Here is a 72,089-nt window from a genome sequence, read left to right as displayed (position 1 = left end):
TGGAAATTTTAACCACCATGATTCGAGCTCGCAGTTTGGCCCCTATTATCAGATGCATTCCTCTTGAGGAACTTCTCCGACATATGCTCTCTCTGGCCACACCAAAAATAGACTCATGTGTCGGCCAGACATGGTCCCCAATGGCATCTACCGCAAATCGAAAAGACCGACTTATCTTCTTTAATAGCTACAAATTGAGGGTTCGACTGCCCCTATTGCTGTAGAGCTTTGCCTGTGTACTTACTCTTTTGTGGAGGCTCTGGAGGCCTCTAATCTGCCTTTCTCTTCTGACCTGAAGAGGATGTTGCTCCCTGAGATGTCATATTTCCCTCTCCTACTGTGGAATCAATTATGGTTGCTATAAGCAATGTTATTGCATAAATGGTGGGTTCATGGGCCAGTACATGACCTCTTAGCTTATCTTTCAGGCCCTGGATGAAACTCTCTATCTTATCCTCATCTATGGCCACCAACTTGAGAGGAAAATGGGCCAACTTAGTGAATTCTCATTCGTATTCTGCCACAGATAAGACTTCTTGCTTCAGATTCATGAACTCTACCTGCTTATTATACCTCGTGTCGACTAAAAAGTATTGCTCGTAGAACTACTCCTTAAACTGGTTCCAAGTGACTGGCCCTTCGCTGGTGCCAATAAAATTCTCGACCGATTGCCACCAAATCTCAACATCGTTCGTCAACATAAATATTGTACACTACACAACGATTGGTACAACAACACGATCACAACGAACACACAAATCATAAACCCAACGAATGACCTCCAGATTCTCGAATTCAATTGAGTTGAGTGAGGACACCACCATAATAGTTACCTTGGTATTTTCGGTGTGAGTTCCCGAAACAATCAGGATTAAGGTCATGTCACCTATGGTCGTTTAGGTGAGATGTAAGTCTCAAGTATCAATGGTGTTATTTTTGGGATTGGTATCCTAATTCTCCCCGAGTCTCGTAATTTGTAATTTATACACATTGTTATGAATAAAATAAGAGTTATTTTATCTGGCATTTACTCATATCCAATAAAAAAAAAACTCCATGATTATTGTATGAAAACTTAAGCATGTATATGAGATATACAAGTGGATCATGCCTTAAATGATAATCTAAATAGGTCTGTAGTATAAGTATTAAAGAGAGATACCTGGTCCTGGTGACATTACAGATATGACCCACTTTGTAGAGGTTTATAAGTGTTGCGAACTACTACAGATGGTAGATCCTGATTATCCATGTGGAAACTTACGAGCTGGGATGTCCTATACAAAGAGTTTGTATAAGATCAGACCACGAGATGATTTGTCTCTGTATATAACGTCGTTGATACTGGAGACTTACATCTCACCTAAACAACAATAGGTGACATGACCTCAATCTTGAGTGTTTTGGGAACTCATGCCTTTGAGGGCAGTCCTTTGATTAGTATGGGTGAGAGTGGCCGATTACCAACTCAACATGCCTACCTTTTTGAGGACTTAGATTTTGAAGTTGGGAATTCAGTTACACAAGATGGAATTCACTCCTTCCACGAAGCAGGGGAAAGTAGATAGATTGTTCCCTTAAGGGCTGATTTCGAGGCTTGAACATAATGGCTAATACTTCTCTTTGGAAGAGAGGACTCAATCATAGTAAAACTATGACTTATATTCATTAGAGGGATCAGTTGTAACGACCCGACCCCCTAGTACTTAAGTTAGGCTGTTACTAAACACATACATGCATGGAACTTAAAACAACACTCTTTTATCGTAAAATAAATGCTAAATAAATAAGGTAAGTTCAAAGTCCATTATTAAATGCAAAATTTAAAAATAACAATAGGGTACCCATAAATCATAAATGTTAATAAATAAGTCTTAAAAAAATTCTTAATAGTAGGTTTCAAATATCAAAACTTTAAGTTAAGCAAAACATGAAAGGAAATCTAAGTCTCATGAGCGGAAGCATAAAACTGGTTCCAGTGGCTCGATCACGAATTCTGCTTGTCCATCGCCAGTGCATCTCTACCTTTACCTGAAACAACAACATGAGAAAGAATAAGTATAAAATACTTAGTAAATAACCCCACTACTGGGGTCAGGTTAGGCATCTATGTCCTTTAGATGCCTACCCCTAGTCCTAGTCCTCATGAGACACATACATAAATAAAAAACTGTTTTCTATCCTACTGTAGCTAAATATGCCCACTGCCTCTGGTGAATCCCGAAGGAAACACAATATCTGGTGAATCCTGAAGGAAATAAAATCTAATGAATCCCGAAGGAAACACAATATCTGGTGAATCCTGAAGGAAATACAATCTAATGAATCCCGAAGGAAACACAATCTGGTGAATCCTGAAGGAATCACAAATCTGGTGAATCCCGAAGGAATCACAAATCTGGTGAATCCCAAAGGAATCACAATATCTAAGGGGCATTCTTAGTAATCAGTAAAATCACTATCATAGTTTCAACATCATAATTATCACAATATGGTCCTATGACATGCATATACGACTCAACATCATGGCTCTACAACATACATATATGCCTCAATATTCACAGATCAAATACAACCTCAAGGAATCAAATATCATCTTATGCTAGCATCCAAGTATCTACGTGCACAAATAAATCTTTCAATTCCTCATACAAGAACGTGCATCGATTATACTATACTATCAATCTATCATGCCATCGTTCTGTCATAATATTCATCTATCATACTAGCATACATCTAGTGTCTGGCCTGTGGGCAGTTCCAGTAGTAAGATTACTTACCTTAATCGAAAGTCTACAAATAAAATTAGACAACCGAACGATGACAGCGACTTGGAGTAACGACCCTAACATACGAATAGAACCATTGAAATTCCAGTCCAATAGTAACTTCGAAAGCTCAGACCCAAAAACAAAATACCCAAACCACACAACCCGCAACGATTACCAAAATTGAAATGCCCAAGAGCTTACCCAATGGCGAAACCACTCCCACCTTCCTTAACGGCACCCCTTTGACTTTCAAGCTTCTCCAAAACTCGACTTAAAAATCCAACCAAAGACATGTCAAAAATAATGAAGCAAAACACCATGGCCAATAATGAGAAAAGAATCACCAAGTTACCCACATCCACGAGATTCGGCAAAACCCAACGGCGAAAAACTTACCTAAAACAAATCTGATAGCAACCACGATGGCGGTAGGGGCTGGGCGGTAGGGGCTGGGCGGTATCGAACAGACGTGGCTGGCTAGTGGAGGCTTCCATCGGTGACGAGCTGAAGAGAAAAAGAAGAACACTCGGGGTCGTAACTGGTGCAGACGATGGCATGACGAGTCAAGCGGCAGAAAAATTCGCGACTCCGACGCGGGCGACTTCGAGGTGGAAGGCCAAAGTTGATCTGGGCTGCGCGAATGGCTGAGACGCGAAGAGGTCGAAGTTGAATCTGGGCGGCGTGAACAGTTGAGATGCGAAGAGGTCGAAGTTGGATCTAGGCTGGTCGCAACTCAGATCTGGGCTGGCGGTCGAGGTCGAGTGAGGGAGAAGGGGGTTTGGGGGTTTTTATAAAAATAAAATAATAATAATAATAATAAACTAAAAAGGAAATAAAAATAAACTACATTTTATTATTTTCCTTATTCCACTTTATACTATTAAATTCCTTTCCTTCTCAAAATGAAATTATTCCTGCCATTAATTTACAAATCAAATAATTTCACGCTAACAATTAAATTCCTGCCATTACACTTGAAGTCCAAAATTTCAAAAATGCCCTTCAATAGTAAAAATTACTGAAATTACATTATTACTAAAAGAAATGTGGGGTGTTACATTAGTGGTACTTAAGGAGTTAGATGTAACTATAGGGGCATAACAGTTATTGGCCCATCTGTACTTACGAGTGATCTGTGAAGGATTACCGCCTTATTGATTGGTTGATATGGACACATGATATATCTGTAGTAAGAAGAGTTTAGCTGTCAGTCTTTAGTGGAGTGTCTGACAGTTATCGAATGGTGGATCTCATGACTAAAGAGTTTAGTCAGTTATTCACATACCGTTGGAGCTTCGAGCTACAGGTACATAAGGTACCCTTGGTAACTCAATGGATTCAAGTTGAGAATCAGTTCTTGGTGTTGATTTGAAATGTTCAAATTGACAAGAGGTAATTCGATTGTATATGATATGATCAGGACGATGTATGAGATACATAAAGTAGAGGATTTATGTAAATGAGATTTACATTAAGTACCATGAAATAGAAAAAGATTTATGGTTTATATGTTTCATGAGATGAAATATTAAAACTATAGGTTACGAATATACTATGGTAAGCTGGTTATCATATATATTTATAATAATATTAATTATTAGATAATTATCTCTTTTTCTCTAATAACCAACTGAATGGGAGGTTATTGGTGGTTTCATGTTGACCGTGATATAAAAGAAAAAATGTTTTCCTAACTTTAGTGGTTGTTGAATTGAGATTTCTATTCCCGGAAAGACTCTGGTGGCTGTCAAGTGAATGAGATTTACTAAACGACCGTTGAAGAGAGACTAGACAATCATGGAGTGAATCTATATGATAGTTCACTCAGTTGGTCGATAGCTAAACGATCATGCAGATTTTCCTAAACGATTGCGGAGCTTCTTTTAAACGATTGGACATCGTCTATACGATAGACTTGTCATCTCCTACTTGCTCAATCATTTACACGTTTGTTCCTCCGATCTCGTCCTCTAACCAAGATCACACAGAGCCCACACTTCTGGATTCTCACTCCAAGAATACCAAGGTAGCCATTGTGGTGGTGTTGTACTCAACTCGACATAGTCAAGGATTTTGGAGGGCGATTGTTGTGTTCATGATCTTGGAGTTCGTTGTGTTCGTGGTCGCATTGATCGTGCAGGGTAGTGGTCGTAGTGTTCGAGCGTTCTTATGTTGCAGTCTTGCTGGTTGAACGAGCATTCGTGATCAAGGGTGTTGAAAATGAGTCTTCAAAGGTATGTGTATTTTGCCCTTGATCTTAGTAAAGCATGCAGTAATTTCATTTTCTACATAGCCTATATGTTTTCGTTTCTTAACTGTAATTGTTGTTATTCCAAATACGATGAAATTGGGAACGATCATTTCGCTGATCATGGAAATCCTCATGTCCGATTTCCTTCAATTGGTATCAAAGAAAGGTTGATCTGATATTCCAAATTTCACTTTCGTTTTGAACTTTTTTTACAATCGTGGTGGGTTTTCTGCATTGCGTTTAATTGTTAAATGCGTTTGTGGATGGCCTTGATGAATCTTTACGGGTTTAATTGCCTTTGTAAAGCTTTCTTTAAATTAGAGAGTATTAATTTGTAAGGGCCCCTGTGTTTTTGGGCATAATTAACATGCTAGCGAGTCTATAATTCAAAGTGTTTGAGTTTGTTGAATCGTTCGTGATGAAGTTTCGAAGTATGGAGATACGGTTCTCAGCAAAGAAGAAGAAGACCAAGAGTTGGTCGTGTTGTATAGCCGTAAACGATAGTTGGGATTTGGCTAAACAATCGTGTAGATTTTTCTATGTGATCATGTAGTATTTACTAAACGATCGTTTAACTAATGCTAAACGATGAGGTAAATCGTTTACTCTATCGCATAGCATTGATTGCCCAATCGCGGAGACGTTGGAGGTAGACGATCATAGTGGGAGCATATGATGCTCATCATTTAGTAAAAGGCGCGCGCTAAACAATCGTGTAGTTAGCATGCCTCATCGCATAGTTACTACCTACACGATCACGCAGTTATGATACAAAGGCATTCGCTCAACGATCTTTTAGACGATAGTGCTTCATCGCATCATTGTCGTTTAGACGATCGTATAATACTTGCGTTTCGGAGCGCGCTGCATGATAGCATACCTCGTGCTTCATCGCATAGTAAAAGGTACACGATTGTTGCTAAACAATCGTTTAGCTTTAGAAGCGTAGGTAAACGATTCAATAATGCATTTATTTTTTTGTATAGACGATCGCGAGGTGTTTGGTGCACGATCAGTGGAGACACGTTGCTTCACCCGAACGGTTCAAGACTCAGTTCGCCTGTTTGAACCAGAGACTCTTTGTTTTTGTAATAGTTAGCTTTAGTTTTGAGGATTTGAGGAAATTTTTTTTCCAGTTCATCAACATTTGTAATTTATACATGAGATATATGTAGTTTATATGGAAAAGTGTTCGACATATAGATTTAAAACCCACTTTAGGTAGTATAATTATTCATGCATCATGTATTATAAGTGTTATAATATTGCACGATGAAATTACAAGAGAGCATGTGGATGCATCATGAAAATATAAGAGTTATATTTATGCATACAGTAACAATATTCATGCATCATTTTTATATTATAAGCATTATAGTATAAGGGTGAATGGAAACATGTTTTGCTTGGTTCGTTGCTTGTTTGTATAAGTGTTATATAAAAAGGTAGCAATGAATGAACAATGCATGGAGCATGACACTTTATGTGTTTTCTTGGCGTTGTGTATGGTTTTGGTTGTTTCTGTTATAAGAGTTATAATAGAAATTAGAACCAAAATCGATAAGAAAGAGTTGCAGGTGGACTTAGGGTGAACTCATGTTTTTAAACGGTTTTAAAATTGGATTGAGATAGACCTAAGTTCAAAGGTTCTAATGCGATTAGCAACCTAGTTTAATCTTTTCAAATCGGTTTAATAGATTTAAATTGATTGACACAAAAGATTAAAATTGTATTAAATCTATCCATAAGGGACCTTTTGTCTAAGGCGGGTTCTTTCTAGGCTGGGGTACGTAAGCTGATGGAAACAGAACACCCTTACCTTGGAACCTACCTGGAAAAGTGAATTAGATAGATTTTCTGCAAGCATGCGATAGTTGGTCAAAGACTCCGTTAAAGAGTTTAATGGATGATGATCAAAAGTCGTTTCAACTATCCAAGGTAAAAGTTACTCTTGGGCAAACCTAAAAAGTGACTTAGTTAAAATTCTTAGCCGTTTTTTTTTCTAAGTAAAATAAACCCTAGGTTATAAAATACTTGGTGGGAGGAAGAGATATGTCTGATATGTCAATGATTCCATTCATGTTTCTCCCTGAATGTTCACGTCGTGAGATTCATGCTTGGCCTCGTGGTGCGCTCGGAGCATCCCCCTTCGGATGGTGTTTGCATGTGTCAATATCAAGGTGGACGGAGAGAGTGTTTATAGTAAGTGGGTGAAGGGTGTGTGTCAACACATCCTACAGTCTCTTTCATTGGTTTACACCATGAAATCATTCTCTACTCTCTCGTAGCACCCTGGGAGCGTCCTCCTTCAAATGGGTTTTGTGCAGTTGGTCAAGATCAAGGTGAACTTCAAAAATAGATAGAGTCGCTTTAGGTTTTGCCTCAATTAGAATTTTCCCTTCGGATTGGCTTCTTGGTGGATCTCTAGGGCCTAAAATGGAGGGTTACACTTATGGGAGATTGTTAAGTAAGTTAATGGTCTCTTAACCAAATCAATGATGGCTAGTCATTATAGGAGCAAGAGTTGTTCTGGTATTAATGACTGGTTGAGAATTTCACAATTCAGAGGAGGGATAATTGACCTCTCTTCGGTGGTGTTTGTCCTAAAACTTTGAAGCGTCATTGTGAAACTAGATGTCACACGGGGTTCATGTTAGTTTTGCTAAACCTTGTTGGATGTGTTGGGGTTGATACCCTTAAGTCTCATGTCCTGTAGTTTGTAAACAGTTTGTACGAACACTTGTATTGTTAATATATGATATTTACTTCACATCTTATATTTTTGCTCAGTTACTTGTTTTATTTGCTTTACCACAAACCAATAAACATAAAATCCCTAGTTATCTATATGTGACTCGAGCATGTAGATGGTGACATAGAGGTGGATCATGTCTTGAGTGATAACCAAAATGGTCTGTAGTATATGGATATAGGAGGGAAACCTTATCCTGGTAACGCTACGAATGCGGCTCGCTTTGTGGAATGGTCACAAGTGTTATGACTTGTCACAGATAATCTGATCCTGATCATTCGTGTTGGGGACATGCGAGCCGGGGCGTCCTATACAAAGAGTTTGTATAAGACTTGACCACGAAGTGTTAACGTCTCATTATATAACACCATTCATGACAGAGACTTCACTTCACTAGGATGACCATTGGTAACATGACCCCAATCCTGCCGTTGAGAGCTCCTGCCATTGAGGGCAGTCCTTTGATTTGTATGGGTGCGATTGGCCAAGTCATCGATTCAAACCTACCATTTTGGGGATTTATCTGATTTAGGAGCTGGGAACTCAACTACACAAGATGGAATTCACTCCTTCCCTGAGGCAGGGGTAAGTAGATAGATAGCTTTCTTAAGGGGTGATTCCGGGGCTTAAACAATGTAACACCACACAATTTCTCTTGGCTTGAGAGGTGCTCACACATAGTTAGACTATGTTGTATTGTTCATTAGAGGAATCAGTGATACTTAAGGAGTGAGATGTAACTACAGCGTTAAAACGGTAATTTGGCCCAGTTGTACTTACGAGCATCTGTGAAGGGTCATCGTACTCATGATTGGTTATATCCAATGGACACAAAAATATATATGTGGTAAGAAGAGTTCAGTTGTTGGTCTTTAGTGAAATGCCTGACAGTTAACGGCTGGTGGATCAGGTGGTTAAAGAGTTTAGTCAGCTATTCACGGACCGTTAGAGCTTCGAGCTACAGGTCCATTAGGTCCCCTGAGTAGCTTGGACAAAGTTGAGAACCAGTATTTGGGTTAATTTGAAATGTTCAATTTGACAAGAGAAAGTTCGATTATATATGATATAATTGGACTGATTAATTATATATGATATAATTGGCTAAATCTATGAGATACATTATGTTGGAGGAAATTAGATATAAATATGATTTATATCAAGTAGAGGAGAAAATACTATAGTAAATATGTGATATCAAACTATAAGATAAAAATATAATATGATTATATTTGTTAATTAAATACTTGATTAGTTATATGATAATTAATCCAAAATTCACGTTCGGATGTGGGTTTGTGGGGCGACGTCGGTTATTGTAAGCGATGAATTAAAATGAAAATAGTTTTCATTTTTATTCAGATCGTCTAAACGAAATCGAGCACGCGTTGGTGAAAGACTAAATGATCGCTTACGTAAAATGAGAGACTATACGATAGCTTCTCTCTGCCTAAATGATCGTCCACATCACACCTAAACGATCGCACACTATCACCTACACGATCGCATAGCTTTTCTAAATGATCGTAGTGTGTGCCGATTTTGCTAAACGATCGTATACCTTTTCCTAAATGATCGTTCAGTAAATCCTACACGATCGTGTAGCTTCTTCTAAACGATAAGCATTCTGCTATGCGATAGCGTTTTTTTCCCTTCCACTTGCGTATCGTCTACACGATCTGGTATTCCTCCTTCCTCTACCAAATTCACCAAAGTCCACACTTTGGGTTCTCACTCCGAGAATACCCGGGGCTCTTTACTGGTGGTGTCGTCCCCATTGCGGTCGTGAGTTTGGGGTTGTTTATGCTACTGTAGTCAACGTTTCCGCTGGCCGTTGGTAGATCGTGTGGAGATTTTCGCTGCTTTGAGTGCTGAAGTTTAAAGAACGTCTTCAACTGGTATGGCACTCTTTCCCATGTTATTATCTTGTTTATAACATGCCGTTAATTAAAATTTGTTTGCATAACTGTATGTTTTGAATGTATAATGTGTATTTTAGTCACGGTGAGATTAGAGCGATCCGAACATGCTCATGGAACTCTTAGATATGAGATCCTTGAGGATGTTGTATGTTTTTTCAACGGGTATTTGCTTAAAACCTAACGTAGGTCAATGTGTTCTTGTATTTAACAACTTATTAGTATTTCCGTTTAATGCCTCAAATTTGACCGACTACATACAGTGGAAAAAGTCTTGTAAAACGTATTTCATGGTAAACAACCGTGAATTTGTCATGGTTGAGGAATGTCCTCAAGTCCCGACCCTTGATGCACCTCGAAGTGTTCGTAGTGCATATGAGGTGTGGATGAAGGCTAATTCATTGGGCCAACTTCACGTTTTGGGTAGCATACCTGATGTTTTGGCCAAAAGGGTTGAGAACATGGTCATTGACGTGAGATCATGGACTCGTTGTAAGATTTATTTGAACGTCAGTTCTTAGTTTTTTAGCACAAAGTGATGGATGACAAAACCAGTAGTGCCGGTTTCCAAGTTAAACTCCAGGCAGAGGAAGCAAGTGTTGCTAACTCTACTGAGGTTTATAGAAGAGAAATGTTCTCTGACATGGAACTCTGGGCTTATTTACGTTCTGATGATGATCCCACTACTCTCTAAAAGAGGAGGATGTCTACAGATAATAACTGTGACTTATTTATCTTGGAGACATGTTTGGTAGAGATTGATGATTCTGCCTGGATCCTTGATTCGGGTGCTACTAATCACGTCATTTCCTCTTACCAAGGATTTACTTCCTGACAAACATTGCCAGAGGGAGAGTTGACTCTTCGAGTCAGTACTGATGAGGTTGTTTAAGTTGTTGCTATAGGCACGGTGAAGTTATTTTTGGACAAGAAATGTTATCGATTACTGGATAATGTTTTCGTAGTTCCTCATATTAAAAGAAACTTAATCTTGGTTTCTTGTCTCATTGAACAAGGTTATACTGTCTCTTTTTTCAAGAATAAAGTGCTTATTTTCAAGAATGGAATGAAGATTGGTTTTGGTTCAATGGAAAGTAACTTATATGTACTAAAACCGTTAGTCATAAAAGCTTTGTTTAATATTGAAATGATCAGTACAACAACAACAGCTAAAAGACCAAAGGTTTCTCCTAAGGAAAACACCCATCTTTGGCATCTCAGGTTAGGTCAAATCAACCTTAATAGGATTGAGCAGTTGGTGGAAAATGGACTTCTAAAGAGTTTAAAAGAAAACTCATTGTCGGTGTGTGAATCATGCCTCGAAGGCAAGATGACCAAACGACCTTTTACTGGAAAAGGTTACAGAGCCAAGGAAGCCTTGGAGCTTGTACATTCTGACCTCTGTAGTCCGATGAGTGTTAGAGCTCGAGGTGAGCATGAATATTTCATCTCTTTCACAGATGATTATTCAAGGTATCGGTATCTCTACCTAATGCACGTAGGTCTGAAGCCCTTGACAAGTTCAAGGAGTATAAGGCTGAAGTTGAAAACTTGTTAAGTAAGAATATAAAAACACTACGACCTGATCATGGTGGAGAGTATATGGACCTCCAATTCCAAAAATAAATGATAGAACATGGGATTGCGTCCCAACTCTCAGCCCCAAGTACACCTCAGCAGAATGGTGTATCGAAAAGGAGAAACATAACCTTGTTGGATATAGTTCGATCTATAATGAGTTATGCTCATCTTTCAGACTCGTTTTGGGGTTTTTCTATGGAGACTACATGCTATATTTTGAACAACATTCCCTCAAAAAGTGTTTCTGAAACACCTTTTGAGTTGTTTATGCCACTTTAGGATTTGGAGTGTCTAGTCCATGTGCTTGTGATTAACCCAAAGAAGTTGGAACCACGTTCGAAAGTTTGCCTCTTTGTAGGCTACCCTAAGGAAACAAGAGGTGGATATTTCTATGATTCGAGTGAGAACAAGTGTTTGTTTCTACAAATGCTATCTTCTTGGAAGAAGATCACATCTAGGATCATAAACCACGAAGTAAGCTTGTTTTACGTGAGATTTTTTGTGAGACTGAGACTACTGAGGGTTCAACAAGAGTTATTGAACAGACTGACATATCAACAAGAGTTGTTGAGGTCGGTGCTTCTAATCAACCAGCTCAATAGTTGAGACTGTCTCGACGTAGTGGCAGGGTTTTGAACCCAATGAATCGCTACATGGGTTTGACTGAAGTCCAAAACGTCATTTCTAATGATGGGGTCGAGGATCCATTGTCTTTTAATTTATACACATTGTTATGAATAAAATAAGAGTTATTGTATCTGATATTTACTCATATCCAATAAACAAAGCTTCATGGTTATTGTATGAAAACTTAAGCATGTATATGAGATATACAAGTGGATCATACCTTAAGTGATAACCTAAATAGGACTGTAGTATAAGAACTAAGGAGGGATACCTGATCGACATACAATGGCTTGATACCCTAAAGTCTTGTGTCCTGTAGTTTGTAAATAGTTTGTACGAACGCTTGTGTTGTATATTATATGATGTTTACTTCACATCTTGTTTTTTGCTTAGTTGCATATTTTATTTTTTTACCACAAACCAATAAATATAAAATCCTTGGTTATCTGTATGTAACTTAAGCATGTATGTGGTGACATACAAGTGGATCATGTCTTGAGTGATAACCAAAATGGTCTGTAGTATATGGATATAAGAGGGAAACCTTATCCTGGTAATGTTATACATGCGGCCCGCTTTGTGGAATGGTCACAAGTGTTGTAACTTGTCACAAATGGTCTGATCCTGATCATTCGTGTTTGGAACATGCGAGCGGGGGCGTCCTATACAAAGAGTTTGTATAAGACCACGAAGTGTTAACGTCTTGTTATAAAACAGTTCATGACAGAGACTTCACTTCACTAGGATGACCATAGGTAACATGACCTCAATCCTGAGTGAGTTTGGAACTCCTACCATTGAGGGCGGTCCTTTGATTTGTATGGGTGCGAGTGGCCAGGTAGCCGATTCAAACCTACCATTTTGGTAATTCGTCTGATTTGGGAGCTGGGAACTCAACTACACAAGATGGAATTCACTCCTTCCCCGAAGCAGGGGTAAGTAGATAGATAGCTCCCTTAAGGATAGATTCCAGGGCTTGAACAATGTGGCACCACACACTTTCTCTTGCCCCGAGAGGTATTCACATATAGTTGGACTATGTTGTATTGTTCATTAGAGGAATCAGTGGTACTTAAGGAATGAGATGTAACTACAGGGGCAAAATAGTAAATTGGCCCAGCTGTACTTACGAGCATCTGTGAAGGGTCATCGTACTCATGATTGGTTATATCCGATGCACACAAAAATATATCTGTGGCAAGAAGAGCTCAGCTGTTGGTCTTTAGTAGAATGCCTGGCAGTTAACAGATGGTGAATCTTGTGGCTAAAGAGTTTAGTCAGCTATTCACGTACCGTTGGAGCTTCGAGCCACGGGTCCATTAAGTCCCCTGGGTAGCTTGGAAAAAGTCAAGAATCAGTGTTTGGGTCAATTTGAAATGTTCAAATTGACAAGAGGGAGTTCGATTATATATGATATAATTGAACTGGTTAATTATATATGATATAATTGAACTGGTTAATTATATATGATATAATTGACTAAATGTATGAGATACATTATTTTGGAGAAAATTAGATATAAATATGATTTATATCAAGTGGAGGAGAAATTACTATAGTAGATATGTGATATCAAACTATAGGGTACGAATATAATATAATTATATTCATTAATTATTAAATTGGTTAATTATATGATAATTGGCCGAAAACCTCTCCTCGGACGTGCGTTAGTGGGAGAATTCGAAGTCGATTATTGTAACCAAAGAATAAAACGAAAATTTGTTTCCTTTTGAAAAAAGTTCGAAAAAAAAAAACGCAATCGGTATGAAAATGTTACGATCGCATAGTTTGAGAGCCTATATGATAGTCGCCCATCGCCTAAACAATCGCACACCAGTACCTAAATGATCGCACGCTCGTCTCTAAACAATCGCTTAACTTTCCTAAACAATCGCATAATGTGCCGTGTTTTCTAAACGATCGTCTACCATTTAATAAACGATCACTTAGTAAAACCTACACGATTGTGTAGCTTCTTCTAAACAATAAGCACACAGCTATATGATAGCTTTTTCTCTCCCACTTGCTTATCATCTACACGATTTGTTCTTTCTCCAACCTCTAACAAATTCACCAAAGGCCACAATTTGGATTCTTACTCCGAGAATACCAAAGGCTCCATTTGATGGTGTCGTCCCCGCTGCTGTTCACTTATTCGTGACTGTTCGTGTTGCTGTCGTTCGTGTAGACGATCGTGATGCTACAACCGACTGGTTTTTTGGGCGATAGAGTGCGAGTGGAGGTTATTCCACTGTATAAAGGTTCCAAAGCTTGAAGAGGGTCTTCAACTGGTACGAAAACTCTTTCCCTTGTATTTTAGTGTTCAAAGCATGCCTTTAATTAATGTGTATTGCATAACTGTTTGATAGAATATGTGTGTGGTAATTTCGGTCACAATGAAATCGGAAAGATTCGAATACGCTCATGAATGCTCTTCGTTAAGAGTTCCTTCAACTACGGATATGGCTCGCTTTGTAGAGGTTTGTAAGTGTTGTGAACTACTACAAATGGTAGATCCTGATCATTCATGTGGAGACATGCAAGCGAGGGTGTCCTAAACAAAGAGTTTGTATAAGACCGGACCACGAGATGATTCGTCTCTGTATATAACATCGTTGATACTAGAGAATTACATCTCACATAAATGACCATAGATGACATGACCTCAATCCTGAGTGTTTTGGGAACTCCTGCCTTTGAAGGCGGTCCTTTGATTAGTATGGGTGAGAGTGGCCAGATTGCCAATTCAACATGCCTACCTTTTTGGGGACTTATCTAATTTAAGAGCTGGGAACTCAGTTACACAAGATGGAATTCACTCATTCCCAAAAGCAGGGGTAAATAGATAGATTGCTCCCTTAAGGGCTGATTCCGGGGCTTGAACATAGTGGCCACAGCTTCTCTTTGGAAGAGATGACTCAGTCATAGTAGGACTATGACTTATGTTCATTAAGAGGATCAGTGGAACTTAAGAAGTTGGATGTAACTACAGGGGCATAATGGCTATTGGCCTAGCTGTACTTACGAGCGATCTGTGAAGGGTTATCGCACTGTCGATTGGTTGATATAGACACATAACATATTTGTGGTAAGGAGAGTTCAGCTGTCAGTCTTTAGTGAAGTGTCTGGCAATTGATGGATGGTGGATCCTGTAACTAAAGAGTTTAATAAGTTATTCACGTACCGTTGGAGCTTAAAGCTACAGGTCCATAAGGTCCCCTTGGTAACTCAATGGATTCAAGTTGAGAATCAATTCTTGGTGTTGATTTGAAATATTCAAATTGACAAAAGGTAATTCGATTGTATATGATATAATTGAGGTGATGTATGAGATACATCAAGTTGAGGATTAATATAATGAGATTTACATTAAGTACCATGAAATAGAAAAAGAGCTATGGTTTATATGTTTCATGAGATGAAATATTAAAACTATAGGTTATAAATATACTATGGTAAGTTGGTTATCATATATATTTATAATAATATTAATTATTGGATAATTATCTCTTTTTCTCTAATAACCAATTAAGTGGGAGGTTATTGGTGGTTTCATGTTAACTGTGAGATAAAAGGAAAAATGTTTTCCTAATTTTAGTAGTTGTTGAATTAATTTTAGTAGTTGTTTAATTGAGATTTCTATTCTTGGAAAGACTCACGATGGTTTTCAAGTGAATGAGATTTATTAAACGACATCTGAAGAAAGACTAGACGATCGTGGAGTGAATCTATACGATAGTTCACTAAGCTGGTCGATAGTTAAACGATCGTGCAGATTTTGCTAAACGATCACGGAGCTTCTTCTAAACGATTGAGCATCATCTATACGATAAACTTGTCATCTCCCACTTACTTAATCGTTTACACGATTGTTCCTCAGGTCTCGTCTCTTAACCAAGTCCACACAGAGCCTACACTTCTTGATTCCACATCGAGAATACCAAGGTAGCCATTGTGATGGTGTCGTACTCAACTCGACATAGTCGAGGTTTTTGGAGGTCGGTTGATGTGTTCGTGATCTTGGAGTTCACTATGTTTGTGGTCGCAATCGTAGTGTTTGAGCATTCGTGTGTTGTAGTCTTGCTGGTTGAACGAGAGTTCGTGATCAAGGGTGTTGAAGATGAGTCTTCAAAGGTATGTGTATTCTTCCCTTGATCTTAGTAAAGCATGTTGTAATTTCATTTTGTGCATAGCCTATATGTTCCATTTCTTGACTGCAATTATTGTTATTCAAATACGATTGAAATTAGGAACGATCATTCCGCTGCTCATGGAAATCCTCATGTCTGATTTCCTTCAATTATATAAAGAGACTAGTCATCTCATAGTTTGGTCTTATACAAACTCTTTGTATAGGACACTCCCGCTTGCATGTCTCTACATGAATGGTCAGGATCAACCATCTGTAGTAGTTCACAATACTTGCAAACTTCTACAAAGTGGGTCGTATCCGTAGTGTCACTAGGATCAGGTATCCCTTCTTAATCCTTATACTATAGACCTTTTTAGGTTATCACTTAAGGCATGATCTACTTGTATATCTCATATACATGCTTAAGTTTACATACAATAACCATGGAGCTTTGTTTATTGGATATGAGTAAATGCAAAATAAAATAACTCTTATTTTATTCATAACAATGTGCACAATGTTTACGAACTATGAGACTCCGGGAGAATTAGGACACCAATCCCAACACTATCATGAACTCAAAGTTAACCTTTTTACTAAATTTCTTCTCATAATGGCAGATCTAATAAAGCATCATGCCAAACTATTCTTATGCATAACATACTGATAACTTTTACTTGTAAAACATATCTGGCGATGACGAGGAATCTGTTACTGGGCCACAGGGGCTAACTAGACTTACATAGTAAGTCAATCTGCAAAACTCAAAACATGGGCTCTGATACCAACTGCAATGACCCGACTCTCTAGGACTTATACTAGGCCATTGCCACATGCACGCATGTATTTCAAATCAACACATTTTCATGATTTGGTAAAAGCCAATTAAATACTATGAAGTAAATAACTAAAATTTATTTAATAGAGTACCCTTAAAACCATGAAATAAAACAAGAAAAATCTCATCAAAAGTTCAAAAGCACAAATACCAAAATTTTCAAATTCAAACATCAAAACTAGAAATTTTAAAACATAAAAATCCTGAAAACATGGGCAGAAGCATATGACTAGTCCCAGTGGCTTGATCACGGATTCTGCTTGTCATTCGTTGGCATGCTCTTACCCTTACCTGAAAAAAAAATAAGGAAGAATGAGTATAAAATACTCAATAAGTAACCCCACTACTGGGGTCAAGCTAAGCATATATGTCCTTAGATGCCATTCTCTAGTGGGATATGCATAAACCTCTACTTTCTATACGATGGCTAACTAATGCATAGTTGAACCCACTTTACCGTAAATTAGGTGTACCCACAAACCTCTGGTGAATCCTGAAGGAAACACAAAACCTCTGGTGAAATCCCGAAAGAGATCACCACCTCTAGTGGATCTCAAAGGAAACACAAACTTCTAGTGAATCTTGAAAGAAACACAAAACCTTTGGTGAAATCCCGAAGGAGATCACCACCTCTGTTGGATCCCGAAGGAAACACAAACCTCTGGTGATTCCTCAATAAAACACAAAACCTTTGGTAAAATCCCAAAGGAGATCACCACCTCTGGTGAATCCCGAAGGAAGCACAAAACCTCTGGTGAATCCCGAAGGAAACACAAAACCTCTGGTGAAATCCCGAAGGAGATCACCACCTCTAGTGGATGATCTATTTACAGGTAGGGGTAACTATCACTATAATCATAAACATAACATTCACCATAAAACATAATCCCACAAATATGCAAATAAATATCATTATGCTCAATGTTCATTTAGCAAATCATATAAACAACATAATTTAATTCATGCCTACACTCATAACATACTTCAAACATAATCAAGTTCTACTTATTTATCATCATACATCTAGATGCAAACAGTCTTAGGATCCTAATAATCATTCTTAAATTTATCATCTAGCACCAAGACCTTCAGGAAATTTGTATCAATCTTAAAACATAAATTGCCAAATTTAATTTAGCAACCATGGCCTAAAATCATGCATCTCAAAATTTTAAATTTGTCCTTTGGGGTTTAAATCCAATTAACCAATTAAATCAAAATGTCCCCAATTTAACTTACCAAAGTCGTGGTTTGGTTTGAAGTCAGTTCCAAAGTTCAATTTATTTGTCCAATCTGATCATAAATCAAAACCAAAGTTTAATAACTAAATTTTCAACAATTATCCTTAATCCAAATGGGCTCAAAGGGTTAAAATTCACCAAAACTTATCAATAGTTTGTCATATGACCACAACACTTACTGGACAGCACTTCACACCTTCAAAAACTCCAAAATTCCTTCAATCTAACATCCCGGGAAAAAAAAAAAAGAGAGAGAGAGAGATTACAGTCCCCACTAGATAGAATCTGAATTTGACAACCCAAAATCTTGAAGTACTTAAGAAAACTCACCAAAATCACAGAGATTCCGACAACCCTCTGTGCTGGCAACGATGAGCAGCGGCACACAAAAGCGAATGACGGTGGGAAACGGAGCTGACATCAAGGCTTGGCCCAAATCGACGGCTACGACGAATGGATACCGAAAGAGGTGGTGTGAGTGGTTGGAGTGGCGGCGTGCTTTGACAGCACGAGATAAGGTCAAACAATCCGGCGATCGACAAGGTCAAAGCAGTAGGGAATAGGTAGATCTGACATGACGTGAAAGAGGAATGGTGAAGCGGTTCTTACCTGGTGCGATGGCAATGGGTCAGGAACGGCAACTAGGGCTTCGTATGGGTGTTGGCGGTGTGAAGAAAGAATAAAAAAAAACGAGAGGAAGGAGGTGGGTCTGATAAAGTATACTAACATGCAGCGGAAGAAATCAGAATTAATAACCACTCTAATTATACTTAATTTGAGTTTAAAAGCATGCATAAAACAATTTTCAAATGAGGGTTTCAAAAACGTATTACCTTTGATGAGGACCTTTCAAATTCCAGCTGAATTCCACGAATTTGTCCTTCAATCTTTCAGTAGACCACCAAGAGGATCTTCTCTACTATCCTCGTGTGGTGGAAATACCGAATTGAGGATAATTGGGTTAAGATGGAAGAGGGTTTGGAGAGGAAAAATCCAGCAGAGTTTTAGCTTGAAAAAAAGCATGCATATCCCTCCAATTGAAGTCAAAATCTTCAATTAATAGTGTTGGACCATGCATTTCTAAATCAAATGTTGATGCCACTTCAATTTCTATTGAAATTGAAGTGGCATGATGTGGATTATTGAGTGGGAAAATACAAATATCTATAGTTTAATCCAATTTATTAATATAAATTTGATTAAATAAAACTTAATTAAAATTTGATTTTTCAAATTTCAACTTTTAAATTAAGTTTTACAATTTAGAATTTAAAAAAAAAATCCAAAAAATCAATTTAATCAAATTGCCAATTTTGGACACAAATTTCAAAATTGAATTTCATTAAATTGGATAATTGATCAAACTAATTTAATTAAAATTTAATATCAAATATCAAATATTATATTTCACCTCACTAAATATCTAAATCATTATTTAAATATTTTTTAACTCTTCAATTTCGTTTAATTTCAACAAAATTGAACGTTTTAATTGTACCAAATACAATTAATTAAACCCTAATTGAATTTGAACACTTCAAATTCAAAACCCTAATTTCGAATTTGAACATTTCAAATCGATTCAGTTCACTAATACAAGATATAATTTACGAGCTAGTAGAGTGACCTTATGGACCTACAGATCATGAGCTCTAACGATTTAAGATTAATTGGCTAAACTTTTTAGATCGAAGTAATCAATATTCGTTAATCATCGAGACATACCATTATAACTCGATAGTTGCACTCGATATATTTTTGTCCACTTTAACCATATTCAGTAAGTCAATCCTTCACAGGTTGTTCGTATTTATAGCTAGGTCAAAATTACCGTTTTACCCTTGTAAATACATCTTGCTCTTTAAGCTCCCACTGATCCTCTATTGAACAATTGGTTTACAGTCCAACTAATAAATCATGACCCTCTTCAATAGAGGGTAGGGCCCCTGTCGTTCAAGACCAGAACTCAGTGGTTATGAGAACAACCTATATGCTAACCCTAAGTCGGGTAGGAATGAATTCCATCTTGCAGAACTATGTCCCCAACAATCTATCCGATTTTATCTCCAAAATGGGATGCTTATTGAGCAGTGCTGTTAGACTACTATCACCTATGCAGATAAAAGGATAATCCCGAATAAACAGGAGTTCATAGTTAGCTCAGGATTAAGATCGAGTTACCCTAGGTCATCGAATTCGAAATAGTCAATTTTAATAGTAAATGATCGTTATAAAGAAAAATGACTATTTTGAGGTTTGGTTTCATGCAAACTTATTGCATAGGATGCCCCCACTCACATGTCTTCACATCAATAATTTTGGGATCACATCATTTGTATCAGTATACAAAATAGGTCGCATCCAAAAGTGTAACCAAGATGAGTTACCCAATCTCATCCATATATTTATAAACCATTTTGGCTATATATTAAAAATTGATCCACTTTTATGTCGCCATATAAAATTAAAGTATTCATATTATAGCCATAGATTCGTTTATTGGATTTTTATAACAGAATACAATATCAATAACAATTTATTGAATAAAATACTCAATAATATTTTTATTGATAAATAGATTATGTTGTCAATATTTACAAACTACAAGTTTTAGGACATTCCCAATAGGGTCTCGGTGCGAAACGAGAGAGGGGGAGAGAGAGATTATAAAGTTTTATTTATTTATTTTTTCTTTCATTCCAAAACACTTTCCTTTTCCTTTTCAAATCCCAACATCTTTTTGGATTTAAAATCCAAATCTTTTTGGAAAAGTAATTTAGGCCAATTATTTTAATTAATCGATTTAATTTGATTCCAAATATCTTCTCCAAATTATACAAAAAGAAAACTCCTAATTTCAATTCAATTTCTCCGAACGTGACATAAATCCCAAATTTTCCTTTAATCAAAATTAAATTTCAAAATTTTCTTCTAAACAAATAATAAAATTGAATTATCCTTTTACAGTAATTCAATTTAACTTTCAAAATTCACAAATATTCTCAAATATTACAAAATACTGAATTTAAATTACAAACAACTTGGAGACACCAACAGTGTGAATAGAGCCCTCTTTAAGACACCACACTGAAAGAAAAGGTTTCCTTGTCGAGACATTACATGGTTGAGGTATATATCTTCAGCAACCTATATTGTTTTCCTTGGTTCGATATTTATTTTCCCGCTCTAAAATCTTTGATTTACTTACATGTGAGCTTTGGGTCAACTACATTGTTTTTCATGATCCTAATGAGATTTATACTGAGATTTAAATTCTCTCATTTGTTTATATGCATTTATATAAACTATAGAATCACATTTTATTTATTATTTATTATTTGTTTATATATGTAGTTTTGATCATATGAATTTTATTTATTATTTTTTTTTTTCCAATTCTTGAAAACATTTTCGATGACGTGTCTATAGAATCACATTTTGGTGATTTCCATTTTCTTTGTTCATAGGATTGATTACTAAGTTTCTACTTTTTGTTAATTGTTATTTTTTTCATAAGATATTAGTTGTGATGCCTTAAACATAGCATGTGAAATCTTTTGAGTGAAGTGATTTTTTTTTTTTTTTTTTGTGATTATACTACACATGTAATTAAGTTATGTTCGACCTATTTCGAAATTTGGTTCGTAGCATTAAAACAATTATTTCTATGTAGAACCTAAATATGTGGTCAGTTTCCTTCAATTATTTATGTATTTGTGATGCACAAATATTTCATGTGAGGCAAAGAATCCGACACGTATTGGATATCGATACTTTCAGATACTTCCCAAATATGTATCTGACGCGCGATTTGAGTATCTATTTTTACACGTACTTTTTTTAAAGAAAAAAGATAAGCAACTCATCCAATAAAAAAGAACGAACCAAACTCTAGATTAGAATCATCTAATCTTCATCTTCAAATTTGAGTTCCCACAAAGTCCACTAAAATATAAACCATTTGGATATCTTCAACAATTCAATGAAAAAGTTCTTCGTTTATCTTCATATTTCTCCCTCTAATCTTCTTCTTCTTCTTTGCAATATGAGTCACTTTTCTATTGCATTTTATGAACTATTGTACTTCAACATCTTAGATTTTTTTTTTTTTTTATTGTATTTCAGTGTTTGTATTCTATTTTGTGTTATTGTTATTAACTTGTATGCTAAATTTATATATATCCTAGATTTTTTTAAAGAAAAAGAAAATGTATTTTCAACGTATCAGTATCCTCATTTTTTTAGAAATATATATTAAAGATATATATAAAAAAAGGATGCATCCATAGACGTATCCGTATCTTAATCTTTTAGAAATTGACGAATCGTCATATCCGATCGTATCTATATCGTGTAGTCGTATCTATGTTTATGCTTCATAGGCTAATTTGAGCTTGGTATCGGACGATGTTAACAGTTCTGCTACTATTCCCTGTGATTTGTGTAGTTTAGATGATTCTATTTTTGGTTTCGTGTTATAGCTGATTTGCTATATCAAATACAATGATGATTAGGAAGGGGATGTTCTAGTTCTTGCCTTACATTTTATTTATGGCTGTGCTTTTTTACTGTAAATGTAAGACTTCAAAAATATGAACCTTTTAAGTTAGGGTCTTATTTGCTACTATGCTTCATGAATCATTTCATTCTTCTTTTATCTTCTTATACAAATGAATATTTGACTGTGATCAATTCTAAATGAAACTAATACAACTCAATTTGCAATGATAATTCCTACATTTCTTTGCAATGTGTTGACCTGAGCACTACAAAGTCGAATTAGTGAGATGGATTGATACTTCTTATGGAACACGAGACATACGCAGCGGAAAAATGACCTAATTACACTCTAATTGTTTTTAATTAAAAGGAAATTAGTATGCAATTAAAGGAAAAAATAGTAAATTAAAATTACCTTTGAAGCTCTTGAAAACCATTTTTCCTCGCTGAATCTCGACCCGAACTCTTCCGGACCACCACTAGAGCTGACCTACTATCTTCTAGACTCAGAACCGGATTGTGGGACCAGATGAATGAAGAACTCGAGAGAGAGAAAGAGATGGAAAAATAAATGGAATTTTGGGTTGGGTTTGGGTTGAAAATTTTTCTCCAAAAATGTGATTTTTCCAGCCCAAATTTTAAAACTAAAATTGGCAAAAATGGCAAAAGTTTTTAATCTAAATTCAAAAGCCCATATTTATAGAAAAGGGTCATGCAAAAATTACATGAAATCAATTCATAAAAATCCAACACCTAAAATCCACTATCTAGGTAGATTTAATGTCTCCACTATAAACCAACACCTAACCCACTATTTTGTTAGTGGAATTATCCAATAAAAGTTTGGATTTTCCCACTCAAAGGGCAAAATAGTCATTTTGTCAAAGTCAAACTTTGACCAAAAAGTCAACATTTTGACTTTTTATGATTTTTTTCCGTATGTACTAATTTTGACCTCCCGAGCATGAATCCGCATTCATTTTCTCGAAATTCAAATCACATTTGAATATAAGATCGCTCAAAATGTGACTTTTCAAAGTCAAAAGTCAACTCTTTGATTTTTTACATCTTTGACCATTTCCATTATTTCCGAGCTTCAGAATATGAATACATATAAACGTATTCATATTCTTGATATTTAAATCAAATTTAAATATTAAAATTGTATCTCTAAACTAAAAACCCCGACCACTATATCACATATATTTGTCGGTTTCTCTCTCTTCACCTAATTCGAACAATTCGAATTATTTTATCATACTGTTCTAAGTTTATTCCATATGAGCTAGTAGGAGAACCTAATGAACCTATAGATCATGGGCTCCAACGATCCGAGATTAGCTGGCTAAACTTTTTAGACGGAGCTAATCAACATTCGTTAACTAATGGGTCATTCCATTATAGTCCCGTAGTTGCACTCTCCTCACTATAGATATATTTGTGTCCATTTGATATAACCATGATTAGTAAGCTAATCCTTCACAGGTTGTTCGTAATCTCGGCTAAGTCATAAAAACCGTTTTACCCCCGAGATTACATTTTATTCCTTAAGTTCCACTGATCCTCTAATGAAAAATTGGTTTAAGGTCCAACCTATAAACCGAACCCCTCTAGGGCCAAGGAGAGGGTGGGGCCCCTTGTTCAAGACCTGGATTCAGTACTAAAGGGTAGGAGTGAATTCCGTCTTGCACCCTATGTTCCCAGCTATCCACCTGATCTTACCCCTGAAATAGGAGACTTATTGGGCCAGCGATGATGAGCTGCCCTCACCTATGCAGATCTAAGAATAATTCCGAGTGAACAAGAGTTCATAGTTAGCTCAGAATTAAGATTAAGTTACTTAGGTCATAAATTAACGAAATAGTCAGTTTTATACATAAAACGGCATTTAGAACGTAAAAAATGACTATTTCATGGTTCAGTCTTATGCAAACTCATTACATAGGATGCCCCCACTCACATATCTCTATATGAACGATTCAGGATCACATCGTTTATACTAACTACAAAGTGGGTCGCATCCATAGTGTCCCCAGAATAAGGCGTCCAACCTTATTCATATACTATAGACCATTTTGGCTATATATTTGAACTTGATCCACATTTATGTCACTACATAAAGTTCAAACTACATTAAATAGCCTCAGGACCTTAGTTTATTGGATTCAAGATTACAATTTCAATAACAACTTTATTGAAAAACAAAACAAAATATGTTTATTAATTTACAAACTATGAGTTTTAGGACATAAAATCCAACAACTTCTACATGGCATGTCTGTGTTGCAATCCTAGTTATTTTCACTTAATTCCTACATTTCTTTGCAGGTTTTTGGTGTTGACATCTGTCCTCATTGGTTAATCTTCAACCATCAAATCCTCTTAGTTTGAGAGATAGAATAAGAGTGGTGCTTTGTTAATTATAGGGAGAGTCTCTCTAAACAGTTAAGATTATATAGGTGATATTGTACCCAATTGAAAAATTGAAGCATCATTCACCATCTTAATCCAATTGCCATTTTGCTGCATGTTGCATTGGTATTTTCTCATGTTAATATAGTGTTTTTTTTTTTCGCTTGATTAATTTTGCTCCTAGCTCGAATTTCATAAATTCTCTTGTGTGGGGTAGTTGAATTCTTAATATATGTTGTTTGCCTATTCTTTCTTTGCTTGCAAGAAGTCCTGCGTTGGATTTGGATCAAACTTGTGGTGGATGGTGGAGAGAACATAACGAATGAGCTACTAGAAGACTATGTTTGGAAAACACTATATAATGGCGACAAGTGTATTGCATTTTTTTTTCTTTTTCTTTTTTGATACACCAATAAAAGTTGTTTGTATCTAAAAAAAATTAATTTTGCTATGTAACCGTTATGAGTTTTGGTAATTTGTTAATTGTTCACCAAGAAATGACCCGAAATTGGATCTTGGTCTATTTGAGATTGTTCCTTTTAATCGTAATCAAAGATGTTTTCTTGTCTCTCATTTCTTTTCCGAATAAATCGAAGAACCTAATGGATCGAACTCATTGGTTTTAGAGTTAAATTAACATCTATTTCCTCTTTTGTGACTTGTTATTAGGGATTTATGAAAGTAATTGAGATTTTATTTTGTTCATGTACTGGTAAAAAAGAAATATTATTGATTTGCACATGCATAAGCAACAAATATAAATGTATATGTGTGTGTATATATACATATTTTAAACAAAACAATGACAGACATTTAATACCGGATAATTACTAACAAAAAGTAGGTGAAAAACTGGCATTGAAGATAATGTTCAATGTCGGTTTCAACCGATATTGAAAACAGTATTCTATATCAGTTGAAAACTAACAATGAAAATAATTGGCATTGAAATCTTGGTCATCTATAATGGTTTAAAATCGACATTAAAGACAACTGACATTAAAAACCTTTTATAACACGATCTTCGATGTCGATTCCCTTATAATATCAGTTTTAAACCGAAATTAAAGTCCAATTTTGTAGTAGTGTGAAGAAGGTTTCGAAACAAAATTTTAAAACAACATCCAATGATTATTACAAAACAATCCCATTATAACCAACCTCAATGAACAATTTTTCTCATCATGAGCTTAAAGAAAATGAAACTATTATCAAACCGAGCTTAAGATGTAAATATAATATTATTTTACAGGACCAGAATGAAAATGTGCTACATGTACAAGCAAGAAGAAAACCATAAATGAACTAAATTTCTAGAGGGAGATCATTATAATTTCTTGAGAAGTAGTGGAAAGTATGAACAGATAAATAAATTTTTGTACGTAAAGAAAAAGAAAAGCAATTAGCTAGGCTAGAAACGCAGTCTTCTCCTACATGCTTCAAATGGAGGGATAGAAGAATCAAAGGGGATGAGAAAGGAGGAATAAACAGAAGAAAAAGGCATAATATCAGTGAGCATCTCATCAATCAAATCTTTGTAAATGTGATTTTGTAAAGCCATACCTATTTTTACCATTTCATGTTTGAGTCCCCACGAGATTTCCTTTGAGATTTCTTCCAAGCTCTCTCCCATGGTCTTGCTTCTCCATGTTAATGGCTGACCATCATCGTTTTCCTGCTTCTTCTTCGTCTTCTTCAAGTTCATATTCTCCATTATTCTTGATGATGCCTTTGTTTCTAATTGAATGCTACTGATCTGCTGCAACCTTATGATCCGTTCCTGTAATTTGGTAATGCATGGGTTTAAGGAAGATATGGAGATTCTGTCCTCCTCAATTGCTCCTGGATTCTTCTTCTTTGGCTCTTCCTCTATTTCTTGTCCACCTGTAAAGAAAAAAAAAATAATTCCAAACCGGCTTTACTTTAGTTTTTTCTATATATTATTGAGATTTTTTTATATATATATAGTTTAAATACGATAAGATTTAAGTTTTTTTTTTTTTTAGAAAGGTATCATAAAGAACAAAAGAATTATATCACGAGGCAACAACAAAGAAAACCATTCAAGGTATAAGGGGAGAATAATGAAAGAGAATTTCTCTTGTCCAAAGCCCTTTTTGCAAGAGCATACGCCAAAGCATTGTGACTGACCAATGTGGGGAAAAAAAAATCCTCCAATAGCTAAGCCATAACGTTAATCTCCTCAAGAACGAAAGGAACTTCAGAAATATCGACATCATTCCCATTTGTCAGTTTAACCACCTCAGATTTGACCTGAATAGGTTGTAAATTAGTTTACCAGTGCCTCAGTAAGTCCAACACAAAGTGCCTGCCGCCTCAGTAACTTTGACCTCTCTACAAGTACTAGAAATGTCTTGTAGACCGACCAGCAAGGCTAGTGCGCCCCAGATAGTTTTGAACCGCCCATCCTAGGTCCCCCAGAAAACCATATCTTAAGTCATTAAACTAGTAATTTTTAGAGTATTCTTTTGACACCTGTATACAGAGGTGTTCTCCACCCCTTGTAATTAAGAAAGTTATAACTGAACAGATTGAAAATGCATTCAACCGAAGAAATTTCTCCATATTCTCCTTCAGTGCCTCTAAGCATGGATAATGAAAATCAGAATCCAAACTTTTTATAAATTAAGCAAAAGTGACCAAGGTTCACTCTCCATCAGTGTGTGCAACAAATAGGCATGGAAGGAGGGGCAGAAAAGAACATGTTATAATATAAATCATCTATAAATGAGAGACCATGAAACCAATAAAGGGGAAATGTGTTTTGAGAAGAAAATCATAATCTCATGTCAGTGAGAAGAAGAAAAGAATCTTAGTCCAAAAGCAAGGACGAAGAGGACAATTTTATTAATGTGAGAATTTCGAGACAATCAAAATAAAACAAAACCGTTCAACCTTGCATCCAAATGGACACTTATGCTTCGAAAAATAGTTCAAGTTAAAAAGTTTTGACCAATAAATTAAGGTTTAGATACTTATCTACTTTGATGCTTATAATTTCGGTTCATGTACTCTCAAAATGTCCATTATAGTTTCTGTCAATTATGACATCCAAGTTTAGGAAGGGTACATAAATGAACTGATAGTTACTACATATATCCACAGGTGCATCCTTCATTTTTCCGGTGGCTCAATCATAGGAATTCTAAAGTCAAACGCGCTTAGTTTAGAGAAATTCTATGCTAGAAATTTTTCTATGAAGTATGTGAATGAGAATAAAGCATCGTAAAATGACCTTAATTTGTAATGGTGACCAAAATATCATTTAATTAGGTCATGATTTTTTTTTAATTAAAAAGTAAACAAATAAAAAGAGTGTCAAGCTTGATATGTCCAAACAAAATGAATGTCAGAGCTTTTTCCCAATTGTATGGAGCATAAAATGATCTGAAGGGTTTAGAAATAATATAGTAAGCCATAAACACCAAAAGAGAAAGGGTTAAAGGGATTAAAAAACTTCACAAAATGCAGGAAAAAAAAAAAAAAGAAGAAGAAGAAGAAGAAGAAGAAGAAGAAGAGACAATGCAAAAGCAGTAATTTCTCATGGTGCAGCAGTGATATAAATTACTGATGAGTGGTGGGGATAGGAATTGGATGACAGTTGTGGCCAGTGGGAGTAGGAAGAGAAGCTTGGAAACAATGGCTTTAGAAAAAGCCTGGTTGTTTGCTGAGTAAAAAGAAAGAAAGCCATCTACTGCTTACTTATTTCTGAAAAAGTGAAAGAAGGTCTGTGTATATGTTCCACATACCTTTTTTTAAACAATATATGACTTGACTGAATCATTACAAACCATTGCTATTTGCTTGTTAGGAGCTTGTGTGGAACAGTGGTCCACTTCATCCCCTCACATTTGTATATATATTTTTATCTAATTCAATTGACAGGTCAAAGAATAAAGTTAAAGTGGAAATGTGAAGTCAAAAAAGGAAAGAAAAATTTGTGTAATGAGAATGAAAAGATTGTGATTAATATTGTTTATACTAAGAATCCAATTTAATTAAATTGATTTGAAGCCTACAAAAAGGTTAAAAGAGAAAAGGAAAAACTATTAACAAAATATATACAGTGGTGGAACCCAACAACATAAAGGAATAAAAATGACACTTCGTTAAGAAATCAACGACCACTGTAAATAATTTCATGTTGGACCTCGTAATTTGAAAAGCATTCTATGTGAATTGAGAATAGATCAGGAGAAATGATTCTCTTTCTCTGACCCCAAATCTCAAAGTCATCTTTATACCTGTTTGGATTTTTTTTTTCTAAGTGTTTAAAAAATATTTTTTAAAAAATAAAAAATATATATATATTGTTAAATAACTAGAAAGCAATTCCAAACAATAATCATTTTAATATATATTCATAAATCTACCTAAACATCCCGACTATATTCATATATCTAATTAATATGAATGTAGAGTTTTATTTAGGAGATTTTTAAAAATAAAAAATATAAAAAAAATTACTTACATAGCAAAATTTTAATCTTCTTTGATAGAGATTAATAAAAGTCTATCACTATCTATTCATGATAGAAATTGATAGAAGTTTATCACTGATAGATGCCGATAGAAATTTATCGGTGTTTAACAGTTTTTTTTTTTACTATTTCTATAAATAGTTTGACATTTTTTTTATCTATGAAAATTTTCATTTTATTTATTTATTTATTGAGTATTCTAGAGATTTTATAAAATAAACATAATAATAAAATCAATTTTTTTTAGAAAAAAAAAAGGTTTTTAATAGTAATAATATATTACTCTTTTTTTAACTTAAATATATCCTTTCAATTTTAAGAGGCATTACAAAGTTAGTAGTAATTTATCACTCGGCAACATCAGTTTGTTGCCTCTAACTAACTTGATACCATATCTTTAGAATTTTGGATAATCCTTTTAATAAAGGCAATCCAATAATTTTTATCTCATCTGAAATTAATTTTTAGGTTAAATTGTAAATTTAATCTCTATAATTATTTATGGATAAAACATTCATAAATAATTCTGACCATAGAGACTATTTTTTAGGATTTTATCTAAGAACTATTTGTAATATTAAATTTATAGAGACTAAATTCTAACTTTTAAAACTGCGGTGACTAAAGTGTAACTTTCTTCAAACCATAATGACTAAATTTAAAATTTAACCTACTTTTAATTAGAATTTGGAGTTTGGGACATAGATGGATGTTTGAGATAAGGAGTGAAATTGTGAAATCTAGGGAGTTGTGAACTCTTAGGACTCACCGCACAAGTTTTTTTTTTTCTTTTGACAATATATAGGGTCGGAAAATCAAACATCTAACCTCAAAGTTGATTATATGAACATTATGTTAATTGAGTTAAGCTCATTTTAATCACAATGTAAAGAGTTAATAAAGCATAAAATTGATATTTTTAGTTGTGGGATCCCTACAAACTCTTCAGGTCAAGCAAGGAGTGAGGAATTCACAACTCTACCCTCTCTAAATCTTATTCCAACTCCTTGGTCCAAATACCTTTAAGAAATTTGACTCTCAATTTTGATAAAGTTATTGAATGGCACTCCTATGGTTATTGGGTACCATACATGTAATAATTACATATGCAACTAAAAAGTATCTACCCATGTCCCCTCATGCCTAAACAGCAGTAAAAGCACTGAGCCTAACAAATGCTATGAAGGTTGATGCTGGGAATCCTATATTTTGGCATGCTAATGCCCTTCTACTTTTCCTTCAAAGACCACTGTTCTTGTCTTTTTCCTGTACCCACTAGACTACTAATATTTCTGGGCACTACCCTCGAGCTCAAGCATATACTTGATATATCTGTACAGATATTAAATAAAAGCTAAATTATAATTTTTTTAAAAAAAAAATCCTAAATTTTGTTCTTTGCTTAAAGTTATCTTCATTGTGCTTTTTAAAAAAATTACAATATTCAATGGGACTTTTGCATGAATACTTCCAATTTTCATTTTTAGATTCAGACGGTGAGAATAAAAATCATTACTTTAACTAGTGTGATGGTAACTTAGAATAATGTGACAATCTAAATTTTCGTTCTAGGTCTCTACAACACTAATTCTAAAAACAAATTATTTGGTCATTCATTATAAGATTTAAATTTTTTATAAAAAAAAAAACCCCTTAAATTGAACATATTGTTGTATTTGAAACAAAATATTGAGCAAATCTCTCTTTTCATGGAGCCCAATAACAAAATAGGACTGGATAATTGATTTCTTAGTTTTTCTTTTTTTAAAAAAATTAATGCCTCAAATCAAAAAGTAGTTTTATTCTTTTTCTTATAAAAACTTCTGACTCCCGATATTTACTGTTTCATCCAATTAGTTAGAAATTGATTAAGCATTTGGATTCTTCAAAATTACTCCAAGAATAACTCAAGGGGAGAAAAAGTTGATAAAATAACACAACTGCATTCGTGTAAATTATGAGGTAAAATAAAGCTGTCCTGCTTCATCTTTTTCTTTGCCTGCTTGAGATTCCTATATAATTTTTCTTTTCTTTTCTTGTAAGTTTTTTTACTTTAGCTTCTTTTTCTTCTGAATTATATTTTTTCTATAATTTTGTCGGTGTAACAGTTTTATGGTATATATATTTATATATATCTTCAAAAACTCAAGTTTAATTTAGTACACAATTACTCTTTAGTTAGAGTTAAGTCTTAAATTGTTCCATTCTTACTTTGAAACATATATATATATATATATATATATATATATATATATATATATATATATATATATATATTTCCGTCTCATTTCGTAAATCAAATAATACTTAACGTATAGTTTTTTTTTTTTAAAGTCGAAGGTGCAAATACTCATACCTCACAATTATTCTATATTAAACTATGTTTGGTCTAAAAAGTTTGAAAGTAAAAGTTGGGGAGTAGAAGTTATGAATTCCACTTCTCGTTTGACCCAAGGAATTAATGAGTTCTTCCACTACCAAAAAAAATCAAGTTTATACCTTAGACTCTATAACTCCTCACTCTTCGATATTTACCTCCTTCCTTCAAACACCTTCGAATAGGTTTACTGGTTAATCTCATTTTTAGGTTGAGAAAATTGAAAATGGTTTAACTTAATTAGGTATAAATTAGATAAGTTTTTATTCTCAATTTATATCTAATAATATTAAAAAAAATCAACAGAATTTTTACCAAATATCTTAATTGATATCTTTTAAAATAGTAAGAATAAAACTAAAAATTTCAAAAGATAATTAGGGTTCATAGAAATAAAATTAGACTTAAGCATTTTGGTACGAAATTGAATGCTAAGAACTGTTACGAACGTACCATTTTCACGCCCTTTGGTTGTACGGTTGATTCTGTTCAGATGCAATCGACTGCAAGGCTGCGGTGGCTGCTGCTGCTGCTGCTTCTCGTCAACGCCACAGTTACAGTCTCTAAACTTCCGCCCTGAAATCGTCCGTACTTCTTCGTCTCGATTCAGGCAGTTTCCGGCAATCGTTGCCGACGGTGGATGACTCTCCGGTGACCGAAAAGCCATGATAATCTCCTTTAGAGCTTTCAAGTCATTATCGCATTTCTCCAACGCTCCCAAAAGCTTCCTCCTCTTCTCGCTTGACGTTTCTTCCGCCGGCACCGGTTCCAGTCCCATCAATCGCGCTACCAGCGCTGGAGATTTTCCGATCATCGTCGGCGAGTTTACGGAACTCGATCGCCGTATCTCTGCCGAAAGCGTCGGACTCCTCGTCGGTAAATCACAGGAGATTCTTCTCCGGCTGAAATCAACAACCTCCGCTCCTTTTCCTTCTCTATTATTTTCATTTCGTGACCTTCGTTGTCTCTGTGGCGGCGGAGTAGCCGGAGATACACAGGCAGCCGAGACTAAGGTTTGATCGGAATTAGGTGAAGAAGAAGAAAACACAATAATATCCTTCTCCTGCTTACTCTTTCCTAAAAATTATATCAAGAAATTAATTGAAGTAAACATATGATTTGTTCAATGAATTGAACGGAGGAAGAGATCAAAATGAAAGGAAAGTGAAAGAGAAATAGAGTAATTAATTGACGAACCGAATGTGAGGGATTTCTTGTGACGGTTCTGGTACTTGGAGAGAAGATGAATAATGCCGGACATGCAACCGATGCTCTTAGCTCGAAGACTTTCCGGTGGAGGATCCCGGCGGGAAGTTGACGATAACTGACTGTTCTGTCTCTTCATTGATTCAAAGATTCTCTCTCGCTAGCAATCTTCTGTGTGTATGATGAAGCTCAACGGCAATGGAGAAAGAACAAAGAGAGTAGAGTTTGTTAAAGCAACTGCCTACATATATATATTTATGTATATATATAATTTTTTTTTTTTTTTGGGTAAAAGAAACAAGAGAGAATAGATTAAGTGTAGACTAATTATTGCTAATATATATAAGGTTTAAATATTATTTAGCATTTATTTTGTTTTTTTGTACTTTTAAAATAGTTCTTATATTTTCGGTTTTGTATTTTCAACTTTGATTTATTTTTATCCTTCAACTTTAAACATGTGACCATTTTGATATAAAAATGAAAATGAAGGGATTAAAATGATCAATTTTTAAAAGTACAAGGATCAAAATGATCATTTTGGAAGTACATATACCAAAATAAACCAAAGTTAAAAATATAGATATCAAAATAAACCAAAACCAAAAATACATAAACTAAAGTAGTATATTAACCTATAAATAAGGAAAATTATTTATTTGTTGTATTATAAGTTTAGTCCTTAAATTGTTTGGTATTTTTTATTTGTTCCTTGAATTTTAAAAAGAAAATTAAATTATTTTTTTAATATGAAATTTGAGATTTATTCAATTTTAGTCCCTACACTTTTATATGTCTAATTTTAGTTTTATATTTTTAATAAATCTTAAATTTAGTTCTTCAAAATCATTTTTATTAAAATTGTTTAAATAACAACAACAATAATTTTTATAAATAAATAAAATTAAAAAAATTAAAAAAAAAAAAAAAAAACCATGCATAAATGTATTTCCAAAATTTATAGTTAAAATATTAATAAGTAATAAAAAAAAGTTTTGAAAAAAATAGTAGTAAACTAATAGAAAATTTTCAAAATAGAAAAATAAATAAAATTATTTACACAAAATAGCAAAATTTAATTATTTTATATTTCTATTGATTTATATTATTAATAGACACGGATAGACTTCTATCAGCCTCTATCAATATTAGACTTCTATCAATTTATATCACTCATAGGCGCTAATAGAAGTATCTAATAAGTATCTATTAATGTTTTTTTTTTTTTTGTTATTTCTATAAATAGTTTAAAAAAAATTTTATAGGTGAAAATTTTTTTAAACTAATAGTAGTGACTAAATTTAAGATTTGTTAGAAAGGATATGGATCAAAATTGGGCATTTGAAAGTCTAATAATTAAAATTAAACAAATTTTAAAGTTGATAGGCTAAAATAGTATTTTAACCTAAAAAGTATCTAATAAATAAGGTAATCAACTTGATTGTGTACCCAATAGATGAATTTATTTTATTATTATTTTGTGTCTAATAAAGGTCCTTGACCTATATTTATTAAATTCATTGGCTTACTATAGAATTGAAAATTTTAGGACTTAATTTGACAAAAAAATTATTTTTATTTTGAATAGATTAGTTAGTTTTTAAAATTTTGTACATGTTAGGGATATATTAACTGGACACAAAATTTAAAGTGAAATTAATTGGACATTTTAAAATTTCATACCTATAATAGACACAAATTAAAAAATGTACCGTACTTTTTTTAGTCCAAAGGGCAAACAATACAAATACGAAACTTTAAAGACTGGAATTTCCTTGGAGCTCTTGGATTTATGCTCCAATTGCTTTTTAGGATTTCAGCTTTGAAAATAAAATTAAAAAAATAACAAAATAACAAAATAAAAGTAAATATCAATTTAAACCCTTAAACTTTTGGGTTGTATCAATTTAAACTCTAAATTTTGGGAGTTGTATAAATTTAAACTCCAAACTAATAATTGTATCAATTTAAAGTCTGAACTTTCATAAAATGTATCAATTTAAACTTTGAACTTTCATAAACATGTCACTTTAAATCCTTAACTTTCATACGTGTATCTCATTAAAACATAATTGAAGGTTTAAATTAATTGATACATTCATAAAAGTTCAGAATCTAAATTGGCACAATTATTAGTTTAGAGTTTAAACTGATACAACTATTATTAGTATACGGTTTAAATTAATACAACACCAAAGTTCATGGTATAAATTGATATTTGTCCTAAAAAAAGAGTTGGTTTCAAAAAAAAAAATAAAAACGAACCAACTTATTTATAAATATTATAAAATGTCACAATAGACTTCGATAGATCACAATAGACATCTGTTAATGTCTAATAAATGTTTATCGCGATCTATTTGATATATTCATCTATTAGTGTCTGGTAGTCATATCTAAAAGTGACATTTTGCTATACCTAAAAATATTTTCATTACTACTATTTAAAACAACTACCAAAAAAACATCCTACTTCTTCTTTCTTCTTATTTTTTTTTATTTTTTTTCCCTCTCTCTCATAGCGATAGGATAGGACATTTATAATTCTAGAAAACTACGAAATATTCCCATGTAAATTTCAATTTTAATTCAAATGGCTTTGAATTTGGTGTTTTATGAATTTAAAAGCTTTAATCTCACACTTTATTCGACCTCTCAGATGGTCTTTATTATAGATGATTTTAGATCGAATGATATGACATTTAATAATGAAAAAAAAATCAAGAAAAAATATAATATGAACTGAAAGTGGTAACTAAATCAAAATGAACCTAGGAGAAGGGGATTGGCTTAGACTTGACAAGCCAGTGACCTCAGTCATGGCTCAGGCTCAAGATCGACCCTTGTCAAACGCCTAATGGGGCATGCTTTATGCATGTCCCGACCCCAACCCGAAGTAACATTTTAAGTCCAAGATATGACCTAAGAGAGATGCTCGACCTCGGCCCAAAACATAAAGCCGAGCATGTCCTTTGGCCTAGTAGGTCATCTACTTATCCTAAAGCAATTCGGAAACCCTAGAGAACACCCTACGTCAGTTTTCTCTATAATACTTCATTATAATTTCATATGAGTTAATTTGAGTCCTACTCTCAAACTCGTTAGCTTCCACACTCTTTCACTCTTTGACTTAAGCATCGGAGTGTGTGGCAAGCACCACATCAGTGTGAAGCATCAAAGTGTGTGTGGCAAGCACTAAACTAATGTGCAGGTTTTCTTTTTTGCAGGTCATGTCCTTCTCTTCCTTCAAACAAATTTACTGATATCACGTGAAGTTATGTATGTTTTTCCTATCCAAAATTTAGCATCAACAATCTTTATTTAGATTAAAAAAAAAAAACAAAAGAAATATTTAGATGGTGTATTTAGACATAGCGATGCAAATTATAATTTGAAATGTTAGCTATAATTATTAATCGAATGGTTTTAGTTAGGTGACTATTAATCATTAGTTAGTTAGATGGTAAAAATTGCTCTTATTTTTCTCAACAATGGTTAGATATTTTTTTTAAAAAAATAATAATTTATGAAAACACTTTTTCAAAAAACACTTAAAAAAAGTCACCAAAATTTACTGATTAAATCAATAAATTAATTGATTCAAAAATCAATCGATGATGGAGTTGATCAAGTAATGGTTATGGTGGTCTATAATTCAAATCTCCCTACTTCAATTTGTACTAAAAAAAAAGTTTAATCTTATTTTGAAATTGTATTGTGGGATACTTTATGCTTAATTTTGAATCTTAATAAACTAATAACCTTCTTTTAATTTATTTTATTTTTTTAAAATTAATATATTCTATTTTTGAAAAACATTTTTAAACTTGTTTTTAATCCAAGATCACATAGATTACAGTAATTTTAAAGTATATAACGATATTAAGTCTTACACGAGCTATTTAAAATTTATTATTATTACTAGTTTAATCTCAACTTTTAACTTTGTGTCATTTTGAATCGTAAACTTAAATGGTATTATATTAGGGTCTTGAACTTTCAATTTTGTATTCAATGAATTCCGAAATTTTAAATTATCTAATAGACCTTTAAACATTCAACTTTGTGTCCAACAAATTCTAGGATTTTCAATTTTATATCTAATTAGGTTCTTAACCCATTCAACTTTTCTTAAAATACATGTACATATTAATTATAGAATTTGAAATTCAACATATTAGACGTTTTAAAGTATTAGAACCTATTAGATACAAAATTCATTGAAAGTTTAGGAACTTATTGAACACTTTCTCAAGTTTGAAGACCAATTAAGCAAAAACATAAATATTTATGAACTAAACTTGTAATTTAATCAAAATTATTATTTTTTATTTTTTTTGAGTAATTAACCGATGAGAACTTGGAAGAAAAAAAAATATATTTAGTTTGCTCGATTATTTATATTTCTTAAAATTTATGTGACCCTATGTCCAATTAAGAACCCAATTATTTAAATTATATATACACACACATATATATAGTCCCAAGCATCATATATCTTTGAAATATTTAGTTTTTGAATTACCAAAATAAGGAACTGCACAGTACAATAAAATACTTGTTTATAAAAAGCTTAAAACTTCATCTACAGTTTCCTTCTTATTAAATAAACCAATCAAGTTTACAAATAATAAAAGTAATCACAGTTCATTTTATTTCATTTATTTTGTCACGATTCTGTGTTATATGGGCTAAAAATTAGCTCATGGGCGCTGGCATAAGAACATTGCCTCAGCATTCTCATCGCTACAATACAGACAGGGGTGCTGCTGCCTCAAGCCTTGCTGCTTCAGCCTCTCTCTCGCCATCACCACCACCTGCTTGTTTGAAAGTACACCGGGGTTCTTCTCGAGCACGTTCTCGATCGCATTGCTGAATGCACCATATGCTTTCCCACCTGCATTATCCGGGTTCATGTCTGCTGAACTCTCATTTGCCTGGCACCCACTCAACAGAATCCCTGCATCGGGCTTCAGCAAGTCAACCGTGTCGAGTTCACGCGGGTGCAGCTGAAACTTGAGACTGGCATCTGCTCCAAAGGCTTCGAGCAGGTGGGTGCCAATGTCTGTTGTGTTGATGTTGGTATGTGATGAAAGGTGCTGTAGAATTGATTGGAAGGGGATGGTTTTTGCCTTTGCAGCGTTTGGTATAGATGGGAGTGAGAGCTTTTCACCGTTGATGATGGTAGAAGGTCCAATCTGCTCCTTCTCTTTGTCGATCAGACCTCCGCTATGGCACGAGTCTGAAATCATGGTGAAGCTTGCTCCCTTAGGCAGGCGGTTTACAAGATGACGAAAATCGATATCTGCAAACACAATTAAAATTTCAGCTAAAATGCAAGAATCACTTTCCTAATCTAAATAACAACATACAAACAAACCTGTAATGAGATTGAAGTCACAAGGTACAATGGCCTCATCCTGCCGAAGGAAGTTTCCATGTTTCATGGATGGAACTCTGGTTCCATGTCCACTGTAGTGAAAGAACAGCACGTCTCCCGATTCTGCCTTACCAACCATTCGCCCCAGCGCACGTTTGATGTTGGCACCAGTTGGCATCAGCAACGAGCCTGGCTCGTCAGTCAGCACCTGAATATTGCTCTCTTTAAAACCGAACCTGCTCATCAGCTTCTCTCGCATGGCCATCACATCATTTATGCAGCCATGCAACTCATACTTGGTATTAGGATAATTGCACCCTACCAGAACTGCCATCCTCTTCTTTGTCTCCATTTTTTCACCAATCTCTCTCTCCTCTCTCTTTCTCACACTAGTTTTGATATGATGGGCTTCAGAATCTAGCTTTTTATACACATGCAAAAACAACTATATCTTAATGTCCAACTTGCATTCTGATACAAGCAATTTTCTTGCTTGTTTCCTTACTTTAGTTAGCTTTCAAGCTTAACCATCATCACAATCACATACGTACAAGTTAAGTCCCAATGAAACAGATGTTCTAAACTTAGCCACTTTTCTTTCAAGAGGGACGTTGACTAATAATAGACAGGTTTCAAATTTTATCCCTAAATCAGAAAGCTTTCAAGATGACAATCAGATAAAATGTTCATATATAATAATAGAACCTTTCCAATCTACGGTTCTACACAGCTAATCTTGGTAAAAGAAAAATATTTATTCATGCTTATGCCTCCAAAACCCTTTTCACTATTCAAGTATTTTCATCAAACAAGAAACTACAAAGGTCACATTCAATAGACATTTTTTTTTCATATGGAGCAAGACCGTTTCATAGAAAAATTAGAACCTATACAGAGGACAAGAGGAAGATACTCTCCGGATAAAGGTCCAACCTTTCCACTTGGCTGATAAATAAAAAGATGTATCATTACAATTTATAAAAAGAATTTGCATCCCAAGAGGAAGAAGCAACAAAAACCATAAGTTCCCAAATGTCTTCCCACAGTCTGCTGACATTCTGCAAAATTCTTCTACTCTTTTTTCCAACCAAATTTCCACAAGACTAGTGTATCTCCAGGGAATTGTAAGCCTTACTGGAAAGTTCTCCCAAGACCCAGCACCAATGTCTCACAAGATGCCAATTACAACGTCCTTAGAGAAACTCAATGGAAATTTAAAACCCTGAACAGCTTCAACCAAGGTCTTTTGAGTAAAAATATAATCCCAAAAAAGATAGCTGCCTGATTCAACATTTCTACAATAGAAAAAAAGCTGAATACTCTAACAGTAAAATTCAGCACATGAACACTTTCATGTGCTAGAAGAAGGTGAACTACATTGAGTTATTAAAAATATTAATATCATATGGAAATGTTAGAATTTACAAGGTTCTTTTCCAACATTGTGAAGCTAAAATGAACAGAACTTGCAAGAAATGTGTCACAATACATTTTTTTTTTTTTTGATAAAAAACAATTTCATTGATGAATGAAATATCCAAAGAATATATAAAAGATCCCTATCAAAGGGAATACAAAAGATGAGTCCAATTTATAACAAGAAAATCTATGCTATAATCTTGTGCCACAATTCAGTTCAGTGATCAGAAACTCAGATGTCAACCCTTCTTTATAACACTTCTCAATCTATGAATGAAAATGTTTTTATCAAAAAGAGAGAATCAAAGAAGGTTGAGTTTGAGTTTCAACTGGACTAACTGTATAAGCTTTGCCAAGTTTACAACTGAAACCTATGTACACCTAGGGTCCGCCTTGTCTTGCTTGAGCATGCATGCCTAAGGGCAACATCTTTTAAGAAATAAAATAGCAGTTGCAGATAATAAATAGATGAAAAGCTTAAACAAGAACTTATTCATCTTCTCCATCTGACATTCTCTCTCTCGAAGCACCCTCCCTCCATCCATGTCTCTAATACTTGTGGAGGCACATAAAAATGGTACTAGAAGAGTTATGGAGGGGATAAGCCTAATGATGGGAGGAAATGGAGATGAAGTCCTGCTATGTGATGACATTTTTAATATTTTAAATATTTGCAATGTAATCTTGTAATGTACTTCTAAGATTTGGTAGAGGTTGAAAGTTAATAATATTTAAACTTTCATTTCTCAATCTCGTGATTGACACTAGTTATTAATATTATGTTAATTGTGCATTTATATTTTATTTATTATGCACTTAGTCTAATTAAAGCCTTCACAATTTTTCCACTTCACAGTCAAGATCCAGAGGTTGTGCTTCAGACTTGAAGTATATTTCATACTGTATAAAAAGAATACTGTATACAAAGATGTAATAATTGATCTCAGTTCATGACACAATTGGCTCACAAATTCTCCAAGTACAATGCCATTCCCTCCACCTAGCAAAAATCCAACAGGTTAGGCAAAGGGAAATAGAAGGGAAGAAGAAAAGCCAAAGACATTCTTGTCAAGACCTAAATAGTTGCTGAGTTAAGAGAAGTTATTGCAACTAAAGATCTTTCCAAACTTTAAAATCTGAAGTTGAACTGTTATAGTTTATACTACCATCTTGACACCCCAGAAACAATGTAGTCCGTACAGGATCCATGTTTATCAATGCGTGGGCTGTTCCTCTTGGACTTGCTGCAACAGCAACCTCATCCGCACCAATGATCACTTCAGCATATCCTTTATCACCAACCTTGCTGTTCTCCAACTGCATAAAGTGCATAAAGAGACACAGAATCCAAATTAGCAGTAGGGTAAGATAATTAATTGACTTAAGACATATTTAATTCTGAATCCAACCATTTTTTATTCAAGGAAAGAGTTCCCAACTGTATGACACATCCATAAAATGCGAGATATAAAACAGATAAAAAAAAAAAAAAACAAATGATTTCCAATCTCGTACTCCTTAGCTTACCCTGAATTTTGTTCTAGCCCCCCACAGGACAAATGTCTCGTTACATGTATGATGTCTGTGGTTTCCCCTCATAGCACCAGGTTGAATTTCTCCAATATGAATAGAAGCACAGGTCACTGCTCCACCTGCAAATGATCACTGAAATGAACATTGGCTTTACTCGGAAATCACAATGCCGTAAAACAGGTAATTGGAATTGAAGAACTGATTGATTTTGGAGCACTTATGGGATTAATAAACAACTGGGGTTTAAGTTCCAGTCGCAGTGGATAGTTGCATATAGTTTCAAGCTTAAAGCAATGAAGAAACGCAGTCATAATAGGCTAAGAAGACACCAAAAAGCCGAATTCAGCACAAACAAAACGGAACCTTAATGAATTAAAACCAGAAGCGAAGACGATCGGAATACCAGGAATGCCGGAACCAAGCGCGAGAGAAATAGGGTCGAGTAGCCAGCCCCTGTTGTCCTTGGCAATTGGGGAAGGGAATCCAGACTTGAAGCGGACGAGGTTGGCCTTGAGATCGTCATCCTTGCTCCACGAATCGGGAATCTGCTGAAATCGAGAGGAATTGGGAGAAGAGAAGCGAGAAGAAGAGTGTTGGATTCTGAGAGAAATCCATGTGAGTAAGAGGAAAACAGAGAGAAGGAAAGGGAAGGCGTGAGGCTTCTTGAGAAAGTTCTTCAGATGCGAGAATGACAAGGCTAACGAGAGAGAAAGGCTTCGGCCTTGGGATTGACTGTGAAATGGACTCTCCAAGCTTTGAGGATTGCTCGAAGATGAGAATGAAATGGAGTTCCTCCTAGGGTTCGCCATTGTCGTCTTCTCTGACAATGCTTTGCATACTAACCACTGCTCAAGCGCCTGCTATGAAATTCTCTCTTCGTAATCTTTTTGCGACAATGATTTTAGGTCTAATCGGAAAAATCAATTTATTTTAAATAATAAATTGTTAAATGCAGTTGCAATTATACTCTCAAATTTTTAATAGTAAAAATTGAGTCTTCAAATTTTTAGGTGTTAAAATTGAACCTCCAAACTTGCAATAGTTATAGAAATTAGATCTCAACAGATAAAATTGAACTCATACTTATACAATTATTATAACTTCTACAATTATATAAGTTTAAGGGTTTAATTTTAGAGAAATTTCTACAGTTGACCTATTTTAGAAACCCGAAATATTAAAGGACTTCTGTTGATGCCATGGTTAAGTGAAGTTACGAATATGCCCTTGATTTATTTCTTCTTCTCTCTATTTTCCTTCTTCGATGTCTCTTTTCTTCTCCAATGTGACCACAACTTCTCCGGCGAACCAACTTCGACGAATTTTTTTTTTCTTCTTTTTTCGGTGGACCAACTTTAGCGAAAAACTTTTTTTCTTTTTTCCTCTTTTGTTCTTCTTCTCTTTCTACAATGAGCTCTCCCAACTTGACGGCCAGCTTCGGAATGAAAATCTCAAATCCATGAGCATAAATATAAAAGAAAAAGAAAGGGTGAAGAATATGAAATTAAGATAATTGCATACCTGGGAGAGAAAAAGCAATGTCGTTGAAGATGATTAATATGTAATGAGCCCTCCCAATAGAGGGTAAGACCCATAGAGAAAGCAAAAGATATAGAGTACAAGACCCAGAGAGAAAGCAAGAGATATGTAGAGAGAGTTATTTATGAATGAGAAAAGGAAGACTTGATGGTATAGAGAGAAGATTGATTTATGAGTGAAAAAAGGAAGAGAAAGAGTGAGAGATACCGGGACCAAGACCGAGACCAAGAGAGAACGAGGGATACAGAGAGAGAACATTGGTACGTGAGTGATAGAAATAAGAGAGAGAGCAGGAGCGAGACGACTTTTCCATTTGCGCGCAAATATATTTTGGTAATTTCACCCAAATTTGACGTTAGCAAAGGGTCATTCGAGTTTTTTTTTTTTTTTTTTTTTGGAAATTTTGGGTCATTTGACATTTTTTGCCCAATTTCTGGGTCATCTGTAAAAATTTCTCATAATTTTAACTTGTATAAGTTTGATGACTCAATTTTTACAATTGAAAATTTAAGAATATAATTACAACGACCACCATACTTTAGGAGTTGTTTTTGCAACTTACCCTATTTTTATAATTGAAAGTTTAAGAATATAACTCCAACTCATCCCAACTCTCCCTTTAACTCACTCCAATTCTCTATCTCTATCCACTGTTTTTAATAGCTCTACCCATTGGCTACAGTCGATGACTATTGCTAACACATTCCAACAACCCTGACAACCAACTTCGAGCTCTGACAACCACCTTTGACAACAACTCTGGCGACCAACTCTGACAACCACCTTCGCTCGGTCAACTCCACGATAAATCACCTCCGGTGACCAACTCCGGCCTCCGACAACCACCTTCAACGATAACTCTAAAGACCATCTTCGATGATTTAAGTCCAATGAACACCACTTTTTTCACCAACACTAACATTCACCTCAGATGACTAACTCTGACGAAGACCACCTCTAACGAGACTTTTAACGACAACCCTATTTTATCTCGGTATTTTGATCTAATTCATTTTGAACCTTTGAAAGTATGTTGTAGTATGCTTAATTTTTAATTTTATTTGCATTTAGCTTTATTCTAATCTAACTATAGTTTGTTATCTTACTTGTAGGGTCCAAAACTGGTTGCACAATTCCTCCAATGATTAGTTTGAGGTTCATTAGTTTTAAGTTCAGAATCTACTTTTTACTGTCCAAATTTTGTTTGATTGTTGGAGAACAATTTATGAAGTATCGAGTGCTATTCATTGTTATGCATTTTTTACATGTACATAGACATTTTGGTTGATATTATTATTTTATTTGTAAGTGGAAAATCATACTTAACCATAAAAATAATTGCAAAAAAACGAGTTTGCACAAAAAAAAAAAATAATAATAATTTCGTTTTAACAGTGTAAAATGAAAAGAACCAAACGTTTGCACAAAATAAAGAACAAAAGCATTAACCATGTGAAAATTGAAATTCATATTTCACAAATGGGCAAACAACAAGATAAAAAATTGTTTTTATTTATTTTTTATTTTTTAATTCTCGTTTATGGTTGAGTTAAAATTAATCGAGGGATAGAGATTAGAGAAAATGTTCATTTTATTGGAATATGACATCTCTTTGGAAATGTAGATAAAATTATTATGCAATTGAGTGTTCAAGTTGTATGGTAAAAATATGTTGCATTTTTCAATAAGGAAAAACAAAATGTTTAATTTTTAAGTTTCTTCCATGTTCATGATTGAGAGCTAAGTAGTTGTGAAAAAAATTCGTTCGAGGAACATGTTTAGTGTTTAGGAATGGAAAAAATATATATGTTATGTAATTGAGAGTTCAAAAATTGAATTCAAAATTTGTGTTTTGTTTATGTTTAATTTGTAGAAATTTGTTATGTTTTAAGAATAGGTAAAAAAAATTGTTTTTTAGTGTTAAATAGGAGAATATGTGTATAGTTGGAAACTTAGAAAAATAGGGGGAAAATTCAAGACAAAATCAATTTCATTTAGAAAAACTACACCAGAAACTCAAACTCAATTTTACACTCCAAACACATACTTTCTGATCCAACTCAACTCCTTAAACACAAACATTCCAACTCAACTATACACCATAAGTACAGATAATCTAATTCCATTATCTAACTTCCCAAATAATTATTTTCAACTCAACTCAATTCTGCGCATTAAAAATGTTAAAAAAAAGTCTTAAATTTTCAAAAGAGTTAAAAAAATACTATTGTTGTTTGTTTTAGATGAAACTCATTAAAGTTTTAGCACACATTTAACTAGCTAAATACTGCTCCAATCGACCGTGACAATGCATCTTGTGTGATAAATACTTATGTGACAAATTTTTGCATTATCGTGGTGCTGTTCTCCAGGCATTATAACATCTAAGGCTCTGTTTGGTAACTATTTATTTTTAGTTTTTGTTTTTTAAAATTAAGTTTATTTCATCCACAATTCTTATAATATTTACAACTTTCTTAAGTACAAGGTTGAACTCTTAGCCAAATTTCAAAAACAAAAATATCTTGAAAGCTACTTTTTTTAGTTCTCAAAATTTGACTTGATTTTTAAATCATTGGTGATTAGTAGATAACAATAGAAAAAATTTAGAGGGAGAAGTAGTGTCTACTGCCTTATTTTTCAAAAACAAAAACAAAAAATAAAATAGTTATCGAACGGGGCCTAAATAAATATAAGATCAAAATGGTATTAGTTGGGCTAAACAAGAAAAGTCATGTACCTAATTGAAGAGATTAGAATCTCTATTTAAATATTTCTTGTTCTTATAGGAGTGACATTGTCTCAAGGTAATTATGGACTCTATGGGCCATCTAGGAATTGGTCTCTCCCACAAAATTTCGTCTTTGAGTATGTCCTCGCTTATGGATTTGACCCAATCCACCCATTAACACATCCGAGTCAATTTTCTTACCGTTTAATTTAACTCTATAAGAGTGTCAAGGTAAGTTTAATTGAGTGGTAGTTGACATGATTGTACCATAAGAAAAAGAAAGAAAAAAAAAAAAAAAAAAAGGCATTTTGTAAGTTAGTATAGTTCTAAAATAAGAGGCACTATCTCTTTCTCTTTTAACACCTAGTTAGTTCATTCATGTAAATGGAAAATTGCTATGATAGTAATAATAAAGAAAAGATAAAAATCGAAACATTCCTATTTATAATGATGGAATTAGAACTAGTTAAGCACAAATTATCAGATTTATTATTATTTTTAAAATATAAGATTCATTTAAATTTAATGAACATAAAATATTGACCCAGAGATTAAAATAATAATTTAAAATGGTAAAATATCGATTAATATTTCCAGAAAAATTACCGATACTATAAATGGTTTAAATTTTCGATAGTTATAACAAAACGTTCAAGGAAAATCATTTTAAACACACATATTATTATTGGAACAAATAATAAATAATGTGTACATCAAGAAATGCGATAATTTTCTTTAACTAATAAATAAACGCATCACAGCAAAACAAAATATATCATACTTAAATATCGTTTCGGGATATTGACAGAATTAGCCTCAAAATGTTTCCCTCTTCTATAAGTAGTTTACTTTTCGAACGATGGTTTAAATAGTTTTTCTTGGTGCTTACCGAGATCAAACCCCAAAATTAAATAAAAAAATTAACTTTTATTTTTAGTTTTCTCGATGGAATTTGATGAGCAAGGAGATTCTATTTAAAATTTCCTAATTTTATCTAATCTTTTCCAAATTTTAAAAATCACACTGCAACCACCCAAGATTCATTTGAATAATTGGTAAATGAAATTGTGCCTAAGATTGGAAAGATTACGTAACATTTGATATCAAATTTTTTAATATTTGATGAAAGATTTGGGAAAACTTATAGGTAGGATATTGGTGTTTTCTTTCATTGAAAAATTCCAAAATAATCTTTTCACTTGTGATTGAACCAAAATAATCCTCAAACAAATGTTATTATATAGGAAAAATATCAATTTATATTTTTAGATTTTAGGGATTATACCCATGTAAACTTTAAACTAATAATTCAATTTAAAGTCTAAACTTTTTTAAGTGTATCAATTTATACCCTACCTTACATTGTGCTTAGAAAAATCTCGTGTGAAACTCGTAAATGTATCAACTAAATCCCTAAACTTTCATAAATTAATCATTTAGACTCTTAGTGCCTATTTGATAATGTCTCTGTTTCTCGTTTTCCGTTTTTTGTCCCTTGTTTATTGTTTCCCGTTTCTTGTATTTTAATAACTAAAAATGGGAATATATTTGATAATTATTCATGTTTCCTTTGTTTGAGAAAAATAAGCATAAATCGAAACTTGTTTGATAACTATTTCTTGTTTCTTTTTTTATTTTTTATTTTTGTAGTAATATAATATATAAAAAGAGATGTGTCATACTTGAAATATCGAAAAATAAATTATTAAAAATTTATATCATCTAATACAAATAAGTCTTGATGTACAATTAAATACAAAAATGAAGTTGTATCTATCCATCAAATGTTGCCCAAATTTGATCGAAATATCATCTCTCACTTGAATTATTGTCCTAAATAATTTTGACCCACGTCTAACTCGACTATACTACTCTGCAAAATTTAAATTTGAAAGTTCAAGATATTAAAATATACAAATTGAAATTTTGAATTTTGAAAATTAAAATAATATATAAATCTAAATATTATAAAATTTATAATCCAATATTAAACTAATACATAAATAAAGGAAAGTAATAAATATTTGGATGGGATATTGAAATAAAATATAAAAATTAGATTATTCAAAACATAAAAATAAATTGTTTAAATGAGAACATTGTGACTGGTGGAATAATTCTTGAATCCTTTAGGTCCCGTTTGATAACCGTGTCTTTTTTCATTTTTTAGTTTTTGAAAATTAAGTCTATTTCATACATGTTTTTTTAAAATAAAAAATAAAAAATAAAAAATAATGATATGCATATTTTTAAGTATAATAGTTGAATTCTCAACCAATTTTTAAAAATAAAAAACAACATTTTGAAAACTACTTTTTTTAGTTCTCAAAATTTGGCTTGATTTTTAAACCATTGATGAAAAGTAAATAACAAAAAAAGAAAATTTGAGGTGGAAATAGTGTTCATAAGCTTAATTTTAAAAAACAAAAACAAAATGGCTATCAAACAAGGTCTTAGCATTGAATACCTATAAAGCAAACACTAGGTTTGGTTAATTTACATAACAAGAATATATAAATAGAAACAGGAACGACAAAAACTATTTTGTGTAGTTTCTCAAATTTGACCCTCTTTTTAGATACATTTCTTAAAATTTAGAAATAAGAAACGAGAATGGTTATCAAACAACTTCATTTCTTAAAAAATGAGAAACAGAAACAGAAAACAGAAAACAAGAATGTTATCAAACGAGCCCTTAGTCAAAATTTCTATTAAAAACCATCCATGCACTTACTCTAATCATTCATTTTGTAAAACTAATATTTGAAGAAGTCTACATACATTTGATATTCAATGCATAAATGATTTTCAAATGAATGAAAGGTTTAAAATTGGTCAACTTATGAAAATTCGTGAGTTTAATTGACTCAAATTATAAGTTTTATACGATATTGATTGAACGAATTTTGGAGGTGGAGAATGTAAATCGTTACACTTACCAAAGTTCATTGTTTAAAATTGATACAATTATTAGTTCTAGATTTTAATTCATACGATATCTAAAATTTATGAGTATAAATTCATATGTATGGTATATATCATCTCCTATCCAAGATGCCACATATCATCTCTCTTGAATTATCCAAATCCAACTACATTTTTTAACCTCCACAAAACAATAAAAATAGTAATATTGTGAAACAAGGGAATGAGAGCAGAATACGGAAAAGAAAAGTAGAGGGTGAATGTATTTTCTATTTATTTATATTTTTACCACTATTTATAGAGTTTATAAAATATAAAGTGATACAGATATTGGTAAAGATACTAGAAGATTTGGGGATATGTAATCCATGAACCTCAATATATTATTCAAATGTATATCGCACTTACCTTAGATGTTTATATTATATATAGCATGTCTTGTTAAAATCTTTATAGGAAAAATCTAGGGAAGGAAAAATAGTATATTATTCATATACTTTAATAACGATCTTATCACGAACTTTGCTAAGAAAACCCAGTGGGATAAACCATAGCCGAGGGGGAAAAAATGCAACACATTTACCACCCATCGTGAAAATATTACTTGATAACTCTTGGGCATTAGATGTAAATTTTGTAGTGTCAACTTCTCAAATATTGTTGTAAGTAACACTTTCATCAATAAGTCTTCTAAATCATCTTTTGAAGAAATATGTTGAATAGTGATATTGCCATTAATTTTATGCTTGATTGTCTTCATATAAGAACACTATTAGTTAATCTCATGAATCATCAGGGTTTCAACATGATTTAAAGCCGTAGTTGTTATGATCTACTACATAGACTGTGTAGTAATATGAAAAATATATCCAGTAATAAATAATCTATTTGAGATCCAACCATTAGATAAATAACATGCATCTTCACAACCAATTAGATCGCAATTATATTTATTAGAATAAAATAAATTCATGTAAACTAATTTTCAACTGAAACATAATATATCTTTAACTTTACCCTTTTGGATGAATATTATATCTATGTAATATAATTACTAAAAATGCTACGACAATAATGTATAAACCAGTAGAGATAGAAGTACAATTATTACAAAAAATCATGGTTCTTACCCAAAGTTCTTTCTTATCTACCTAAGATCAAATGATATATTTTTTCCACATCAAATAAATGAACCACCATAAAAGTATTCAACGATGTACCTAGTCCATATAAGATATCTTCTCTATAAATTGACACAATTCCATACGTTTTACGCATTATTTGCAAGCTAAGACAAAACTTTATTTTTCGGTATTTTCATTTCATATTATTTCCTAAGAAACTATACTGCCTTTGAAATTTCTTCAGAAGTTTCCATTATATATTCAAATTATTAACATATACAAATATAGTAAATCTTAGCTATGGTTTCTTTGTAATAATATATGGACAAAATAGACTAATTCTCATACCCTATTTGATGTAAAAGGACTGAGATATTTTGGTAAAATCAAGTTAATCTTAGTTAATCATTTATCAATTACATTTTAATTACCAAATTAGTTTTTAACCTATTTTAGTTATCCTTTTTAGACTCTTGTAATTTTCTATAAATAAAGAGTTTCCTTGAATTAGACATCTTATCGTTCATAATATAGATATCTTCTAATACAAGGAAGAGGAGACTCTCTATTTATGGATTGGTTCAGAACTTATTATTAACTTTAATATATATATATATATATATATATATATAACTTATGACACAATCATATATGTGTTGTCAATTTTAATTCAATAAATGAAAATAATTAAATAAAATTTTTATGTATTCACATTTATTCTTTCCAAAATAAAATTTTAAATAAATGATCTGATTAATCCGAATCGATCAATATTGGGTTCATTTTTTTTTAATTAATTGGATTGAAGAATTTTACAATAATTGGATTGGATCTAAAAACTCATTTAAATCAACCAAACCAACCCCACGAACACCCCATTTAATTATATTTGCTCCCAGTTTTTTTGTTTTACTTTTTATTTTAATTTTACAAAACCATTTCTTTTATTTGTTTAGTGAAATATAATATCACTTTTTTTTTTTGGTTATTGTTTCATTATATCATATTGCAGGTTTCTTTCCATATTCTTTTTGCAAGACTAAATTAAATTTTTAAAAATTTACGTATTTAAAAATTTTGTTTGTAAATAATTAATTATTATATAAAAATAATATCACAATTTATTTTAAATTTTATATTAAAATACAATTTTAGTTTTTATAGTTTAATAAAAGTCATCATAAATAAAGGTTAAATTAGGATGATTTTATCAAACTATAGGAACTAAATTCTAATTATAGGACTAGATTCTTACCTTTGCAATTTAATCTTTTTTCAATATATCATAGTGCAGTTTTGTTAAATTTTTTTAAAAAAAGTAAAATTAAAAAAACAATACTCATTTAAATTATATAAAGTAAAAGATCATTATATAAAACTTTGGAGGGGTGTAATTTGACTCACCAACATGAATTGAGTTGGTTTATCAACTTAACATTTAACCCCGAATGTTGAAAATGTTAATGGAAACTCAATGCAAATCACCTCACAATAACTCTCTCTCTCAAATATTTCCATCAACTCCACTCGTCGACGACTATCGCTGTCTCACTTTGGTGACATATCCGATGACCACCATCATAAAAAATTTCGATGAATACCACCTTGGATGCCATGTCTGACAGACAACTAATTTGACGATTGCCTTAACGACCAACTTCAACCGCTAATTGTGAGAAGACCACCTCTAACAACTACTCAAACGAATAACATAGTGTTGATATTTAAAATAAAATATAATTATCCACTACTTTTAGTTAGAAGGATTATTAATATTATATTAAAAAAATAAATAGAATTTTTGACATTTTTTAGATCTTTACTTGGCTATGTAATAAAATTGTTATACTATATCATATTCTAATTTTATTTTTAAATATTACGGTCAGAAATTTAGTAAAATAAAACTGTAATATTACATCACTATCTTTGTTTATATATAATAGTTTATTATTTTACAAATAGGGTGTTCAATTCAAATACATAATATCTTTTTAAATCTTTCAAGTTTTAAGTTATTGAAACAAAAATCCAGAAGAGCTCGAAGCTCAACCCCAATCAGAAGAAAAAGGAAAGTTGTGAAAACGGGGGGAGAAGAAGAAGAAGATGCTGAATCTTGCTGTTCGAAGTTTACGGGGTAGAACGGGCATGGCGAGGAGGATATCATCAATGGCGGACGGTACAGCGAAAGAGAAAGTGGACTGCGTCGTGATCGGAGCTGGTGTGGTCGGAATAGCAGTGGCGAGGGAGCTTTCTCTCAGAGGCAGAGATGTTTTGGTGTTAGAATCTGCTCCCACCTTCGGTACCGGAACTAGTTCTCGCAACAGCGAAGTCATCCATGCCGGCATTTACTATCCTCGCAATTCTCTCAAGGTGAACTGAAACTTCGTCTCGTTCTTGTTCTTTTTCTGTAATTAGAAATTTCTTCTAGTAGCATTTCGTGGATTGAAAAATTAGGTTATGGATCTAACTGCATGCAGAATTGTAGTTGATGGACGCATTTTTTTAGTCTGTATTAAGTGCGAACAGGATTGTAGAGTTTTCATTAGAAATCAAATGTATAGTGTATATTGCATAATTTGATTATCCGATTCCTATATCACATGAAGGTACTTGAAAACCTGAATGCTGCAAATTGCAATAGAAGAGGAAATGATACTCACTGTTGTTTTTGTTTTCTTAAAATAACAAATGAATAAATAAAAGAGGGAGTATCGATAGCGAAGTGAAATTTTTGGGGCAACTTTCTAATATTTCTCTGAAATATCTTCTTAAAGTTTAGCTAAATGAACTCAATCAATTTTTGCAGGCAGTTCTTTGCGTAAGAGGAAGAGATTTACTCTACCGGTATTGTTCTGAACATGAGATTCCTCATAAACAAATTGGTAAGCTTATAGTTGCTACTAGAACATCAGAGGTTCCAAAGTTGAATGAATTATTGATTCGGGGAGTTCAAAATGGGGTTGAAGGGTTGAGGATGGTTGGTGGTAATGAGGCAATGAGAATGGAACCTGAATTACAGTGTGTAAAAGCCTTGCTTTCACCTTTGTCTGGAATTGTTGATTCCCATTCGTTTATGTTATCTTTAGTGGTAAGTCCCAAGAGCATGTTTGAGAGTGATTATAAAATTGTTAAAATTACTTTTGTCATGCTCAAAACCACTTCGGAACATGCTTTTAATCATCCAAGATTAATTTAATGTTTGATTTTACACTTTAAAATGCGATTTTCATACATCAAAATTGATTTTGAATGATTAAACGCATGTTTCAGAATAAATTTTAAATATGACAAAAGTTATTTTAACCACTTCAAATATCACTCATTGGCATTCCATAAGTTAGATCTATATACATGTATAACTTCATCCATGCTATGTTTCATCATTGTCTATGATTGCAGCGGTATTATATATTTGATCACTTTAATTTACTTGCATATTGACAGAAATATCACTCCCTTGTGGGTCCAGGGGGAGGCTGAAAATCATGGGGCTAAATTCTCTTATAATACTGCTGTTATTGGTGGTCATGTTCAAGAAAATAAAATTCACCTCCATATATCCGATTCCAAAAATCTTGAAAAGATGAATGAAGATCATCCCCCAGTGCCAGAGTTCATGTTGGTTCCTAGACTTGTAGTGAATTCCACAGGGTTATCTGCTGTTCCGCTTGCAAAGAGATTCGATGGTCTCCATGATGGAGTCATTCCTCCCTCTTATTATGCACGTGGCTGCTACTTTACATTGTCAAATGTGGGAGTCTCGCCATTCCAGCGTTTGATTTATCCTCTACCAGAGGATGGTGGTATTGGTGTGCATGTTACACTGGATTTAGATGGTCAAGTCAAGTTTGGTCCTGATGTCGAATGGATTGATGAGGTCGATGGAATCTCAATCTTCTTGAACAAGTAGACACTCTATTTCATTATTTGTTAATTTTATGTGCTCATTGAGTGTTTCATTATTGAATTTTTATTCAAATTGTTGGCTTCTGGTAGTGATGGATTCATATTGCCTAGCTGCAATACAGACTCCATTTCTCTGGTTTCAAAATTTGAATTCTGGTACGATATAATGAAGAAACATATCTCTTTTCTGATTTTATCTCTTTTCTGATTTTATCTTTTCATATATTATGACACAGGTCGTAGGCAAATTATTTACATTCAGTCAATGTTTTAATTGCTGATTTTATCTTCCTATGCTCAAGCAATAGCCTGAACCTCAGGGTTCATGTCTTAGTTTATTTTGTTTTATTTTCGTTTTATTTTATTTTATTTTTTTTGAAATCCGTATGGAAAGCTCGCATGATTTGGCGTTTTGCTGGAATTCCTTCAATAAATTGTTGAACTCTGAACTAACCATTTTCTGTCCCCTATTTGGCTCTTCCCTGTTACCATTCTTGCTTTTACACACTTTTCTTAGTTCATAACACATGAATCTATGTAGAATATTAAAATCCTATGAGTTTTCTGAAAATCAAATGTTAATAAGTCCAAAGTGATTTGTCTCAGAAGATTAGTCGAGGAGTATGTAAGTTGGTATTGAAATTGAATGATGTAAAAGAAGAATGATGTTCGCCAATTTAATGATATTTTTTTGTCTAGGTTTGACTATTCTGTTCATAGTAGTCGTGCTGAACGGTTTTATGAGGAAATAAGAAAGTACTATCCCAGTCTCAAGGATGGATCTCTACAATCAGGATATGCAGGAATTCGGCCAAAACTCTCAGGGCCCCGACAAACTCCTGCTGACTTTGTTATACAGGTCATTTCTAAGCTTATTATCTTGAATTATGCATATCCAAAGTCTTTGACCTGTGATTGGTTTCGAATAGACAATAAGCAATTTTTTCTGTTTCTTATTATATATGGAAAATTCAGTTAATTTGACAGTGAAAGAGTGCATTGACAAATCAGGGACAAAATCTGAAGCTTGAACATCAAACAAGTTCTTGTTGGTCTAATAACGAAGTGGAGTGGTTAAATCTGACATGTTCTTAAAATAGAAATTTGAAATGAAACTTTTCTTTTATTTTGTTCCTTCTCTTTTCCTTTTTCTCTCATCTCCAGATTTATTGTGTTATTCGATTTTCCGCCTAATTGACCAACAGATGTTAACATCCCAAGAGTTTGGCTCAAATTTCACAGGAAATCTCGTCACAACAGCATCAGTTTATTGAAACTTGAAAGAACAAATCCTTTGACATTATCCATATTTTAAATTTGTAAGGAACAAACTTCTAACAAATTTCAAAGTAAACAGGCGACTTACTCCCTTTATATACTTTATATACCTGGGTTTCATCGTGGACAGAAGCAAGTGTCAGATTTCAATGAACTACTTCAGACTACATTTTGAAGATTGCAATGTTTTGTTTCTAGAAAATCTCACTTGGTGTTAATGTCATTCGGTGTGAAGTATGGAATCATTGTGATATTATGCAGGGGGAGGATATCCATAAGGTTTCTGGTCTCGTCAACCTTTTTGGAATTGAATCACCTGGGCTGACTTCAAGCCTAGCAATTGCAGAGCATATAGCTGCAATATATATGTAAAGGTAAGACCCCGTTTGATATGATTTTTCTTTTAGCTTTCTGTTTTTAAAAATTAAAAGTTTAAAATGACTCGATTAGCTATTTAAACTTTTAATCTCGAATAAGTTGCATTGGTAACTCTCGGACGATTTGTGCTTCTATTTTCTATGAAGAAAAAATCAAGTCAAGCTTTTCAATGTAATGAAATAGGGACCTATCTATGAAAAGACAAACCAAATTATAATAAAAAAACAAAATAATTGCATGAGAAGTCAAATTATATTTTATAGGAAACGTTTTCTCTGCAGGAATTGAAACCAAGAAATTGGAAGAAAAATCATTCCAAAGTGTTTACCAAAAGGTCCAAAACCAAGCAAGAGCGATTTTGTGAACAAGAATGAGAATCAAACGTGAGACTCACTCCTAATCTGGCAATCTCATTCTCTCAAAGGTCTCGTTTAGAGTGAGAATGCTATCATTTGATGCTGTTAACTAAGGTTGTCTGGAATTAGAATCAGAAATCCATTGATGTTGTTTACATTCATCTAGAGTCGGAGTGAAATATAGATAATTATTAAAATGTTATTTTAGAATAAAATAAATAATGACTACAAAAAGTTTGTGTTCTACTGTACAATTACCTTATTGCTCTTAGGTATTAAACAAAAGAACTTCCCTCCCTTGATTCATTTCCTTTTTCTTTCCTTATTTCCTTCTTGTATTCTCTGTGTTTCTTACTGTTAAGTGTGCATTTTGTCTTCGTGATTCGCCTCAGAATACTCCCTTTAGCATTTCACAAGGTAACGTATCACTCTATTTCCCTTTCATTTTCGTTTTTATTGTTTTTTGAAATTGTTTTGGTTTAATCTATTTGATGTACTGCAAATCCATTTATTTCAATGGATTCTGAGGTGTGTGTGAGGGTTGAATGTTGTTTTTGAGCGTGGGTATGATGTATATTGTTGTGTCATGTTATCTGGTTAGTCACAAGTTAGGGTTAGGGTTTAGTTGTTCCGTTTGCTGGTAATGCATGTAGTTAAAGCTTCATGGAGTGATTGAGATTGACAAGCTAAGCTTAGAAGGGAGAATTTGCAAAGTGAGAGCGGGAGGTAGAATTCAATTGAAGAAAAGAGTCTAAGCGATAGTTTGAGCGAGAGCGAGAGCAAGAGCAAGAGCGATTTTGTGAACAAGTTGCTTGAGGTGATAACGTTTTGAACTTGTTCTAGTATTGGATTGGTTTGGTATAGTCAAGTTTTATTAAGTTTTTACTTTTGTCTTTGTTGTTAAAATCTAAGAAATCAATTCAAAGTATATGATTTATTTCATCATGAGCATAGCTCAATATTAAGACATTCCTTTTCTTGATATCGGAGGTTCAAATCTTCATTCTTACAATTTGTGGTACTAAAAAATTGCAAAGCACCCTTTCACTCACTTTAGTTTATCTTTTCTCACCAGTATTTGGCGCTCACTTTTGTAATCCCTTTTGTTTGGGGTTCTCAATTGATTTCATTTATCAATTTTGTGAGTGAGAACACGCTAGATGAAAATAAGGATTTAAATATCGTTGTCATGTTCTAAACCACAGTCAAATTTTGAATACATATTAGAACACTTTCCCAGAGTAAAAGAAGGAATATCAAAGGAGTTTTCCATAATAGAACCAGACGACATTTTATTTTTAGCTTTATAAATTTATTTTTCAATTTCTCCATAATCCATTATTGTTTTTATTTTTTATTTTATAGGCATGAGTTATCTCCCACCTAGGAAGGAAAATAAAAAATATGGTGCTTAAATGGAATAGATAGACATGGATCGTATCACTACCTTCATGGGGCTCTTTTGAATCTTATGAAAATAAGATGTGACATTTGTGTGAGAAAGGTAACTAAAATAATATTTTTATCGATTTATTTATTATAAATATTTTATAGTATTTAAATATTACTTGCATGCATTTTAGGTACTTGGGGGTGATGATGTTTGTGAAGACAAATGAAAAATTATGTTAGATAGTGCATTTCAATGTGAAGTTGGGAGAGAAGGTTGATGGAACAATCTTGCACTAAAATATTTGAGATCACTCCACTTTCAAAGAGGTGTATAGTCTGTTCTAAATCACGTTTGGTGAAAGCTAGGAAGAACAATGTATCCATCGAGTTTTGTTCCCCAAGGCTGATCAAATGACTCATTTTACCAAACTTGGTTGATACATTGTTCTTCATAACTTTCACCAAATTTGGTTCAAAACCTTTCGAATGTTTAGACACAACAGACCTTATACAACTCTTCGAAGGTGGAGTGATCTCAAATTTTCAATGTGAGATTGGTCCATTAACCTTCTTTCCCAACTTCACATTACATTGCACAATTAATATAATTTTTCATTTGTCTTCGACACATCATCACCCCCAAATACCTAAACTGCATTATTTAAATACTATAAATAATTTATAATAAATAAATTAATAAAAATATTCTTTTAGTTACTTTTCTCATATAAATGTCACATTTTATTTTATAACATTTAAAAGAGCACCTAGAGAGTTAATTACTTCTCTTGCAAGAAAGTAGTGATACAATCCATGTTTGTCTATTCCATTTAAGCACCATATTTTATTTTTCTTTGTAGGAGATAACTCGTGGCTATAAAATAAAAAAAAAACAATTATGCATTATGGAGAAATAGAAAGATAAATTTATAAAGCTAGAAATAGAATATCACCTAGTTTTAGAATGAAAAATTTCTTCTTTGATATTTATTCTCTGACTCTGGGTAAGTGTTCTAATATCGATGTCAAAATTTGAAATTGTACAGTACTCTTGTCATGTTCTAAACCACTCCGAAACATGCTATGAGTTTTCTGAAAATCAAATGTTATAAATCCAAAGTGATTTGTCTCGAAAGATTAGTCGAGGTGCATGTAAAATTTGACCTTGAAACTGAAGGATGTAAAAAAGGAATGACGTTTGTCAATTTAATGATATCTTTCTTTTCTAGGTTTGACTATTCCGTGCCTAGTAGTCGTGCTGAGTGGCTTTATGAGGAAGTAAGAAAGTACTAACCCAGGCTCAAGGATGGATCTCTACAATCGGGATATGCAGGAATTCGGCCAAAACTCTTAGGCCCTGACAAACTCCAGCTGACTTTGTTATACAGGTCATTTCTAAGCTCTTTATCTTGAATTATGCATATCCAATGCACTACCACTACCACCCAATAGTCTTTGACTCTTGATTGGTTTTTGAATGGACAATAAGTAGTTTTCTCTGCTGCTAGATTTCAGACTAACTCACCTGTTTACTTTGAAATTTGTTAGAAGTTTGTTCTTTAATACAAATTTAAAATCTGGATAATGTCAAAGGATTTCTTCTTTCAACAAAATGATGGTGTTGTGACAAAATTTCCTGTGAAATGTGAGCGATACTCTTGGGATGTTTACATTTGTTGGACGATATGGTGGAAAATCGAATAACACAGTAAATCTAGAGATAAGAGAGAAAAAGAGAAGGAATAGAAAAAATGAGAAGTTTCATTTCAAATATCAAATTTACGAACATAAGGCTCGTTCGGATTGACTTAAGACAAAAGTGTTTTGTTAAAATATAGAAGAAGAAAAGAGAATAACAACACACAGTTACGTGGAAACCCTAGTACAGGGAGAAAAATCACGATATAGAGATCTTTTCTTATTAGTTAATCTGATACACTGAGTATGCAGGGACACACTGTATAAATAGACAGTAGGAAACCCTAAGGGCCTATACAATTACATAAATGCCCCTAGGTTAATAATCCTATTTTCAACACTCTCCCTCAAGTTGGAGCATAGATATCAAAAGGCCCAACTTGCTTACACAATAATCAAAGCTCTGTCTTAGTAACCCTTTTGTAAGCACATCTGCAACTTGCTAATTTGAAGGAATATAAAGGATGCATATGTTTCCACTGTCTAATCTCTCCTTAATGAAATGTCTGTCAATCTCTACGTGTTTAGTTCTGTCATGTTGAACCGGGTTGTTTGCAATACTGATGGCAATTTTGTTGTCACAAAACAATTTCATCAAAAGCTCATTATCTTGCTGGAGATCAGATAACACTTTCTTCAACCAGATTTCTTCACAAATCCCCAGACTCATGGCCCTATACTCAGCCTTAGCACTATTTCTAGCAACGACCCATTGTTTCTTACTTCTTCAGGTGACTAGATTACCCTAGACAAACGTACAGTACCCAGACGTCGACTTTCTGTCAACAACAAAACCTGCCCAGTCAAAATCAGTGTAGGCTTCAACAAATCGTTTATCGGACTTTCTGAACATCAAGCCCTTGCAGGAGTTCCTTTCAGGTATCGAAGGATACGTTCAATTGCTGTCATATGATCTTCATAGGGAACCTGCATAAACTGACTGACAACACCTACTGCATACGAAATATCTGGCCTTGAGTGAGACAAGTAGATCAACTTCCCGACTAACCGCTGATACCTTTCTTTATTAACAAGAACTCTATCATTCTTCTCACTGAGTTTCTCATTGTACTCTACTGGTGTGTCAATAGGTTTACACCCAGTCATGCCCGTTTCCTTTAGTAAGTCCAGAGTGTATTTTGTTGAGAAACTGAGATACCTTCTTTTGATCGAGCTATTTCCATTCCCAGAAAGTATCTTAGTTTACCAATGTCTTTAATTTCAAACTCTTTGGCCATCTTCGTTTTGAGTCTCATCATCTTAGCATCATCCTCCCCAGATAAAACAATGTCATCAACGTAGACAATAAGAACAACTATCTTCCCTGATTTCGACCTTTTTGTAAATAGTGTGTGATCAGAATGCCCCTGAACATACCCCTGTGCTTTCATAAAAGTTATGAATCTGTCAAACTAGGTCCGTGGAGATTGTTTCAATCCGTATAGCGACTTTCTCAATCTGCACACCCTGTTTTTTAACTGACTCTCGAACCGAGGAGGATGACTCATATAGATTTCCTCTTCAAGTACCCCATTCAAAAAAGCATTTTAACATCAAATTGGTATAAGGGCCAATTCTTATTTACGAAAAATGACAAAAGCACCTGGATAATGTTTAATTTGGCCACGGGAGAAAAAGTTTCAGAGTAGTCTACTCCATAGGTCTGAGTAAAGCCTTTTGCAACGAGCCTAACCTTGTATCGGTCAATCGTCCCATCTGATTTGTATTTTATAGTAAACACCCATTTGCATCTAACTATCTTGTGCCCTTCAGGCAGAGCCACCTGTTCCCAAGTTCCATTCTTCTCGAGAGCTCTTATTTCTTCCATAACAACAGACCACCATTCTGGTTTTTCCATTGCGACACTTATGTCATTTGGAACCATCACAGTGTCCAGACTGGTAATGAACGCTTTGAACTCGGGTGCCAGATTACTATACGTCATGTAACTATGCATAGGGTATTTAGTACATGAACGAGTGCCTTTCCTCAGAGCTATAGGAAGATCAAGCGATGCATCACGATTCTTCAACTGTCCAGGCTCCTCAACATGATTGGCTATCGTGTATCAGAGATTTCAGTAGTATCCTCCACATCATCATTAACTAGAATCATTTCATTCTCAGCTGTCTCCTCTTTTGCCATTCTTTCAGTATTACTACTTCCTTCGCTCTTATCCTGCCTGCATTCGTCAGTCTCCATACACACATCAACATCATTAGTTTCAGGAATATACGTACTTGGATCTGATGGCGGGCCTGACTCATGTACTGGAGCCGGCGGTTCTGTTTCAACAGGTGATACTGCTTCCTTCCTGAGATTCTTCCTATAGTAAGTTTTCCAAGGAACTTGGTTGGTAGGAAGGACCGAGTCGTCATGCTCAGAACTAGGCTTAGACGAGATATGAATAGGAGCTGACTCTAAGGGAATAACATAAGAGGACCAGTTAGTCTCTTCATTCATGTTCTCCATTTGAAGATGACTAACAGGAAAGAACGTGTGATCCTCGAGGAAGGTGACATCTATGGAGACACAGTATTTACGAGATGACGGATGATAGCACTTATACCCACGTTGATGAAGTGAAACAAAGACACACTTTTGAGCACAAGGAGTAAATTTTGTGCAGTTTGGACCATGGGAATGAACAAAGGCAACATAACCAAAGACTCGAAGGGGAACATCGAAGATTAATCGAATGGTTCGGAAGGACTCTTTAAATAGTTTCAAGGGAGTATGAAGGTTAAGAATACGAGAGGGCATCCGATTAATGAGATGGGTGGCAGTAAGAACTGCATCCCCCCACAGGTATGACGGAAGAGTGGCAGATAACATAAGAGATCAGGTTACTTCCACCAGATGACGATTTTTCCACTCGGCTACTCCATTTTGTTACGAAGTGTAAGCACACAAGCCATAGTGGACAATTCCCTTAGACACAAGAAAATCTCTGAAGGAGGTATTGAAGAATTCTCGCTCATTATCACTCCGTAAAATTCCAATCTTCGCATTGAGCTGAGTCTCGATAGTTGTATAAAATTGTTGGAAATTGGATGACACCTCAGATTTGTCAGTGAGGAGGAAGACCCAGGTAAGACGAGTGTGGTCGTCTATAAATGTGACAGACCAACGTTTACCAGTGGAAGTGGTAATAGGTGAGGGACCCCATACATCATTATGAACAAGAGTAAAAGGACTCGAGGGTTTATGAGGCTGAGACCGGAAAGAAACACGACTTTGCATGACACGAATACACACGTCACAATTTAAAGAGGAAGTATTAACATTGCGAAATAAATGCGGAAACAAATACTTCATATATTGAAAATTCGAATGTCTTAAATGGAAATGCCACAACATAAAGTCATTTTTAGAAATAGAAAAATTTAATGACATAAACCCAGTTCGATGATCATCTCTAGAGGAAGCATCTTTAGAAAGGAAATAGAGTCCCCTATCGTGCCGGGCAGTGCCAATCGTCATCCCCGATTTTAGATCCTGAAACAAAACGAAATCAGATGAGAAAATTGCCTTACACTTCAAATCCCTTGTAATTTTACTGACAGACAGCTGATTATAAGAGATTTTAGGCACATGCAAAGTATCACGCAGAACTAAACCGTTAAAAAGGGAGATATGACCTTTCCCTACAATAGGGGTAAAAGACCCGTCTGCAATTCGAATACGCTAATTTCCAGCACTTGGGTTATAAGAAATAAACAGATCTGAAGAACTTGTAAGATGATCTGTGGCCCCTGAGTCTACAATCTACGATTTTTTACCATTTATACTAATAATGCCAAATGAAAATGAAGGAAAATTATCTGATTGTGTAATAACACTCACCCTAACCATATTCAAATTGTTCTTACTGTCAATGGAAGACTGCTTCTGAGTATATTCATCTGCGGAGTCACTTACTAGGACACGACCAGTATTAGATTTGTCAGGAGATTGTCGTCGCCTGCTGTTTGGAGGTTTCCTGTGCAATTTCAAACACTGGTCCTTTGTGTGCCAAAGCTTCTTACAATGCTCACACACAGGTGAGAGTTTTTTTTATCGACATCAGCACTGGGCGACTTTGTAATGAAGGCAGCTGCATCAATTGTAGTAATAGGATTATTCATGGCACATGACTGATCCTCTTCCTGCCCTATTTCGGAGCAAACTTCTCTGAGAGAAAGTGTAGGGCGTTGGCCCAATATTCGACTACGGACACCATCGAATTTAGGATTTAATCCAGCCAAGAAAACATACACATGGTCTGCTTCTTCAATTTTCAAGTATTGAGTCCCGTCTTGTGCGTAGTTCCAGACAATCTCTCGACACAGGTCCATCTCTTGCCAAAACATTGTAATTTATTAAAATATGATGTAACATCCATGGATCCTTATTTGCATTCATGGACCTGCTTGTGAAGCATATATAGTCGAGAGTTATGAAGCACAAATACTTCATGTGAGGCAAAGAATCAGTATCAGACACGTCTTAGATACCAATACTTCTAGATACTTCATAGATACGTATCTGACACGTGATTTGACGTATCTATATTTTCAGCTACTTTCTAGATATGCATTTGACACGCGATTTGACGTATCTAATTCTATGTGTACTTTTTTTTAAAAAAAAAGAAAAAAGACAAGTAACTTATATAATATTTCTCAATCTAAAATCAGGCAACCTATTTAAAAAACTTACTATTCGAGTCCAAAACTAAAATAAATAAATAAATAAATAACGGACCAAATCATAGACTAGAATCATCTAGTCTCCATCTTCACATTTGAGTTGTCATACCCCGCTTCGAGCTCTCATTCCTGAGCTCGAGGAGAGGTGTGATGTTAACTGATGCTACTCTTTCATGACAACTATTGACATTACCTTATTAGTTTCCTTTTTAAACCTTATTTACTACAACATCGGAAAATCTTACATGCTTTATTTAGGAAACTAGTTTACAATTTCAAGTTATATTTACTAGTGTGGCACTACCCCGACTACAAATCTCTTTTAGTATTATTTCTAAACTTGTGGCAGACCTTGACCAACTTCGCAACCTGGACTCTTCTGTTATATGCGAGAGAAACACAAAAAACAAACCATGAGCTTTACAAAGCTCAGTGAGTGGAACCATAAGTACAAGTCTTTTTCAGATCATAAGCATTATATTACGAGGTTCCAATACAAACCTTCATCCTACCGTGAAGCTTTTCACAATCCTACCTACACACACGGTAGATAGTTAACATTTCACATCTAAAAATATTCATCAACCTATGTGCACATAGTTCTCTATTTCATGAGCTCAAAAGCTAGGCCCGCCGGCCCTCTGATCATCCTATTCAAGGTTTTTCCTTCTCACAGGCTCAGGAATTAGACTCTTGGATGCCCCTGACCATCTTGTAAGGATTTATTTTGGGCTCAAGTTCTAGGTCCATAGACCCCCTGATCATCCCAATCTCATATTCATCTCATAATATAAACTACAACATATTAATTCTAAATATACTTAAAAGAGTAAAAAGAAGAAACCACTCACAGTGACCTGCTGAGATTTCTTTTTCCTCCCAGTTCATCCAGTTTCCCTTAATCTTTTACTGGACCTTATTTCAGATTTAACTTTAAACTTAGATTACTCATTCTTTCGGGCCTTATCTCAAGACATTTCCTTCTTAGAGTTTCGCCTTGAAACTCCTTGGTGATAGTTCGGAGTCTCGAGTTCACTCCCCCTGACCCGATTGTTTCCCCACTGGTGAGCACCTCTCGGTTTTCCTTGAATTTGATAGCTTAGAGTTAGAATTTCATTAAGGCAGCCTTCACACCAAATCTACATTTAATTTAAAAACTTTTGGTCAAAAAATCACCTGATTTGCATGAGTAGTCCGGAAAACTTCCTGTTTGAATTTAGCTTAGGCGTCTGTCCGTACACCCAGCTTCCTTCAGTGCCTCTGTTCTTTCGTATGATCAACGCCTCTTTTTTCTCGTTCAACGTGTGAATGTCTCTTATTTCCTCCTTTCTTTGTGATCTTTATGGACTTAAATGGTTTGTGGGTTAAAGTGAAGCGTTCTGTTCCTATTATAGGCATCTCACCCTTCTCCTTTACCCGACACCTCCTCCTTTGATCAAATCCAGGCGTATTCTTCTCATTCTGCCAACGCCCAGCCTCTTCCACCTCCTATTTGATGTGTCTTCTTCATGCATCAAACCCACTTTGCATGAATATTTATCCGTCAAGCTCTTACTATCTCTGTTTCAGACTTCCGTTGATAACGCTATTTGTCCTGATGAGCTCATTGATCTTGCGTAACGCAGTCCTCAGCACCACCCCATCGTTTAGTTCCTGCTTCTATCGTCTAGCTCCAACAGTCCATCGTGTAGCTCGATCCGCTCTCAACGATCTCACGCATAACCTATCGCTTAGCTACTACGTGTATCGTTTAGCACTGACGCCTTATTGTCCAACGCATCCTTTAATCGCTTAGTGTCATATCCCAGCGCCCGCGTCTATCGCCCGTCGCTTAGTATTCCGCCTATCATGTAGTGCATCTGCTCATTGCCTAGCGCAGAACGACTATCATCTAACGCCTACGCCCATCGCGTAACGCCATCGTATAGTCCATCGGTTAGCGCCCGCGTATCGCTTAACGCTTAATGCTATCGTTCAGCTTCTACGCTTATCGTCTAGCGCTTACACTAATCGTGTAGTACTTTGTCTATCGTATAGCCTGATCATCTAGCACGTCACTTCTCATCGTTTAACGTCGCACGCATCTTCACGATCGTCTAGCGCATCGCTTAACTCTGCACATTGTTATATGATCGTTTAGCTCCCCGCATTGCTACACAATCGTCTAGTGTCCGTTTACACGATCACCTACCTCATCGTGTAGTACTGCTCATTTGCTACACGATTGTCCATCCAGCGCCTTGCGTTTAACCCCTCGCTTTCTCTGCTCTTGCTCACGCATTCTCAACGCATGGACGACTTTCATGCAATGCATTCAACTTGACAAATTTACACATGATTGTCCTTGACTTAGTTTAATTTATGCGTTTAACACTAAACACTTGGTTCTGTGTTAATCTTGCACTTAGTTAAATTTCCATTAGTTAAATTCCAAATTTTTTGAAGAACATTTATTCAATACTGAGAGTTTTTCCTTTTGGCATAGGGTTTCATACCTACTTAGATTCTCCTAGTTATTAGTTTAAACAGGGAAATAGGAATGCAAGTTTCACATTTATCCTCCCCTTAAAGAAATTTCGTCCGGAAATTTGAAGCATTACTATAAACATCAATTAATTTATTTATATCAACCTTTTACAACTTTATTCATTCACATAGGTTCTATTTACAAGCACTTTTATTTTCATTTTAATACTAGTAATCCTTCTAAGCTTAATTTCCTCATGAGCTACTGGCCGAATTATTGGTTGGACAATCCTTACAATGGTGATCGGGTTGTTCGCATTTGAGACATAGACCCTCTCTCCCTTCTTGGTCTCTTAAATGGCTTTTATGACATCTACGAAAGGGATAGTCTTTACTTACGTCAAAGGTTGGTTCCCGGTGACTAAGGAAATGTTGAAACTCTGGGCACTGTTTCCCTTTATGTCCTGTGCGCCTACAAATATAGCATTTATCTGTTCCCTTCAAACATTCTCCAGGGTGGTACTTCCCACACCTTTCGCATAAAGGATTTCTTGCTTGACTTGATCCCATCTAGCTAATAATCATTTCATCAAACAAACATAAATTGTCAAAATATATTTTATTAATCACAAACAAAATATATTTAAGCGTTAAGCGATGTGCGGGCGCTAAGCGATGGACTATACGATGGCGCTATGCGATGGGCGTAGGCGCTAGACGATAGCTGTGCTACGCTAGGCGATGAGCAGATGCGCTACACGATAGGTGGAATACTAAGCGACGGGCGATAGACGCGGGCGCTGGGATATGACGTTAAGCGATTAGAGGATGCGTTGGGCGATAAGGCGTCAATGCTAAACGATGCACGCAGTAGCTAAGCGATAGGCTATGCGCGAGATCGAGCTACACGATGGGTTGTTGGAGCTAGACGATAGAAGTAGGAACTAAACGATGGGGCGGTGCTGAGGACTGCGTTACGCAAGATCGATGATCTCATCAGGACAAATAACGTTATCAACGAAAGTCTGAAACAGAGATAGTAGGAGCTGGACGAATAAATATTCATGCAAAGTGAGTTTGATGCATGAAGAAGACTCATCAAATAGGAGGTGGAAGAGGCTGGGCGTTGGCAGAATGAGAGGAATATGCTTGGATGTGATCAAAGGAGGAGATATCGGAAAAAGGAGAAGGGTGGGATGCCTATAAAAGGAGCAGAACGCTTCACTTTAACCCACAAACCATTTAAGTCCATAAAAATCACAAAGAAAGGAGAAAATAAGAGACATTCATACGTTGAACGAGGGAAAAGAGGCGTTGATCGGACGAAAGTAAAAACAGAGGCGCTGAAGGAAGCTGGGTGTACGGACAGATGCCTAGGCTAAATTCAAACGGGAAGTTATTTCAGACTATTCGTGCAAATCAGGTGATTTTTGGACCAAAAGTTTTTAAATTAAATGTAGATTTGATGTGAGGGCTGCCTTAATGAAATTTTAATTCTAAGGCTGTCAAATTCAAGGAAAATTGAGAGGTGCTCACCGCCTAGACTAAATTCAAACAGGAAGTTATTCCGGACTACTCGTGCAAATCAGGTGATTTTTTGACCAAAAGCTTTTAAATTAAATGTAGATTTGGTATGAGGGCTGCCTTAATGAAATTCTAATTCTAAGACTGTCAAATTCAAGGAAAACTGAGAGGTGCTCACCAGTGGGGAAATAGTCGGGCCAGGGGGAGTGAACTTGAGACTTCGAACTATCGTCAAGGAGTTTCAAGGCGAAACTCTAAGGTAATCTGGTTAAGACATTTTTATACATTTTTTAAGAATGAAATGTCTTGAGATAAGGCTCGAAAGAGTGAGTAATCTAAGTTTAAAGTTAAATCTGAAATAGGGTCCAGCAGAAGATTAAGGGAAACTGGGTGAACTGGGAGGAAAAAGAAATCTCAACAGGTCACTGTGAGTGGTTTCTTCTTTTACTCTTTTAAGCATATTTAGAATTAATATGTTGTAGTTTATATTATGAGATGAATATGAGATTGGGATGGTCAGGGGGTCTATGGACCTAGAACCTGAGCCCAAAATAAATCCCTACGGGATGGTGCGAGGACCCAAGAATCTAGTTCCTAAGCCAGTGGGAAGGAAAAACCTTGAATGGGATGGTCAGAGAGTCGACAGGCCTAGCTTCTGAGCCCATGAAAGGGAGAACGATGTGTACATAGGTTGATGAATATTTTTAAATGTGAAATGTTAACTATCTATCGTGTGTAGGTAGGATTGTGAAGGTTTGCATTGGAACCTCGTAATATAATGCTTAGGATTGTGATGGTTTGCAGTGGAACCTTGTACTTATATTTTTAAATATAATGCTTATACTTATGATCTGAAGACTTGTAATGGTTTGTTTTCTGTGTTTCTCTCGCAGGTAGCAGAAGAGTCCAGGTTGCGAAGTTGGTCAAGGTCTGCCACAAGTTTAGAAATAGTACTAAAAGAGATTTGTAGTTGGGGTATTGCCACACTAGTAAATGTAACTTGAAATTGTAAACTAGTTTCCTAAATAAAGCATGTAAGATTTTCCACTTCTGTAGTAAATAAGGTTTAAAAAGGAAACTAGTAAGGTAATGTCCATAGTTGTCATGAAAGAGTAGCATCAATTAACATCATGCCTCTCCCGAGCCCGCATTCCTGAAAAGCTTACAAAGAACATTTAATTGCAAGGTTCAAGGACCATCACATCCAGTTTAAGGTTAAGTATAAACCATTTGGATTTCTTCAACAATAAGTTCTTTGTTTATCTTCATACTTCTCTCTCTAATCTTTTCTTCTTCTTCTTTGCAACATGAGTCACTTTTCTATTGCATTTTATTAACTATTGTACTTCAATATCTTAGATGTTTTTTTTTATTGTATTTCAGTGTTTGTATTCTATTTTGTGCTATTGTTATTAACTTGTATGCTAAATTTATTTATATCCTAAATTTTTTTAAAGAAAAAAAAATGTATCTTCAACGTATCAGTATTCTCGTTTTTTAGAAATATATTTATTAAAAAAGTATATAAAAAAGTGATGTATCCTTAGACGTATCCGTATCTTAGTTTTTTAGAAATTGACGAATCGTCGTATTCGTATCATGTAGTCGTATCTGTATCTGTGCTTCATAGGTTGAGAGGCATTCTGTCCCTTTGAGTACAAATCTCGTACAACCTCCCAGATATCCTTGGCAGTTGCAACATACAATAATGGTCTGGCTATTTAAGGTTCCATACTATTCACGAAGATAGAGTGTGATAGCGAGTTTTCCCCTTTCTAGATCCGTTCTTGAGGATTGTTTGGTACTGGCTTTGGAATCTCCCCTGTCAAGTACCCAAATTTGTGACGCCCTTCCAAGGCTATTTGGATTGATTGGGACCATGAGAAGTAATTTTGGCCATTTAATTATTCTCCTACAAGAAATCCTGCAGAGTTGCCCATCGAGCCAGATAAATAAGAAGCATTTGGCAAAATAGGGAACGAATTTACCGGATTCTCTGAATAGATTGGTTGAATCGGTTGGGGATTTGCGCCGAACATCGTATCCAAGTCCAAAATCTATTGTTGGAGATAAGCAAACCGTTGTCTAACATCATCTGGGCATTGGTTCGAGCCACAAGTGCCGGCTAGAAACGGAGCAACCACTGACGGCTGGAAGGAAGTCGCTGGTTGGAAGGAGTTCGCCGGCATATGAGAAGACACCAGTCGGCTGGAATGCTCGAGCGAAGTGTTCGGTGCACGTTGATCGAATGGACCTGGCGCGAGCACGATCGGTGCGGATGGCAGCAACCCACGGCTGGATTTGATCGGATTCGTTCCTGTTTGTCCGTCGAAGATACGTCTGGGCTCGATCGACGCGGATTGCAACAACCCACGACTGGGCTCAATTGGATATGTTCCTGTCCGACCGTCGAAGACTCGGTTGGGCTTGATTGGATTCACCTCTATCCGACTGTCGAAGACAACGCCACCCTGGTTTTGGTCGCCGATCGTGGCTTCTATCTGGCGCGGTGGCTCCCATCGACTTTGGCTCTCTATCGACTGCAGTTGGACGACAGAAATCAACTCCGGTAGGACTGCTTGAAAACACTTCTTTACGGCCGCTCGAATAGCTGTCTTCATGTCAAAACTCGAAGTTCCATCAGTAGAAGACGACTGTGTTTGGTTCTCTTCCATAACGGCCAGGATTTCGTCGCCTAGCTCTGATACCATGTTAAAATATAGAAGAAGAAAAGAGAATAACAACACACAGTTACGTGTAAACCCTAGTACAGGGAGAAAAACCATGATATAAAGATCTTTTCTTATTAGTTAATCTGATACATTGAATACACGGGGACACACTCTATAAATAGACAGTAGGAAACCCTAGGGACCTACACAATTACGTAAATGTCCCTATGTTAATAAACTTATTTTCAACATGTTTCAATAAACTCATTTCTATATGAACACTTTTGATAAAAATCGATTAAAATACACTTGAAAAACTATTTTGAGTGGTTGTCAAATACTTCAATTTCTTTTAAAATGATTTATTTTTAAAAATTAAACACTTGAAAATGTATTCCAAACACACTCTTAACCATTTCATTATTAAACAGTTAGGAACTTGATTGATGTTCAAGCTTCTTTTGCATTCCTAATTTTTCAATTCTGCCATTCATTGTCAAATTAATTGAATCTTCCATATATTTGCGTCTTTTTCTATACCTTGGTTTCATCTTAGGACAGAAACAAGTGCCAGATCCATGAACTACGTCAGACTACATTTTGGACTTTGTAATGTTATCTTGCTTTCTAGAAAATCTCACTCGGTGTTAATGTCATTCAATGTTAAGTACGGAATTGCTATGATATTTTGCAGGGGAAGGAGATTCATAAGGTTTCTGGTCTCATCAACCTTTTTGGAATTGAATCACCTGGGCTGACTTCAAGCCTTGCAATTGTAGAGCATATAGCAAGGTAGGATTCCGTTTGATAATGATTTTGTTTTAGCTTTCTGTTCATTAAAATTAAAACAACTTGACTATCAATTTCTTTGTTTAACAATTTTTTTCTTTTAAAAAAGTTCCAACTAAATTTCAAAAACAAAAGAATATGGTTTTTAGAACTGTTTTCTTGCTTTTGAAAATTTTGAAAAACGTTCTAAATGCATATATTATAAAACAAAGAAAATTGTTGGTGATATATCTTTCGAAAACGAAAAGTAAAAAACATAAACATTATCAAACGTACTTTTAATTCTTGAATAAGTTGCATTGGTAACCCTGAGGTGAGTTGCACTTCTATTTTCTATGAAGAAAAAACCAAACTTAGCTTGTCAATGTAAAGAAATATGGACCTATCACATATCTATGAAAAGCCAACCAAATTGTAATATAAAACAGAATAGTTCCATTTGTTGCAATATGAAGGTTCAAATTTTCTTACATTTGTTGCAATAAAAATGCAAGATTTGGATATAACATTATTCATTCTGGATATTTTATATATAACTTGGCTAGAAATTAGTAAATGATAGTTTCAAGTGAAACATGACATGCCCTATTAATCATGATATCAGATTAATAACAAATGATGTTCAGTGTATATAGATTCACAGGATTTAATACAAGTTGTGTAAATTGATCTATTGATGGTTTTGCTGTCAACTAATGGTGTTTAGTAAATGTCGATGTTACGAAATCGACAATTAAAGAACATAAAAAGGGACGTAGAGATAGAGAAGATTGATACATATATATACGTGGTTCACTAACGGTGTGTTAGCTACATCCACGGACAGAGGGAGAACAGTATTATTAGGGAGAATGTTTTCAAAAATTACATCAAACGGCGTCTTTAGGGTTAGAGAGTTTATATAACGCACTATTCTAAATCTTAGTGTCATAATCGTAAATAACTATAAATTAATAAATATGCTAAATACGAATTTTGATATCCCGTACTTGGTTGTTCGAAGCGTCAACAAATAAATTCAAAGCATTCCAACAGTCGACTTGATGATAGTGTGAGTTTGTAAGTTGGTGTATGTTATATATTAGGTATGGTCAAACTATTTTTTGTGACACTCATCAATAGAGACCTTGGGATGGGTTTATCAAAATACAGAGAGATTATTTAAATGCACAATTA

At 34.3% G+C, this 72,089-nt stretch overlaps 4 protein-coding genes across 9 annotated transcripts; 1 reads left to right on the top strand and 3 right to left on the bottom strand.

Annotated features, from left to right (window-relative positions):
• Positions 1 to 26,214: 26,214 nt before the first annotated feature.
• LOC120072954 (uncharacterized) lies at positions 26,215 to 33,344 on the bottom strand. Its single transcript, XM_039025495.2, has 3 exons — positions 33,101 to 33,344; positions 32,357 to 32,980; positions 26,215 to 26,908 (listed from the first exon to the last, which is right to left on the bottom strand). Exons 1-3 carry the CDS (start codon positions 33,246 to 33,248, stop codon positions 26,436 to 26,438), a joined length of 1,245 nt encoding a protein of 414 aa, XP_038881423.1. The 5' UTR covers positions 33,249 to 33,344; the 3' UTR covers positions 26,215 to 26,435.
• Positions 33,345 to 37,654: 4,310 nt separating this feature from the next.
• Positions 37,655 to 38,983, bottom strand: MC9 (metacaspase 9). The gene is made up of 2 exons (XM_039026262.2): positions 38,490 to 38,983; positions 37,655 to 38,414 (listed from the first exon to the last, which is right to left on the bottom strand). Exons 1-2 carry the CDS (start codon positions 38,839 to 38,841, stop codon positions 37,813 to 37,815), a joined length of 954 nt encoding a protein of 317 aa, XP_038882190.1. The 5' UTR covers positions 38,842 to 38,983; the 3' UTR covers positions 37,655 to 37,812.
• A 1,795-nt stretch (positions 38,984 to 40,778) lies between these two features.
• LOC120073413 (RmlC-type cupin) lies at positions 40,779 to 42,350 on the bottom strand. The gene is made up of 3 exons (XM_039026263.2): positions 41,845 to 42,350; positions 41,436 to 41,560; positions 40,779 to 41,225 (listed from the first exon to the last, which is right to left on the bottom strand). Exons 1-3 carry the CDS (start codon positions 42,248 to 42,250, stop codon positions 41,019 to 41,021), a joined length of 738 nt encoding a protein of 245 aa, XP_038882191.1. The 5' UTR covers positions 42,251 to 42,350; the 3' UTR covers positions 40,779 to 41,018.
• A 9,374-nt stretch (positions 42,351 to 51,724) lies between these two features.
• LOC120073869 (FAD-dependent oxidoreductase family protein) lies at positions 51,725 to 68,720 on the top strand. 6 transcript variants are annotated; one of them, XR_016528835.1, is made up of 8 exons: positions 51,725 to 52,133; positions 52,570 to 52,851; positions 53,233 to 53,669; positions 54,369 to 54,528; positions 55,209 to 55,321; positions 55,607 to 55,708; positions 58,303 to 58,461; positions 68,346 to 68,720. XR_016528835.1 is itself a non-coding variant. In XM_090312501.1 (6 exons), exons 1-5 carry the CDS (start codon positions 51,867 to 51,869, stop codon positions 55,317 to 55,319), a joined length of 1,257 nt encoding a protein of 418 aa, XP_090168627.1. In that variant the 5' UTR covers positions 51,725 to 51,866; the 3' UTR covers positions 55,320 to 55,321; positions 55,607 to 56,428. The 6 variants fall into 6 exon arrangements, 2 of the variants coding, with proteins under 2 accessions (XP_090168627.1, XP_038882696.1); XR_016528834.1 differs by having other exon boundaries at positions 54,369 to 55,321; XR_016528836.1 differs by lacking the exons at positions 58,303 to 58,461; positions 68,346 to 68,720 and having other exon boundaries at positions 54,912 to 55,321; positions 55,607 to 56,428.
• Positions 68,721 to 72,089: the final 3,369 nt, after the last annotated feature.

This window comes from Benincasa hispida, chromosome 3 (assembly GCF_027475165.1).
Source record: "Benincasa hispida cultivar pf3 chromosome 3, pf3_genome.v1.1, whole genome shotgun sequence".
NCBI classification, from domain to species: Eukaryota; Viridiplantae; Streptophyta; class Magnoliopsida; order Cucurbitales; family Cucurbitaceae; genus Benincasa; species Benincasa hispida.
Note: the sequence above shows the minus strand (reverse complement) of the source record. Positions and strands in the feature narration are given on the sequence as shown.

Excerpts from the sequence above, each read along its gene's own strand:
- LOC120072954 (XM_039025495.2), bottom strand. The coding sequence starts at position 33,248 with ATGAAGAGACAGAACAGTCAGTTATCGTCAACTTCCCGCCGGGATCCT. Across the intron at positions 32,981-33,100 it reads CAAGAAATCCCTCACATTCG|GAAAGAGTAAGCAGGAGAAG; the intron begins GTTCGTCAATTA and ends TATAATTTTTAG. Across the intron at positions 26,909-32,356 it reads AACCAAAGGGCGTGAAAATG|GTGGACAAGAAATAGAGGAA; the intron begins GTACGTTCGTAA and ends TTTTCTTTACAG.
- LOC120073413 (XM_039026263.2), bottom strand. The coding sequence starts at position 42,250 with ATGGCGAACCCTAGGAGGAACTCCATTTCATTCTCATCTTCGAGCAAT. Across the intron at positions 41,561-41,844 it reads GCTTGGTTCCGGCATTCCTG|GTGGAGCAGTGACCTGTGCT; the intron begins GTATTCCGATCG and ends GATCATTTGCAG. Across the intron at positions 41,226-41,435 it reads GGGCTAGAACAAAATTCAGG|TTGGAGAACAGCAAGGTTGG; the intron begins GTAAGCTAAGGA and ends CACTTTATGCAG.
- LOC120073869 (XM_039026768.2), top strand. The coding sequence starts at position 51,867 with ATGCTGAATCTTGCTGTTCGAAGTTTACGGGGTAGAACGGGCATGGCG. Across the intron at positions 53,670-54,368 it reads ATCTCAATCTTCTTGAACAA|GTTTGACTATTCTGTTCATA; the intron begins GTAGACACTCTA and ends TTTTTTGTCTAG. Across the intron at positions 54,529-68,345 it reads CTGCTGACTTTGTTATACAG|GTAGCAGAAGAGTCCAGGTT; the intron begins GTCATTTCTAAG and ends TTTCTCTCGCAG.
- MC9 (XM_039026262.2), bottom strand. The coding sequence starts at position 38,841 with ATGGAGACAAAGAAGAGGATGGCAGTTCTGGTAGGGTGCAATTATCCT. Across the intron at positions 38,415-38,489 it reads TGACTTCAATCTCATTACAG|ATATCGATTTTCGTCATCTT; the intron begins GTTTGTTTGTAT and ends TTGTGTTTGCAG.